The 72,089-nt window shown below is 37.2% G+C and overlaps 1 pseudogene; it reads left to right on the top strand.

Annotated features, from left to right (window-relative positions):
• Window positions 1-40,140: 40,140 nt before the first annotated feature.
• Window positions 40,141-67,533, top strand: LOC135274154 (uncharacterized; annotated as a pseudogene).
• The last annotated feature ends 4,556 nt before the right edge of the window (window positions 67,534-72,089 follow it).

The raw sequence follows: 72,089 nt of genomic DNA, 5'->3' as shown, positions 1-72,089 counted from the left end.
TGAAGGATATGAACAGATACTTTACAAAGGAAGACATACATGAGGCCAACAAACATATGAAAAAATGCTCATCATCACTGGTCATTAGAGAAATGCAAATCAAAACTACATTGAGATACCATCTCACGCCAGTTAGAACGGCAATCATTAAAAAATCTGGAGACAACAGATGCTGAAGAGGATGTGGAGAAAGAGGAACACTTCTACACTGTTGGTGGGAGTGTAAATTAGTTCAACCATTGTGTAAGACAGTGTGGCGATTCCTCAAGGACCTAGAAATAGAAATTCCATTTGACCCAGCAATCCCATTACTGGGCATATATCCAAAGGATTAAAATCGTTCTACTATAAGGACACATGCACACGAATGTTCATTGCAGCACAGTTTACAATAGCAAAGACCTGGAACCAACCCAAATGCCCATCGATGATAGACTGGAAAGGAAAAATGTGGCACATATACACCATGGAATATTATGCAGCCATCAAAAATGATGAGTTTGCATCCTTTGTAGGGACATGGATGAACCTGGAAACCATTATTCTCAGCAAACTGACACAAGAACACAAAATCAAACACCACATGTTCTCACTCATAGGCGGGTGTTGAACAATGAGAATACATGGACACAGGGAGGGGAGCACTATACACTGGGGTCTGTTGCGGGGGAGTGAGGGGGACAGCGGGGGGGGTGGGGAGTTGGGGAGGGATAGCATGGGGAGAAATGCCAGATATAGGTGAAGGGGAGGAAGGCAGCAAATCACACTGCCACATATGCACCTATGCAACAACCTTGCATGTTTTTCACATGTACCCGAAAACCTAAAATGCAATAAAATAAATAAATAAATAAATATATAGGATTTTCTGAGTACAAAGGAGTGTCAGAGATTATCTGAGGTAGAGTTTACTCAGTGGGAAACACATTCTAATTTGTGGAACTACTCCAATTCCAAATCCTACGGATTTTGCTTTTTATTTTTTTCCTTTGAGATGGAGTCTTGCACTGTCGCCTGGGCTGGAGTGCAATGGTGTGATCTCCGCTCACTGCAACCTCCACCTCCCAGATTCACGTGATTCTCCTGCCTCCCAAGTAGCTGGGAGTACAGGCGCACACCACCACATCCAGCTAATTTTTTGCAGTTTTAGTAGAGATGGTGTTTCACTATGTTGGCTAGACTGATATTGAACTCCTGACCTTGTGATCCTCCTGCCTCGGCCTCCCAAAGTGCTAGGTATACAGACATGAGCCACCGAGCCCGGGAAGATTTTGCATATTTTTTTAAATTATAATTTCATGCTCAGAAAAGAAGAAAGAAGTCCTGTATTATTAAAGAAAGTTTTTGTCTTGATCTAGTATGACTTTTTATTAATACAGTGCTCCGGTGAATATTTTCTTGTTGGGGTCTAAGGTATATTAGACCAGTCAATCATCCCTCTCTTGTGAGGACTGGAAAATCCCTTGGTGCTTCAAAGAAACAAGTAAAAATCCGTGACTTGGAAAGGCTGTGAGCAATGTTAAAGATGTCACAGTGTTGATTTAGAGCAGTGTTCATTTTGCAGTTTGACCCTCTATCCATTTGATCTTTGAGGTTAAAGCTCTATAACTGCCCCTGCAGGTTCAGTGCTGCCTCAGATTCCAGATAACTCTCCCCTAGTAGGCAAGTGTATGACTGAAGATCAGAAGCAAGTCTCTTCCAGAGTTTCTGCCTTAATGCCCTACTCCAATTCCTTTCTCCTTCTCAGGTGATATTTTCCTTCAGTTTGTCCAGTTTCTATGACTGATCAACTCTATTCTGTCCTCTACATACACAAACTAAACTCACTCCCATCCATAACCTCATTCCCAAGACACACACACACACACACACACACACACACACACACACACGGTACATACACTTAATGCCAGGTAAAAACAATTGATATACACACTTCCCATACATAACATTGAGCCTATTTCTCCCGCTCAAGACACAGCACGCTTGCTGGGATAGCTTCATTCTTATATATTTATTCCCCTTTCAAGTTGAACAGGGTGGGTCTTATTTTTTTTTTTTACTGTCACATTTTATATTGAAATAAAGTGTGTTTGACAAGGATCTGCTACTTAGGGTTTTTCTAAAGCCTATCCCCTGGTACATACATGTTTTTAACTTGTTTCATCTATAAAGAACCATTATGTACTTTATCTTCCATTTTTGTTAAGGTGTTGCATATAGAGACACTAAAAATAAAACAAGATAAAAATCTGAGAGTAGAAAGAGATAAAATGATTTTGTTAACCCAATATAGAAATTTTTATGAGTTTCAGAATTTTACACATGACCTTAAGTGTGTTTTATTTTTAAAAACCTTTGATTCTTTAATGTAACAGAGAGGCAGAGCCATGATTTAACCTGACACTGTGTTAATAATTCATAAACACCTCATTGATATTGTTTAGTTTATTTTCTAAAAATAAAAAGTAACTGATTTGACAACAAACAATTTTTTCCTAATCTAGTTTGTTTTTTCAACATGAAGAAATTGTATCGGCAGGTGCAATTTTGTTAAATTATTTTTCTGTGACATTCATCTGTAAACATAACAGTGCTTTCTACGTTCATCAGGAATGCTTTAGGAACTGCATAAATATTAGCGTGTAGTTGTCATTATGCTGCCGCTTACTGCTGCAACAAGAAAACCTGCCCAAATCTTGCTAGCTTATCACAGCAGAAATACAGAAAGCTTTCCAGCTGGTAATTTAGGTATAGTTTGAGCATTTCTAACCCAAAAATCTAAAATTCAAAATGCTCCCAACTCCAATACTTTAGATTACCTACATGATGCCATGACATGAAAAATGGAAAATTCTACACCTGACCTCATGTGACAGGTCACAGTTAAAACTTTCACATGCACAATTAAGATGTTGTGTAAAATGATGCTCAGACTATATGTATAGAGTGTATATAAAACACACATAAATTTAATGTTTACGCTTGGTCCCATTCCCATGATATCTCATTATGTATAGGCAAATATTCCAAAATCCAAACAAATCCAAAATCCAAAACACTTTCGTTCCCAAGCATTTTGGATAAGGGATACTACATTTGTATCAGAATTCTACTTTCTGATGGCTCTATCCTCTTCCATGGTGTCTTAGTTCATTTGTGTTACTACAAAGGAATACCTGAGACTGGGTAATTTATAAAGAAAGAGGTTTACTTGGCTCACAGTTCTGCAGGTTGTACAGGAAGCATGGCACCAGCACCTGCTTTTGGTGAAGGCCTCAAGATGGTTCCACTATGGTGGAAGGTAAAGGGGAGCCAACATGTGCAGAGATCACATGTTGACAGAAGAAGTAAGAGAGAGTGGGCAAAGGGGTGGGGGGGAATCAGAGATGCCAGGCTCCTTTTAACAACCAGATTACTCAGGAACTAGTGGAGCAAAAACTCACTCACTCCTTGCTCACCCTCAGGGAGAGTATTAATCTATTCATGAGGGATCCACTCTCATGACCCAAACGTCTCTCATTAGGCTCTATCTCTAACCTCGAGGGCCAAATTTCAACAAGAGGTTTCCAAGACACAAACATCTAAACTTTCGCACAGGGTCTCCTCTGCATTTGAAGGGGGAGTTCACAGACTCCAAAGCAAACAGCAACATAAATGAGTAAAGCAAGTAGGGTATAATACTATAGGGAGTCATAGAAGCTGCAGAGAACCTCAAAGAATACTCTCTGAAGATGGTTCCCATGCAAAGAAGCATGTACATTATTGACAAAACATTGCAAGAGACAAATATTCTGTACTTTTAAAATGCAAAATCTCAGGAGTTTTAAATGTAAGCAACTAAGTTAAAAAAAAAAAACTGTGTACGCTGCTTTAAAATATTTCTGTGAATGCTTTGACTCAAAGAAGATGTACCTCCATTCTCTGGTATATACGGTACTTTGTTTCTGATAAATTCATCCTTCAATATAAAGGGAGAATGGCTATTGTCCTCACAGAATGAATGTTCTCCAAATTGTTTTGATTGTGCAGGAAAAAAAATGTGTGAAAGTCCTCCTAGTGTGTTTGTGTGTGTGTGTGTGCGTGTGTGTGCATGTTATACATACATTATACATTATCCATATCCATCTAGGGACAAGATGGCTTGCTAATCTCAAGAATTACTAACATTTCAAGGCGCAAGATGCATCTCGGGTGAGTTTCATTATTAATGATGTAGACATAAATCCACACTTCAAATAATCTTTGTAACTTCATTTTTAAAGGAGCTTCATGACAGATATGATAGGATAATTGTTCTACCTCTTAATGTGGCTGATGAAGAGGACATTGGAATGGGAGAAACATTGCTTTCTCTATTTTATCTTCACTTCTGCTTATTTTCAATACAAATTTATTCACAGGGATTTTTTTAGTTCTTTTTTAAAAAAGTTAACATATTAAATATTAGTAAAGCCTTATGTCTTCCCAATTATTAGACTAAAAATTACCAATAGAAGCTCTTGAATTCTATCTTTGTCCTGATTGCTTTGAACATCCCTTTTTATGCACACATCATATTTTGCCCAAGATAGTAATCTCTCTTTTACTAGGTAACATCTGGAATATGATTGTTCATATTTGCACACAGTTCTGTCTAGGCCTATATGGTACCTATTAAGTATTATCTCACCTTGAAAGATTATATTTTCATTTGGTTTATGGTTTTTTAATAAGCATTTATTTATTTTAAAAGTATATAAATACTATTAGTGTTTTAAAAACTTGAGGGGAATCTTATTAGTTAATCATGTTACCAAGAGTATTTTCTTGGTAATTACAATAACAAAACACTAGTTTATATAAAATGAAATTTAGTGCCTTTACTTGTGCCGAATGAAAATGGGAGAAAGGAAGTAAAGATTAGAGCTAGGTTCTCAGGCAATTTTGGTATAAAATGTGTAAAAGATAGAGAGAATAATTCTTCTCTTGGTTCCATGAGAGTTATGATAGTGACTCCTCATACATAAAAATGAGCATATGCCTTGAAGTATGTTGTTACACTAAATAACTATTTATATTTAAAGTTCACAATTGGTTGGCAGTCAATCTAATTAGGCAAAAGAAAAGCTTTCTTTTCTGTACTATAGAGAACAGAGATATTTCACAGTATTGCCCTTATGAGAAGGTGAATGAAAAAATGCAAATTGTGAAATTGCTTATCCCCCATACTGCTCCTTCTACAACCTATTTTTTTCGTATTGGCGATTTTCTTTCATATCGGGTATTACTTGATATTTCCTGGATGAATACTGATTGTAATTAGATTTTTGGCTTATTAAATTCTAGGACTTAATTTTACATATAACCAAGGTAAAGAAGTCCATCAAATAAATTATAAGCCGAACTCTTAACAGTAGGGAAGGTATTATAAATATTATAATGTTTATTTGATATTACATCAAATAAGTTAAAAGCCAAACACTTAACAGTGAAAAGGACCCTTATTATTATTTTACATATTTTTGTGTTATTTGAATACTTTCACATTTTTGAAGGAAAAATATATATCAATATTAAGCAAAAATGAATTTCTCTCTCTCTCTCTCTCTCTCTCTGTAGCAGGCAATTCTCCGAGCCCTTTACATATGTTCTTCTAATCCTGTGGGATCTGACAAAGTTACTTAATGCCTACATTTACTATGCTTAAAGCAATAGAAATATCAATTTCTATTATCTGTCCCATTAAGTGGTTGTGGCTATCAAGAATGAATATTGCATTTAGAACAATGCAATATAATATATGTGAATACCGCATTTAGAACAATGCAATATAATATATGTGAATATTGCATTTAGAACAATGCCTGACACTCTATGTGTCAAATAAGTGTTGGTCAGCAATTACCCAGTAGAATGTGAGCTTCATGAAGACAGGGGTTATTGCCTTTTTTTTTTTATTTCTGTAACCCCAATACCCAGTATTAAATAACTCATAACGTGTTCAAAGAACAAATGAATGATTTTTGAGTTACATGTACTGTGATCATCAATTTACTACTAACATAGCTGAGACAGATATATTATCTAACATGGCCTAGATTTCACAGCCAAAATCACATGGTTAGTAAATGATAAAACAATTATTTTTAACCCAGCCAATTTGACTCCAAGGGCTTTCACACTTATCCCTCTCTGCTGTACTGTCATCCCTTTTAGAAGTAATAAACTAAAGAAAATAGAAGAAGAATTGCTCCTTAAAATAGCAACATGTTGCCTGGTGTGGTGGCTCACTCCTGTAATCCTAGCCCTTTGGGAGGCCAAGACAGGCAGCTCTCTTGATCGCAGGAGTTCAATACCAGTCTGGGCAACATGTTGAAACCCCATTTCTACAAAAAATACAAAAATTAGCCAGTTTGGTGTTGCATGTCTGTAGTCCCAGCTATTTGGGAGACTGAGGTGGGAGGATCACCTGAGCCTGGGAGGTCAAGGCTGCAGTGAGCCAAGACTGCACCATGGCACTGCAGCTTGAGTGACAGAGTGAGACCCTGTCTCAAAAAAATAAGTAAATAAAATAATTAAAAGAAAAATATAATACTCTTCTAGTCCTTGAAGAGCTATTGCAGTGATTAGGTACCGACATGTTGCAGATACAGTTTTTTGGAATTGAATATAGGTAAGCGTATCCTAAGCAGGCATACTCTGCCTGAGAAGCTAGAGAAATGTACACCACAATTTTAGGACTATTTCATTTTTACAAAGTTGAGTTTTAAATCCAGTAACAAGATTTAATCACAACCATCCACTTATGCCCAGAAGGCTGAGATTTTACCCCCATTTGAAGGTTTTACGGTAGAAGGTATTTTAATTGTTTCCTCCAGAGGAGATTTTCAACAACTTTTTTTCTCTGCTGGTTGTGATGCCATTCCCAAATGAAATCATGTACTTAATCAATTTGTAAACCACAAAAATCAAAATTCAAAAGTAATATATCAAAAAAGTCATTAAAAAGCTGTTTCTCCAGGATTTTCCTGCGCAGAATCCGGGATCTCTTACTGAAATTCATTCATTCATCTCAAAGCAAAATCGTTACCCTGACTTCACTGTAATGAATTAGAGTGGCATATGCATATTAAAGGCATATCCAATTATATTACTTTTATTCTAAAGGTCAAATATTAATTTAGTAAAAATCAGTTATTTGTGGGAAAAAATATAGTACCAAGAGAGCAATAATGCTATTTATATGGATGGGAGAGTACCTAAGAGAAAAACAGAAAGAAAAGGAAGATCAAAAAAAGATCCTGCTCAGCTTATGATGAAGTCACTTCTGAAGAAACACATCATTAAGTTGAAAATATCTTAAGCTGAAAATGCATTAAATACACCTAACCTACCAAACATCATAGCTTAGCCTAGCCTACCTACACTCAGAACACTCACATTAGCCTACAGTTGGGCAAAATCATTTGGCAACAGTACACTATAGAGTATGTGTTGGTTACCTGTGTGATCCTCTGGCTGACCATGAGCTGCATCTCCTGCTGCTGTCCAGCATGGTGAGAGAGTATCTTACCACATATTGCTAGCCTGGGGAAAGATGAAAATTTAAAACATGAAATATGGTTTCTACTGAATGTATGGCACTTTTCCACCATTATAAAACTGAAAAATTACAAATCAACCTATCATAAGTCAGGAATCGTCTGTATTAGGTATTAAATATCAAATCAAATTTTAGAAAGATCTTTAGAAAATCCAAAACTCTAAAAATGTGATATTGATGTGCTTATTCTGTTCTGTTCAAAAAGTTCTCTCTTGGTGGCTTTTGGCTCTGACTCTTAGAGATAGATTCAGTAAGGCTAATACTTGTAATCTCTGAATTCAGTTTTTTTTTCCTTCTGTTACTAATTATCTACTGAGAAATTTTAGATATGACAATTTACATGTTACTTTTTCTTAAAGAAATGGTCCCTTTATTTTTAAGATTTATACATTTTCTTTCTTTCTCCATTTTACTGTTACCTTTGCTTTGGACAAGGAGATAAAACAAACTTCGTGTCATAATATTTGTTAGAGTTCTTGGTTATAAGCAACAGAAACTGACTCTGATTAACCTAAGCACACAAAGAATATACTGGAAGGCTATGGACTCAACTGAATCAACAATAGGCTGAGAGCTAGTCTTGGATAACAATCAGGAATCAAAAGATCCTTAGCGGTTAGGGCAGAAAATGTACACCAGTAGCAGCAATCTGATTTGAACCCCATTGTGAGCAATGAGTCCCCAATTGTTTGCTGGCAACACTCTCAAAATTCAAAGTCTTACAAAGAAGCATTCAATTTGCTTAACCCAAGTGTGTTCCTAGTTCCTCTTCCTCCATGCATATAAGGACAAGGAATGGAAGGACTGTTATCTTTCTCCAAGACTATAAACAAATGAAAGAGTACTCCAGGGCAAGCTCAGGATGCTTTTAGGAATATGGGATTCAAAACTCTTCAGTCAAAAAATTACAAATGTCCGGTACATATACTTAAGTAAGGACAGAAGTTAGTTGAGTCTTAGGCAGAATTAATCAAACAATACTGTGTATTATAGTGTAATGAGCACTCATAGGTTTTGAGCAAATTGTTTAGGGCCAAACCCTGGTTTCTTCATATCCTAGATGTGAGACCTTATATGAGGAACTTAACCTCTCAAAGCCTGTTTCTTCATCTATAAATATTCTCAACATCGGGATTGTTCTGAGGTTTAGTAATAACCTACTTGGCATGCAATAGAGACTCAATAAATAAGTAGTTGTAAAACAAATGTTACCTTCAATGTTATAAATTAAAATATAAAATTGCTGGCATTAACCTACCTAATGTTTGTGCAAACTTTGTACTCTTTAGCCATGAAAACCCTGCAGCTTCCCCAACTTACTTGAAAATATCACAGACTGTCCTCTATTTGGCCAATCTTCTCCTCTTGACCATTTCTGAGAAATTCATATTATTCATCTCTTTAACATTTAGTATAATCCAGAATGATTACTCCAGATTTCCTTTTTCGAAAACCACCCAAGTTTGTTATTAGAACAGTAATTGTCTTGAGAAAAGTGAGAATTTGCTACATTGTTAATTTTTATCATCCTCACGTTGTAAACCTGTATATATTTTTTTAATTTTATCTTGGCCAGTGCATGGTTAAATTCTTATGAGGAAAACGGACTTTTAAAAATAAGACTCCAGTTACTGGAGAAATGACTTACGGTCTGAATCCTCAGGTGGACAACACAGCAGACAATGGTAACCTGACTATCAAAGGAAAAGTAAATCCAACCATGGGTTTCGAAGATTGTGATTCTGATGAGCTCAGTTGTCATTAGGTTAGTTAGCTCTTTAACTGGTGAATGTGTCCACATGCACTTTTCTTAAGAGCCTCTCATGGTCTTACCCTGTTGGCTGAACAGATGGGCCTCTCCAAGTACTGGGAACTCCAGCTCTGCTTCCAGCTTCTCTCACCCCAGAAGCTGTAGCTGATGCGTAACAACAACAACAAAAATCTTTTCTTGTTATAGTTAGTTCATAAACTAGCTAATGAGCTTATACTAAAAAATAAATGTTGGGAGGCCAAGGCGGTGGATCTTGAGGTCAGGAGTTCAAGACCAGTCTGGCCAACATGGTGAAATCCCATCTCTACCGAAAAATACAAAAATTAGCTGGGTGTGGTGGCGGGAGCCTATAATACCAGCTACTCGGGAGGCTGAGGCGGGAGAATTGTTTGACCCAGGAGGCAGATGTTGCAGTAAGCTGAGATCTCACCATTGACAGTGCAAAGACTCCATGTCAAAAAAAAATGTGTGCATTGTGGAGCTATATGAGATTTAACCAAAAAAAAAAAAAAAACATTTATCTCATGCATTATCTCAATTATAGGTAATTAGCAGAGAAATAGACTTACATAAAGTCATGTTATCATTAATGGAAGGTGATAATTACAGTTTACAAGGGTGTCAGTATAATCTTTTGTAATCCTTATGATCCTTTGAATAGATGTCAATTATCTTCAGTTTGCACAAACATTAGGTAGGTTAACGCAGGCAATTTTGTATTTTAACGTATAACATTAAAGGTAGCATTTGTTTTAAAACTACTTATCAGATAAAACTGGGTAACAAATCTTTTACGGTCATTTGGAGAATTGTTTTGTGTATTAATATGCTAATTGTGCTATAAGTAAATATCACTCAATTTACAAAGCAAGCAACAGACTGCATTGATTTGTTTATAGTGTCATTATATTATGTTATATTATTTATTTGTGAAAAGTCTCGTTAAATATAAATGGCATGGCGGGTGGATCACTAGGTCAAGAGATCGAGACCATCCTGGTCAACACGGTGAAACCCCGTCTCTACTAATACAAAAAATTAGCTGGGCATGGTGGCGCGTGCCTGTAATCCCAGCTACTCAGGAGGCTGAGGCAGGAGAATTGCCTGAACCCGGGAGGCGGAGGTTGCGGTGAGCCGAGATCGCGCCATTGCACTCCAGCCTGGGTAACGAGAGCGAAACTCCGTCTCAAAAAAAAAAAAAAAAAAAAAAAAAAAAAAATATAAATGGCATTTTGGTGTGCATGTGATACTATATATTACTCTGCTATTTTACATTTTAAAAGAGTTATACTTAGGCAGATGCTAATACTATTTTTATATTTTATGTAATAAGCCAGTAGTAAAACAGAAAATAATATTACTTTAAAAAGGTAAATGCTAATTGTTGAAATCTCATAGTACTAGTTTTCACTTTATTTCAAAAACTGTTTTATAACCATCTGATTCACCATTAGGCCATAAATTGTAAGAACATAAAGACCATGTCTCTTACCTGTTATACATAATATTCTTGAAGATTTGCACAGCGTCTATGACATAGAAAGTGCTTATTTATTTAGCGTTGAATGAATATCTGTGGAATCACTGTGGCACTCCTATGTCATCCTCTAAGTGCCTCTAATCACTCTGCTCTATCAAATCTTTTATTCTGACTTTTTGAGTGCTATGGTAGATACAAAGGCAATTATGAAACAAAGTCTCTTCTCTCATGCAGTGTACAATCTAATTTAGAGAGAACATTATTATTTTTGAAACACTTTTGTATTCCACTAAGGGTGTACTTTGTGATACTAAGAAAGAAAAGATCAATGCCCCAAACACTGAAAACTTTGAAGACTTAATAATATTTCTGAGATTCAAAGTACATAGTGATGAGTGTGGATACAGTGTAAGTAATAGTCCCAAGGAGAAAATAAACTGTGTATGTGGTTCTGTCTGTAACTGTGTTTATTTGTGAGTGTCTGTGTGTGTCTCCATGTGCTTTTTTTGCGTACGTGTCTGAGACTCCTTCTGTGTATTTCTCTAGTGTTGTGGATCAAGTGAGAGGCACAGAACACAAGAAGTTCTCTTCAAGTTAGAACAGCACTCATCCTCTGAATATGACCACCCTCTTGTCTAATCTAACATAGCCTGCTGCTTTCAACTTCTTTCCTTCAGGCCTTATATTAATTAGAAGTTTTCTGGTTGTTGAAGATCATGCTCAGTTTAATCACCAGACAAGATACACCTTGACCACCACCTACTGAACTGGCCAGACTTCTCTGATGTTTTCTGAAAACAAGTGATGCCTCAGCCTTTCCACACTAATTGCCAGGTGACTTAACTATGTATAGCCCTGGTGGTCCTAAATATTAGGCCCAGGTTGGTATAAAAGGGAATAGAGTGAGTAGATTGATATTTCCTCAATTTTTTTAGTTTATCCAGTGATCAAGACACAGACTCCAAATCATGATAAATCCCAGAACATCTTTGGAAAAACCATAAGAAAGAGTAATTATTGATTATACAAATATACACTATTCGAAATTGTTAGAAATTTGTGGGATGATAATTAATTACCTGATCTCCCTTCTGGGACCCCCAACAGTTGGAAAAATAAAGTTCAAAAGGCTGGTGCAGGTCAAAGTACAGTTTTGCTAATGAAAAAGCAGATTTGGAGAGCATAGCTCACACTGAAGGCTGAAATGGACCTAGCTTTACCTTCCCCTCTTAAAGATAGAGATTCAGAGGTAAGCAACATGACTCACCTAGGTCTTTTTTAGGTGAAAAGTTCGTCTGACAGAGCACAGACCTGTTGCAGCAAAACTTTGTTTGCGCTGATTTGTGTCTGGTGACAGGCAGGTCCATGAGGGAGGATGTAAATGCCAAAGAGATGGACACCGGTGGTTTGAGCGTCAATGTGCAGTCTCTCTCCATGGTTAAAGTGTCCACTGTTAGTCAGGTTTTTTCATCCTCACCTAATAGACTAGTCACCCTGCCCTTTGTTTACTCTCAAAATAGCACTGGTTTTCAACAAGGGGTCTTTTTACTCTCCCAGTTGGAGAGATTTCACAATATCTGGAGATTATTTGTCACAAATCTGGGCGTGGGTGCTACTGAATCCAGTGTGTAGAAGCCAAGAATGCTGCTAAACATCCCACAATAAAGAATTATCCAGCACAAAATTCAATAGTATCAGGATTGGGACTCTTTTTTATAGAAATGAGAGGATTAGGAATATAGATGTTTCCACCTTATACGGACTGATAGCAAATTGATACAATTCATATTATGCTGAAACACTGTCATAGTTACAAAAAGCGATTTAGGGCTATTCCCAAGGTGGTGATTTTGCTACAGTATTTGTGTTCTAGAGAGTATAGAGCACTTGGTGAAAGGGTCACTTCAGTAACTACAAGCAGGATGCAAGACCAAGGCTCAGAACCTGAACATTACTACATTTTGCTAGTTTCCCCTTTGCCCCCAAATAGGAATCCTCATTTGAAAAACGAATAGCAAGAGTACTATCAAAATAAGTAAGGAGAGTGTAAATTAACAGAAAGTATCCTCCATTTTTACGGAAGCATAAAATTGTATAACCACTTTAGGAAACAGTTTGGCACTTTCTTATCAAACTTCGATGAATCTTTTTCTTTAAAGTTTAAGGTCCCTGAAGTTGTATTTACTTGTGCAAAAGATTAAAATTAGGTGTACACGGTTTTTCATCATTTAAATAGCATACTACCTTTTTACCCTTGAGGATTTAGAAAGACTACAAGGTTTGTAGACACTTTTAGACACTTGGTCAGGTAGTTGGCAAGTGGCAAGTAGCAGAAACTAATTTCCTACATTTTTGAAACAAGAGTAAGGAAAGAAAGCCCCATGTTTGCTATAGGAAAACATCTACATATATGGTTAGAACAGCTGTTTCATTAGTCATTAGAGAGAAGGGGCAATAAATGCAAACTGGTTAAGCCTCATCAACTGCTGCCATCAAGGGCTATTCTCAATGAAAGTTTGTCTGAGACATCCAAAATAACTCTTTTTTCTTTTGGTAAAATTAGTTTAAGAAAAAGAGAAGCAGCATTAAATGTTTGTAGAAGATGGTAGAAGGCCTCAGAGCCAGTGACTAACCTTTGTAGTTAGTATTGAAAGATCCAAAAATTGGAAGACATATTTGTGGCAGAAGGGCTTCTATAGTCATGAGGCTCATCAGACCTCCTTATTCAAAATCAAAAGACCTTTAGGCTTACATCAAGGAATCCAGGTTACAAATACCCACATTTGTTTTCCTTACATGTAGTGAAGCTGGACACCTTCAGTCCCCTTTCATACTGAAAAAATCTTTATATAAGATATGTCAGTAAATGAACATGGTGTTGTTTAAGACATCAAGGAAATCATTGTCTAGGCAACATGTAAAAAGTTCACTACAACTGGAAAAGCATTAACTTAGCTTTCAGAAGAGCATACTTCTAAAGAACTTAAACTGAAGAAAGAAAACACTATCAGAACTAAGCAAGTCAATTCAATTGGACACTAAATTTTGCTTTATATGTTTTGATAGTGAAGGCAAAAAAGAAGTCTGGGCTTTCTAAAAACAAAATGTATACATATTCATCTCCAGACTTGTTTTTTCCCCTCTATCATCTAATTCAAACAGAAATCTACAAAAATGAGGAATTTTGAACAATATAATGAAGTTAATTTAAAACTATGTTTTTTAAAAAACAGAGAGTACATTCTAATAAAAAAATTTTAAAACTTAGTTTTTTGTACATAAGTCGTTCAAGTTTCTCAGATGCAAAGTGAGCTCTACACTCAATCTTTATAAACTTTACTAAGGTAAAGATTGTGATGAATCTTTTGCTTTAAAGTTTAAGGTCGCTGAGGTCGTATCTACTTGTGCAAAAGAGTACAATGAGGTGTACACGGTTTTCCATCATTTAAATAGCATAATACCTTTTTACCCTTGAGGACACAGAAAGACTAGAAGATTTAAAAACCAATTTATTTAAAGTTCCTCTCCTGAAGTTTGTAAGTGTGATTGGGGGTAAAGAAATCAATTCTCATTATCTTCAGGAAGAAAAGTGTTTAATCTTTGCACAATAAATTGTGCTTCAGAATTGAGAAAAATAGAACCCAATTCTACTATGTGTCTAAGTATGTGAGCTCATGTAATGAACCAAAGCTTGTCAGTCAAAGGTGGTAAGTCAATGCTTTATCGGCCAGATGTACACAGCTGGAACATTTGGAATAGATACAACATGGGAGTTGAGAGACAATTCAGTAGATTGAACATTGTTTATCTGATGTCACTCCCAAATGCTGATGAAGTTGATATGAAGAAAAACTAATAGTTTAATATTTGCTCTGTTTATAAATTTCACAACTTTATAGATCTTGATTAATTCAATCTACTCATTTTACAGAAAAGGTCACTAAAACTTAGGAAAGTTAAAGAACTTAGCCTAAGTCTCACGGCTAGTAAGTGGCAAAACCAAAATCTGCCAAGTTATTCAAAGTCTGGCGTCTCTCTACATTACCTTGATAAGTCTAGGTTATTGTTTAATGCTTTTAAGTGATCTAAATCATTTTCCAAATTATAGAATTGCATGGCTTTCTAAATTTTAAAGCATTATTTCTCATTATAAAAACAATTCTATGAAATTGGAAGGACTCAGGGGTTGAAACCACACATTTACATCATTTTGTAAATGTTATCTTTTTCCACTACTACTCTCCAACCCTCCTGACCAGGATTTCTTGTCTCACTGTCGGCAACGTGTGCTAACTTCACAAGACTGGCTTTCATGACTGAAAATTGACACTTCACTTTAGATTATTTTTTCTCTATGTCAGTCAAGAGATGAACCTATATTTTGAAGAAAGCTGAATTGACACAGCAGCCTTAATGCCAATTTATACCTGAGGCATAAAGAAACAGAGAAACTCAGCTTTTACCAATGCCAACAGGAATTTGTTGTTCCAGGAAGATTTGCCTGCTGTCATTTATTTATTATTGCAATTACACCTAGAGTATTCAGTAAACTCATGCTTTTTTAGAAATTCCAGTAAATATCATCCTATCAAAGGCACCACTGCATTCAAAAATATTATCCTTCAAGCTTCAAATGCTTGTCAAGCTCAGATTTGAAGAAAGCATTGCAAGGTTATGAAATAATACTGCTTACTTTTCCAAAAGCAATGTAATTCTATTTACAAAAACCAAATAATTTGATTGGGTTCAACCTACTTGTTTTTTATTGCCTCTTCTAAGAAATATCTGCAACCCAATCACAAAATGACAGTATCTCTGAAACGAAAAAACCTCACTGGTGTAAGCTTTTCTTTTCCTTTGCCCTAATTCTATAATTATGGTGGCTGACACTGCCATTTATTTGGCATTTTTCTGAAACTCGTGATTATTTTTGTTGTTGTACTTACTTATAAAGGTTAATGATAAATAAATTCCTTTGTGTTTATGTTTCTTAATGATCTGAATGCTCTGTGTTGCATGTATCCATCTTTTGGGTTTTGATTGTCATCCACTATTACTCAGTCCTTCTTTATCATAATGTTCTTTCATCAAACAAGGGCACAATGTGATTAGAATAAATTTTCGTGTATTAAATTTCATTTGATTAATGTAGAGATGACATAGTCAACTCCAAATATAAAAGCATTGGCCCATATTTCCCCAGGAAAATCAACACAAATTAATGATTACCTGTATTAATTTATTGAATAAATACTTATTGCCCACCTATTATATGACAAACATTAAGACTATCTCTGAGTCTGTAAAGCAAATTAGATGGTGGCTTTCAGTGTCTGGGGAAGGTAAGAATGAAGGTATTAGTGTTTAATGGGTACAGCGTTTCAGCTGAAAAGATAAAGACATTCTGGAGATAGATGATACTAGTGGTCGCACAACAATGTGAATGTACTAAATACCACAGAACTGTTACACTTAAAATGGTTACAAAGGTAAATTTTATGTTATGTATATTTCACTACAATCAAACTAATTAGAGAAGGTCCTCAAGAAGTTTACAACCTAGTTGGAGCAACTGAGAAGTAAAAAAATTGTTACTGTTCACAATAGACATGAAAAGCTCTACAATAAAAGTACCATTTCACCATTTAGTGAATACGAATTAGGGACATCTAGACCAAATCAGGGTGGGGAAGCAGAAGGGAGGGTGTTACTGCATAGTGTCCTGAAGAAAGGGTAGAAGTGAGGTTGTCAACTATGGAATAGAAAGATTATAGGCAGAGTTCTAGCTGTGAAGCTTCCCAATGCAAGAACAGGAACACGTGAATCCGTTCTACTGTCCAAAGCTGGTTTTGTCCAGCAGTTTTCTGCATGCCTCTCCTCATCTTTGGGAATTTATCCAGTGGCTCATCAGCCTCCATCCTGCACTTTCAGTCTTGGCTATTTTACTGGGTAATTCCCATTAACACTTAGCACTCGGATATGTTCCAGTATCATCTATCTTTAAAACAGACACACACACACACACACACACACACACACACACACACAGTGTTCCTTGATTTCTCCACTATTCTACTGGCCCCCAATCTAGTTCTACAAGAACTACATCCCAAGAGTTATGTATAGAGTGAAAGTAGGGGAAGGCTTACTTGGAATTCTAACTGATTTATATTATTTAATATAGTTTTAGAAGGTTTAGATGAGGCTTATTAGGATTAATACGTTTGGTTTCCCTTTTGCCTAGTCACCATATATGTCCATACTATTTCAGGACCACAAGAATAAAGTAGATTGACTAGTAAGCTCTGAACCCCCCAAAAGGAAAACAGAATTACATTCTGTTGCATGACAAGGAGTGAGAATGAGACCAAACGAGGAAGTGTGACTTGAGCATGGTTTTTACCAGTTAGGTCTGTTCTTATGAGTCCTCATCTAAAGGACTCATATCTGAATTGTAAGTAATGGGAACTATAGCGAAAAAAAAAGGGAGTGGGGCCTAAACAAGCTGTTTTACCACACTTCTGTAATGAGTGACACCCTTAACATTAGCCATCGATAGAGATTCTTGCTGTCACAAATAATATCATTCTTCCCATCATGAGACTTTGAGCAGAGTTGGCTAGAGAAACCGCTTCATGCCAAATGTTTGTTGGTCACAAAGACCATTAGTGCAAACATCAGTGGCCTAAGCATTGTGTGTTATTAACCTCAGAACATAAGTTTGCAGGCATCATTGTCAGAACAAGTGGCATCTTCAAGACTCATCAGTAGCCTGGTTCCTGCTTTGCATATCAAGACAGGACATTTCTTCCAATGGGCCAATGATGAAGAGGAGGAAATGTCAAAGTCATGGAGTTTCCAACTACAGGGGTCAGTGGAACATATATTGGGCACTTTCTAAGAATTATCAGAATCATTTGAAGGAAATTTTAGAGAAGTTAGTTCTTCTGCAAGTCAAGTGAATGTATGCAGCAAGAGAACTATTTTGCAATTAATCCCATTATTCTATTTTTAATCCCTGACTTGCATGGTTAAATACATTTGAGGACACATTTAAATGGTCTCAAAGTTTAAAATAAATATATTTTGCATAATTAAGTAATGATTCAAGAGGATCACAAAGAATACTTTACAATAATGACCTAAGTTCAAAGACTAATTATGGTTAAATGTTACCACTGTTTTAGAATATAACACATATCCTATAAAGAATTAATTTTTTAAGGCTTCGGTCTCCTTTGAAGATCAACTATTATCGATATTACTTTTATATAAGGTTCCCTAAGCCTCTAGGTATTGTAACTATTTTTCACTTACATCTATAGTAGATGTAAGTGAAACTTTTGTACTGCAATAGGAAACTGCATTAAAAGCCACCCATGCTTTTCTTCATACCAATCACTTTATCTCTTATAACATTCTTAATATCAGTGCCCCGAAGCATTTTAAATATTCATATGAACATGTTAAGATGCCTTTAGGTTTTAAGATAAGTAAATTATCTATGCAACCTAAAGGAATTATTCCAATTCTACAGAGAAAAACAAATCACTGAACAAATCATAAATCTTGCCTTCATAGCATTTCCCAGATTTGTAACGCAGAAGGCTTTTTTTTACTATTCTTGTGAGAATAACATAATAATAACATAATGTTCAATGCTTATATACTACTTTTCTAATAATTATCAACTCATTTATTTTTTTGACAGCCCTGAGTAATAAAAGGTGAAAGAATATTGTTTCTTTTTTTTTTTTTTTTTTTTTTTTGAGGCATGGTCTCACTCAGCCGCCCAGGCTGGAGTGCAGTGGCATGATCTGGCTCACTACAACTTTCACCTCCCTAGTTCAAGCAATTACCCTGCCTCAGCCTCCTGAGTAGCTGGGATTACAGGCACACACCACCATGCCTAGCTAATTTTTTTGTATTTTTAGTAGACATAGGGTTTCACCGTGTTGGGCAGACTGTTCTTGAACTTCTGACCTCAGGCAATCTGCCCGCCTTGGCCTCCCAAAGTGTTGGGATTACAGTGTGAGCCACCGTGCCCAGCCATTTCTATTCTGTAATGAGGAAACTGAGGCGAAAGGTGCAGAAAAAGAAAAAATTGCCTATGGAAAACATTTGCCTAGGGAAAAAAGAGAAAAATAGCCTTAGTTGTTTATCTAAAACTAATTTGAATAAAGAAAAGACAGAAAAATAAAGAAACATGGGGCAAAGTAATCACTGCTCCTTATCATTAAAAGTAGACATGAGTTGATTCATCATTGAAAAGAAAAGGGACTAATGGAATTTATATATTAGATTAAAATACCTTTTATTGAAGCCCACAGCTTGTCGTAGGCTATGGAGATAGAAGAGACTATGGTGCAATAATGAAGAAAACCTAAAATCTAAGTAGTTTAATGCAAAAAACTTTATTTTTTTCCTAAAGTTAAAATCCAGCAAAGCTGAATTATTCTCCTTGATGGTTCTCTTTCAAGTGATGATTCAGGGATCTGAGCCCCTGTCAATATGTAGCTAAACTATCTAAAACACATGGATTCTGAAGTCAGCATAGAACAAAAAGTGAGACTATAGGACGGGTTCACTTGAGTGATAAGTGCCAGTCCCAAAACTGCCTTAAATCAATTCTGACCATTTCCTATTGGCCAGAAGTTAATCCAATACCCTCGTTTTAGTCCATTCAGTGTGCTACAGCAAATACCATAAACTATACGGCTTATGAAAAGAAAGACATTCATTTCCCACAGTTCTGGAGGCTGAAAATTCTAATATTTTGGGTGCTGGCAAATTTGATTCCCAATTGAGAGCAGACTCTCTTGTTAATATAGGATGCCTTCTTACTGGGTGCCTATATGGTCAAAGCAGTGAGAGGATTATTCCTGAGCTTCTTTTATAAGGACACTATTCTCATTAATGAAGGTCCACTCTTATGAACTAATCATCTCCCAAAGACCCACCTTCTAATACGATTACCTTGGGGGTTAGGATTTCAGAATAGGAATTTTCAGGGGACACAATCATTCAGGCCATTGTATGAAGACTGGAAAAAATAGCCTTGTTTGCCTAAGAAGAGGAAAGTGAAACAGGACCTGGTGAGCATCATAGCATCGTCTCTGCCACTGGCTAGCATGTGGGTAAGCAAGAGGTTGATGGAACATGTATTAAAAAGCAGATCAGCTTTCAGGTGAACCTGTGTTTCATCCTACTTCTGAAGATAGCTCTTAATTTTATTTTTGGAAAATTCCTTAACTCATAAGGCTTCAGTTTACCCAGATATAAAATAAGGGAAGGATATGCTAGGGGAACTAAGATGATATAATACATGATAATAATACCAATCAATTTGTAAGTGTTTGCCATCTGCTATATGCTGTGCTACATTCTTTAAATTGTATCTCATTATCTCCTAAGTCAACTTTTAACATTCTATGATGCTAAGGAGGAAATGCAGTTAAAATTCTTGTGTCAGACTACAAGAAGCAATAAAATAAATAAATTAGTGTTAAGTGCTGTTTAGAATCACAGGGAAAAGAGAAGTAGCACTTATGTCTCAGGAATGATCCAGTTAAGAATAAAGATGGTCAAATCTCATTAGAAGAAGAAAAGGAAATGATAGTTGATTGGTGAAAGTCCCTTGCTGACAATCACAACTTTCCCCTCTTTATTTCTATAAACCATGGCTCATTCCTTCAGATAAATCTTTGTTGAGCTTCTACAATGTGGGAGGCTTCAGGGATGTCAGTCAAAAATTAAAAGAAAAGACAATGATTTTTAAGTTGTGATTTCTTTATGACTCATAAACTGAGAAAATATATAATTTTATGAGAAAGAAAGAAAAGTTGAAAAAACTGAAATTCAAATCGTTCTTTGTGGACAATAGCATCAGCTCTACAAAGATGTCTTGCAACATCTTTTACTGAGACTCTTATAAAATGAATAGAGCTTGTTTCATAACTATCCGTAAATCAAAAACCTCTTGTATTAGAGAATTACACTCTCAAAAACTCAACCATAAATATTTCTAAAACACTTTTGCTGGAACTACGAAGAGAGTGTTGTCCATCAGCTTTCAGGCTACTCCTCATAATTTTCTCTTAACATCTTTTTTCTCAAACCTGCTTTGATAGTAGATTCCTAGCAGATGAGGGTCATCTAGGGATGTCTTGCCTTAAAACTTTACTGTCTTATTGGAGAATGAACAATTAGTTTTAATATTCACATTTTTTTCTACTCAGATCTAGCAAAGACAGATGAGAAAGGTGATTTATTTCTGAAGGAAGAAAAAGATGTACAATGATGCCTTTTAATAAACGTTTGTCACTGCTTTATAAAATAACCAGTGGCGTTATTCTGCACATCAAAAACAAAATGTTTAAAGACTTAATGGACTCTTTTAAAAGACCTCACCAATAGGCTTTTAAGTTACTAATGAAGGGAGTTTGTCCTTCATGTTGGTAGATAGCCAAGCAATGATAAATAATTGTATCGAAGCCAGTTCCTGACCTCAAAGTTCCAACAGATTTCACTTAACTCATAGACTGAAGCTTCAAAACAATCTTTCCTTGTTTCTGATATAGAGCACGTTTGATTCTCAGAAACCCTAGTGTTCTTAACTAACTAATCAAATCAGATAAATTATCATCAGCATTCAGCTGCCATTATCTTCTGTCTAGAGATTATTGTCTCTCTTTCAATAGAAAAGAGATATTATTATTTATTTTGTTATGTAGAAACACCATTGCTTTTGCTAAGTGCCTGCAGGAAAACATTTCTCATTAAAATATTAACAATGAAAGCTCCAGAGTTGTTGGTTTGTTTTTACATCTGAATGTCTTGGAATTAAAGATACTATAAAATGTAAGATACACAGTTCCGGATTTATATTAGCTTTATCCACTATAATGTTAAACTAAGCTATTAAACTATATTTCTGGATATATTCAATTAAAACTTCAATCTCTTAATTAAAATGCTTCCAATGCTTAAAAATGTTAAACAATTCTTTGCTGACTCACAGTTTGAAAAATATATGAATATTGAAAATATACAATTATAAATGGGTGATTCACTACTTTTTAAAAAAATTTTGTGTCACAAAAAAACCTCATCCTGAACTAAATGATTCAAAGTGGTTTTCACCAAGTGGTTCTAAATCTGTACTACACATTAAGGCTTCCCAGGGAGATTTTAAAAACTCTGATGCCAGACCATACCCCAGACCAAATAAAGCAGAATCTCTCCGGGCAGGACCAAGGCTTTAGTAATTTTTAAAGGTCCCCAGGAGATTCTAACGTGCCAACAAAGTCAAGAAGTGCTGTTCTAACAGATGATCATATCGGGTAAACTTATTTGTTAAGATCACAAAGTTTTGAGGAAAATAGATATTCAATTTCCAGACTGCCATTATGAGCCTCATCTTTAGCAATTCTCTATCATTTATCATATCTTATCAATAAACTATTCATAGAATATTTTTCCTAGTCTCTGTTCTATTTTGAACATGCAGGCAACAGTCATTCTGATTTCTTTTTACTAAATAATAGCATGTATTTAATTAGCATAACACTAAAATTAGCAAAGGTGCTGGCCTTTCTGACTAGTGTATTTGCATCTTAAGGTGCCAGGGAGGACAGCTATCAGATTTAAGAGAGTCCTTTCCATTCCCTCTTCTTCTTTATTCCCCTCAGAGCCATGTGAGAGCCCTTACACTTTACCTTTGCACTAACGAGGGTAAAGTGCCTGAGTTGCACATTCCATGGCAGGCGCCACAAACTTAACAACAAGATTTATGAGGTGTGTGCTTGCCAGAATGTCTTTAATGTTCAGGTTCACTCATCCCAAGCCTTAAATTGGCTCTCTTGGTGCTATTTTAATCTGTACAGACCCAATCACACACGGCGTACAAATGGTGGTTCAAAGAAATGCACATAATAATGTGGCAGAGGATGTAATTTCTGTCAAGAGAACACCATTGTTAACTATGATTGAAAAGACATGAATCCTGCTAAAGATATAAGACATTTTTTATGTCTACTGAATTTTAGAGGATAGAAATATCCAAAAGGGAAAATTTAAATCCTTCTGGGAGCCCTGACCAGATAAGGGCACCTACAAATAACGCACGCAGTTGTAATCCATTTTACATACTAATAAGCAAAAGTTGCAAGGGTTACGGTAGACCACACAAGATGAGTTAGACCTGTGGGAGGTCCCTGACCTATGGACTCAACATGTCCTTTTACTTTCGTGCATCTACTCTGACACTGACTTGATATTCCCTACCGAAAAACAGGCACTTTGATAAGCAAAGGAATACTGATTCAACTCCTCACCAAAGATCTGAAAGGACTAAGTGCCTGGTTTTGCCCCTAAGAACAACAAGCCAATAAATTACACAAATGCAATTCATTATATTTTTCCTACTCTACAGAGTCTTTTCTTGTTTGAGTCTTTGGAGTTCATTCTAGCAGTTAAAAATTCGAGCAGTCACAACTGATGTGTCATGGGCTCAGAGCAATCCAGTAAGAGCTGCTCCTGCTGAGTCCCTACCAAGCCAGAGTCTAAAGCATTCATTTCTAGATACTGGAGAAATCTTGAGAATCTTAGGGACCCTTATGCACCCCGCAAGAGTCTTAGTGGCAAGAATATATTCAAAGGTTTCTGTCAACAGATAGGTACCATTTGGTAGAAAGGTATTTCAATATTTCAATAACTGGTCTGGCTATCCTGAGTAAATATTAGCCCTGGCTCCTAATACATGGGTTAATACAATTCTAGCATTGATCTCACTGATCAAAGAATGAGTTTTATTTTGATATTTGGCCTAATGGTGTTGGTCTTGGTTATTGTTATATATTTTCTTCTCTTTTATAAAAATAAAATACTTGACAAAAGATAACAGAGAAAAGAAACATAGAGATTTGGGGAGGAAGGAGGTTGAGAAAAATAAAGAGAGAGAAAGGCAGGTATATCTAAACAATGATTCCAATTACACAAACAATCCACCCACCCCTGCAATCTTTTCTGACACTTCAGGCTTGCAAAGGATTTGCAGCCACAAGTTTCTGCCACTCACAATCAGTTCCTCCATTTATCAATTTTACCTTGCACAGTAGTCGTCAGAATACAAATGCAAAGATACAGGAATAATGATAATCTTAGCACAGCCTCCCATAGATAGTAATGACTGTTGGCTGGAGCAGGTGCTGAGATGTAATAAAATTCATGTTAAGCAGCATTCCTATTCTGTAGTCTATCACATGCACTATCTCTTGGTAGCATATGGCAAATAATCAGTCAATTCTATTTGACTATTTAGTGAGCAGTGAAAGGAATGTGCTTCTGTCACAAGCTAAAACTTGTACTGGACCAATTCTACTGGATGCCATGAGGTTAACTCAACTTCCTAGCATTCACTGATTAAGTGGTAAAAAGTCTGAGTTCCACAGCTATGTGGTAGTGATTTCTGCATCTTTTATACTATTAACCTTTATACAATCCAATTGAAAATGCTCCTTTTCTTTTGTCTCAGACCGAATTTAATAACTGTTACCAGATTGACAATCCAACAGATTGGATCATGATGCTCTGGCCAGTGACACCCCTAGGAACACTCAATAAGGGATGGCCAAGGTAGTGTCATTAGGGAGGTGTTAGGAAGTACCCAATCTCTTTAAATTATTTTTATTTTGTAAGCTAGGAACCCACTCCAACAAGATGTTGTACCTGTTAGCTTCAAGCTCTATCCCTTTCAGAAATGTTTTCACCATTGAATGAATGACTCTATATTTTGAGTCATTTGAACCATCTAATGAAATTAGGTTTATCACATCTTTTCCTGAAAGAAGTTTCTGTAAGTAAAGGGATTAAAGTACATCAGTCTTATTACTAGAAAGATAAGGATTTGAGGGAGAAGATGAAGAGAGATGTATAGATGAGCAAAAAAGCATACTGTACAGTTGTCTGACCCTTATTTTTGCCTAAATGGCCTTGCTCCTACCTGTAATTAAAGGAGAATATCTCACCTTACTCCCCATCCCAGCCCCAGGCTGGATCAACTTCTTCTCTCCTCCTCCTTTAAAGACACTCATTTGGCAAGACACTCTTTCATATTGTGACTGAGGCTAGTTGCCTTCTGTGTGCACTCTCCTTCCCTAGTAAATAACATGGTTTTAGCAGAACATATTGCTGCTTAAAATAAAAGATTAAATTTTCCAGAATCTCTTTAAGCTATGTATCACCACAGGACTAATCTGGTCACTGAAATGTAAGTTCTGGGGACTTCCAAGAGGGCTTTTTAAAAGAAGTTGACTAGTTAGAGTCAGAACCGTTTTGCTGTCCTCTGCTCTCTTCTGTTACCAATTTGGTCAGTGAGAGTTTTAGCAGTCAGCTTGAATGTCACAATCAATCACTAAATTAATACCTTTGCATATTCTTTGCTTCTTGATCCTCTTTGCACATTACCTAGTTGACTTATAATCTTGGGAAACTCACATTTTCATTTGCTTTGTGTCTGTAACCATACAGCTAAAGTTGAAGATAGACATAAAACCATAATGAATACTCTCATCTTAAATTGATGATTTTTTTTATTTATTGTCTTTAGGTTCTGGGGTACATATGCATATCATGCAGGATTGTTGCATAGGTACATGCATGGCAATGTGGTTTGCTGCCTCCATACCCCCGTCACCCATATCTGCCATTTCTCCCTTTGTTATCCCTCCCAAACCTCCACCCCTGCTGTCCCTCCCCTATCTCCCTGCAACAGACCCCAGTGTATGATTCTCTCCTCCCTGTGTCCATGTGTTGTCATAGTTTAACACCTGCCTATGAGTGAGAACACACGGTGTTTTGTTTTCTGTTCTTGTGTCAGTTTGCTGAGAATGATGGTTTCCAGGTTCATCCATATCCCTACAAAGGACATTAACTCATTGTTTTGATGGCTGCATAGTATTCCATGGTGTATATGTGCCACATTTACTTGACCAGTCTATCATCCATGGGCATTTGGGTTGGTTCCAGGTCTTTGCTATTGTAAACAGTGCTGCAATGAACATATGTGTGCATGTGTCTTTATAACAGAACGATTTATAATCCTTTGGATATATACCTAGTAATGGGATTGCTGGGTCAAATAGAATTTCTATTTCTAGGTCCTTGAGGCATTGTCACACTGCCTTCCACAATGGTTGAACTAATTTACACTCCCACCAACAGTGTAAAAGTGTTCCTATTTCTCCACATCCTCTCCAGCATCTATTGTCTCCAGATTTTTTAATGATTGCCATTCTAACTGGCATGAGATGGTATCTCAATGTCATTTTGATTTACATTTCTCTAATGACCAATGATGATGAGCATTTTTACATATTTTTGTTTTCTTTTAAAAAGTGTCTGCTCAAATCCTTTGCCCACTTTTGAATGGGTTTGTTTGTTTTTTCCTCGTAAATCTGTTTTAGTTCTTTGTAGATTCTGGATATTAGCCCTTTATCAGATGGGTAGATTGCAAAAAAATTTTCCCATTCTATTGGTTGCCAGGTCACTCTCATGATTGTTTCTTTTGCTGCACAGAAGCTATGGAGTTTAATTGCATCCCATTTGTCTATTTTGGCTTTTGTTGCCAATGCTTTCAGTGTTTTAGTCATGAAGTCCTTATCTATGCCTATGTCCTGAATGGTTTTGCCTAGCTTTTCTTCTAGGGTTTTTATGGTATTAGGTCTTATGTTTAAGTGTTTAATCCATCTGGAGTTAATTTTAGTGTAAGGTGTCAGGAAGGGGTCCAATTTCAGCTTTCTGCACATGGCTAGCCAGTTTTCCCAACACCATTTATTAAACAATGAATTCTTTCCCCATTGATTGTTTTTGTTTCAGGTTTGTCAAAGATCAGATGGTTGTAGATGTGTGGCATTGCCTCCAAACCCGCTATTCTGTTCCATTGGTCTATATCTCTGTTTTGATACCAGTACCATGCTGTTTTGATTACTGTAGCCTTGTAGTATAGTTTGAAGTCAGGTAGCATGATGCCTCCAGCTTTGTTCTTTTTGCTTAGGATTGTCTTGGCTATGTGGGCTCTCTTTTGGCTCCATATGAAGTTTAAGGTGGTTTTTTCCAGTTCTTCATTGTGTCAATGCTCTTTACCATTTGGTATGTTTTTGGAGTGGTTGGTACTGTTTGTTCCTTTCTGTGTTTAGGGCTTCTTTCAGGAGCTCTTGTAAAGCAGGCCTGGTGGTGATGAAATCTCTGAGCAATTGCTTGTTCATAAAGGATTTCATTTCTTCTTCGTTTATGAAGCTTAGTTTGGCTGGATATGAAATTCTAGGTTGAAAGTTCTTTAAGGATGTTGAATATTGCCCCCCATCCCCACCTTCTTCTGACTTGTAGGGTTTCTGCTGAGAGATCTGCTGTGAGTCTGAGAGGCTTCCCTTTGTGGGTAACCCGACCTATCTCTCTGGCTGCCCTTAGCATTTTTTCCTTCATTTCGACCCTGGTGAATCTGACAATTATGTGCCTTGGGGTTGCTCTTCTTGAGGAATATCTTTGTGGTGTTCTCTGTATTTCCGGGACTTGAATATTGGCCTGCCTTGCTAGATTGAGGAAGTTCTCCCGGATAATATCCTGAAGAGTATTTTCCAGCTTCGATTCATTCTCTCCATCACATTCAGGTACACCTATCAAACATAGATTAGGTCTTTTCACATAATCCCATATTTCTTGGAGGCTTTGTTCATTTCTTTTCACTCTTTTTTCTCTAATCTTGCCTTCTAAATTTAGTTCATTGAGTTGATCTTTAATCTCTGATATCCTTTCTTCTGCTTGGTCTATTCAGCTATTGAAACTTGTGTAAACTTCATGAAGTTCATGTGTTTTTCAGTTCCATCAATTCATTTATATTCTTCTCTAAGCTGTTTATTCTCATTAGCCTTCTGTCAAACCTTTTTTCAACATTCTTAGTTTCTTTGCGTTGGGTTAGAACATGTGCTTTTAGCTCAGAGAAGTTTGTTATTACCCACCTTCTGAAGCCTGTTTCTGTCAATTCATCAGACTCATTCTCCATCCAGCTTTGTTCCCTTGCTGGAGAGTTGTGATCCCTTGGAGGAGGAGAGGCATTCTGGTTTTTGGTGTTTTCATCCTTTTGGCACCAGTTTCTTCCCATATTCATGGATTTATCTACTGGTGGTCTTTGTAATTGGTGACTTTTGGATGGGGTCTCTGAGTGGACATGTTTTGTGTTGATGTTGAAGCTATTTCTTTCTGTTTTTTAGTTTTCCTTCTAACAGTCAGACCCGTTAGCTGCAGGACTGCTGGAGGTCTACTCCAGACCCTGCTTGCCTGGGGACCACCTGTGGGGGCTGCAGAGCAGTAAGGGTTGCTGCCAGTTTCTTCTTCTGTTATATTCATTCCAAAAGGGTACCGACTAGATGTCAGCCTGAGCTCTCCTTTATGAGGTGTCTCTTTGGATATATGGGGACTGGGGAGCTGCTTGAGGATACAGTCTGTCCCTTATAGGAGCTCAAGTGCTATGTGGGGAGCTCCATTGTTCCATTCAGTGCTGCTGGGCAGGTAAGTTTAAGTCTGCTACAGTGGAACTCACAACTGCCTCTTTTCCCTGGTGCTCTGACTTATTTATAAGTTCCTGATGTGCTGCTGCCTTTTTTCAGAGATGCCCTTCCCAGCAAGGAGGTAGTCTAATCATAGTCTGCCAGCAGAGGCATTGCTGAGCTGCCACAGTCTCTACCCAGCTGCTGTGTAAACTTCCTTGTGATTTTATTTACAGAGGTACAGTTAGAACTGCCTCAGTAATGGTGGACTGCCTCCATAATGGCAGATGCCCTTCCCCACACCAAGCTGGATCGTGCCAGGTCCAGCTGCACTTGCTGAAAAACTCTCAATCCAGAGTGTTTCAGATTGCTGGTCTTTGTAGGGATGGGACCCGCCAGGCCAGATCACCTGGCTCCCTGTTTCAGCTGCTTCTTTTTCAGTTGAATGGGTGGCTCTATCTCCCAGGAGTTCCTGGCACCAGTTGAAATGGTCACCCAAATTTGTGTGAATTTTTGTACAAAAACCTTTTCCGCTGACTGAAACAGCCGTGCTGGAAATTCATGGCACTTTTTGGCCCAGGAATCTCCTGGTCTGTGGGCAGTAAAAACTAGTTTGGGAATGCAGTGATCACTCACCCTCTGCATTGTTCTCACTGGTAACTGCACCCTAGAGCTGTTCCTGTTCAGCCATTGTGGATCTCTCAAATTCATGACTTTTAACTATTTTTTAAGTTTTTATTTATTTATTTATTTATCATTTTGTGGGTTTTTTTTTTTTAGACATGAGGCCTTTCTATGTTTTCCAAGTTGGTCTGGAGCTCCTGAACTCAAGTAATCTTCCTATCTTGGCCTCCTAAAGTCCTAGGATTACAGGCATGAGCCACTGTAGCCAGCATAATTTTTAATTGTCACAAATATACGTAATATAAGATTTACTATCTTAACCATTTTTCAGTGTGCATTTCAGTGGCATTAAGTAAATGCACCCTGTGGTATAACCATTAGTAGTATCCATATTTAGAACTTTATTTAATTTGTAAAACTAAAACCCTGTATCCGTTAAAAAATAACTCTCCAATCCTTTTACCCATAATCCCTGGAAACAACCATTCTACTTTCTGTACTTATGGTTAACATGAGGATTCTATTTAATGCTCTAAAATTATAGCTAATTTGAATCTATACCAGCTTAATTTAATAACATACAAAAACTCTACGACTATACTACTTTATTTCTACCCTTTTTTCAGTTACCAGTGTAACAACATTACATCTTTATGCATTGCATGTCCAGAAACATAGACTAAGAATTGGTTTCTATTTTCTTAAATGGTGTAGGAAAAAAAGTGGAGTTGCAAACCAAAGTTACAATAATACTAGCTTATATAATTATCATGCAAATACTTATACCAGAGAGATTTATTTCTACATACATATTTGAGTTATTATCTAGTATCTTTTCATTTCAAATTGAAACAGGGCTTAATTTAGCATTTCATCCTAGTCTAGTGGTAACTAGCATTTCATACTAGTTTAGTGGTTAGTGGTAACAAACTGACTCAGCTTTTGTTTTTCTGGTGATGTCCTAATTTTTTTCTTAGTTTTGAAGACAGTTTTGGCAGATACAGGAATCTTGGTTGACAGTTTTGTTTGTTTGTTGGTTTGTTTGTGTTTTCTTTAGCACTTTAAATATACCAACCCATTGTCTTGTGGTCTCCAAAGTTTCTGACAAGGATCTACTGATATTCTTACCCATCGCCCCTTATATGTGGAAAGTTGCTTCTCCCTTGTGACTTTCAAGATTCTCTATTTGGCTTTGGCTTTTAATATTTGATTTAAATGTGCTTCAATGTGGGTATCTTTGAATTTATTCTGCTTGGAGTCTGTTGGGTTTCTTGGATATTTGTGTATATATCTTTTATCAAATTTTGGAAGTTTTTCAACATCAATTTTTCAAATGTTCTCTTCCTCTTTCTCTCTCTTCTTCTGAGACTCCCACAATGTATATGTTGGACTATTTAATGGTATTTCCAAAATCACTTAGACTCTATTCACTTTTCTTCAAACTTTTTTTTTCATTCTGTACTTCAGAACTTTTTATTGTCCTATTTTTAAGTTCACAATTATTTATTCTGCCTGCTTATATCTGCTTTTCCATATCTCTAATAATTTTTTCACTTCAGTTATTGTAATTTTCAGTTCCAGAATTTATTTTTGGTTACTTTTTAATCTCTTTATTAATATTTCCATTTTTCCTGCATTATTTTCTCTTCTTGACTTTGTCCTCTCTTGTTTTAGCTCTTTGAGCATCTTCAATACAGTTCTTTTAAAGTCTTTGTCTAGTTAGTCTGCCATATGATCTGTCTCAGAAATAGGCTCTGTTTATTAATTTTGTTTACTTTGAATGGGTCATGTTTCTTATCTTTTTATATGATGTGATTTTTTTGTTGTCGAAAACTGGACTTTCTAATCTTATAATGTGGTAAATATGTAGATCCTTCTGGGCTCCTTCTTCTTCCTCAAGGTTTTCTGATTTATTTTGTTTTGTTTTGTTTCTTACTGTTGCAGAGTATCCATGTGCTGGTAATCAGCTTAAGGTATGGATTTAATATCTTCTCAAGTCTTTCTTGAGCCTATACTTTCCTTTGGTATGCATAGTCACTTTCCAAATTCCCCTGTATAGATGGTTTCTTCTGAACATTTCAGTGATTAAACATCTGCCACCACAAAGGAGGAAAAGTAGAAAAATGAAGCAGAGATAATACATTAAATTTTCTGGAAGTCACCTCAGCTAGAAGGGAACAGGATTGCAAAAGGAGGGCAATAATGGCTGCATGCCTCTGTGTCTGCATCTTCACTATCAGAGCAGCAATCAGCAGTCAGAGAACCAACCTTCAGTATTTAGTAGACAGAGAGTCGTTATCACCCACACTGGCTCCCACAAGCTGCTCTAGGTATCTGTGTACAGGCTGTCTGCCATGGGGCCAGGAGTTGGGGAAAGGGTAGCCACTACTGGGCCAAAAGATAAAAGTGACTGAAAGTAACCATGATTTACCTTCCAAGCCTTCTCCTGGAAGTTGGAAGCCTTCAATAGACTCCAGAGTTTCAAAATAACTACATCAAACAGATCCTGTCAGTACAATTGTTGTTTATGTGAAGAAATGTATTTCTGGTGCTTCTTGCTCTGCCATCTTCCCTCTAACTTCACTATGACTACTGACTCATAAAGTCACTTGCAAATTGTATCTTTCTTTAGTTAATTTATTCTTTCACTCTTTTGTAAACCATATCATAACTTCTGTCTCCTCAAGCCTGGAACTCCTCCTCTCACATCTTTAGTCTCAGCTGATAGTCTTGCTTCTTATACTGACAAAATAGATTTAATCAAAAGAATACTTCCACATGCTTCCATCACCATATCTACTTACATAGTAGCATTTGGTGTCCCCCAGGTATTTTGTCTTCTTTCCTGTGACTGTTGATAAACCCCACAACCTATATGCAAGATCCCATCTCCTCCATTATTTTCAAAGACATCACTCCAGTATTCCAGGAGCTACTTCCTCTGTCTTCTTCATCAACATTTTTTTTCTTCCTACTGGAACTTTTCAATTGGCATAAAAGAAACTGTTTTTTTCTTTTATCACTTAAAAGACGAGAACACATCTCTTAACTACACACTGTCCTCTATCCATTAACCCATATTTCTCTTTTTTTATAACAAAACTTTTTTAAAAAATCTAAACGAACTGTCTGTAATTTTGTTGTCTCATTCTTTTAGGAACCCACATATATTAGAATTTAACTCCCCAGTGAAACTGCTGAAACCAAATGCTTTCACACTGCCTGATCCAATGGCAAATTCTCCATCATTTTGTGAATTGACCTATCAGTTTCATCTAACATAATTGACCATATTATCCTCCTTTAAACACTTTCTCGTGTTTTTCTCTATATCTTAAGACTGCTTCTCAAGCTCCTTGGCTACATTCTCCTTATTTCTCATTCCTACAAACTTTAGAACAAGGCTTAGTCTTGTATCTCTTCTCTTTTCTCTCTTCTCTCTAAATGCACTTCCTTTGAGCTAATCCAGTCTCATGCTTTTTACCCTTATTAATACAATTTTGGTTTCCAATGTGTATTCCCACCATAAATCTATCTTGTGAACTCCAAGCTCATATGTTTCTAGCTGCTAGTTAGACACAGGCTACTATAACCCCCAACTGCCTACATACCATCTTCATTTGGGGGTTATAGTAGCCTGTGTCTAACTAGCAGATAGAAACCATATGGTAGGTTAAACAGGGAAGTGTAAAATAAAGAATTATTAACTATTATAAAAGAGCAAAAGTAAAACATGTGGTACCCTAGGACTGAGGGAGGGTACTCAAGCAAGGAAAAACTTGAAAGGAATTCAAACTTTACTGGAGAGGTTATGGTTCAGACTATTGGATAACAAAGAAGACCAGTCTGTAGTTGCCAGGAAAGCAATGGGCCACTCTCTGGAGTGAAGGTGCGAAAAGGTGATCATTAGCCAATGGCTTACAGAGGGAACTGGGGCACAGGCAGAGGAAGAAAGCCCTCAGAGAGTGTTGGGACTCTGGTTTCCATGTTAAGGGGACTACAAAACAAAAAGAAAAAAGTTATCACCAGCCAGGCTGAGGCCGCAAGGACACAGAGGGATCAGGTCTTGATCCTAGGGCAAAGGAGGATTCACTGGATGTCTTCACACCCATGCTTCCAGTGCCTAACCTCACAGAAACAGCTGGAAAGTCTCCTTGCAATGCCCTCCAGCACTGTCTACTGAGAAATCTTATCATTGTGCTCACTTTAAAGGCTAAAGCAATGCTATTATTTATCACAAAGTATGTATTGGAGCTGAGAGGCAATAAATTGATCACTGACACAAATGTCTAACAGGTTAACATGTCGAAACTGAACTCTTGCTCTCAACCCAAATCTTCTCCTCTTGCAGTCTTCCCCATCTCAGTAAATGGCAACTCCATTCTTCCAGTTTATCAGCACAAAACCTTTGGAACTATTCTGACTCCTCTCTTTTGCTCTTGTGCCACACTCATTATGTTTACAAACAGTATTGGCTCTATCTTCAAATTAAATCTGGAATCAGTACACTTCTCATCACCTCTACAGCTACCATCCTGGTGGGAACCACCATCATCTCTCCCCGATAATTATAATAGCCTTCTGACTTATGTTTTCACTTGGTCCATTAAATGTTGGTTTATTCTCTAACACAGCAGCCAAAATGATCCTAATGAAATGAAAGCATAAGTCAGATCATGTCTCTTTTCTGTTTAACACCCTACCCATCTCGTACTCTCAGGGGCGAAATGAATTGAAAGTGTTTTCAGAGCCTAGAAAGCTTACTTAGTATGTCACCCTCTCCCATCTGTCTCATGTCCCTTCTGCTTAACACTGTACTCGTCTAATGCTAGCCACGTTGGCTTCTTTGCTTTTCTGCAAATACAGCAGGCCTATTCCTACTTTAGGGATTTACATCTCTTTGCTCTGTTTTGAACACTTACCACAGATATCTGCATGGCTTGCTCCTTAACCTCCTTTAGTTTTTTACTCAAACATCACCTTTTCAGCGAGGTATTTTGTGGCTACTCTATCTAAAATGCAATTAGAACCTAGAACAGTTCCAATGACAGGGTAGTTGTCCACTAAATAATGGTTAAATAAATAACAAAATCTTGCTATGAGGTGATCTTGTGAATGAAAGTCACATGCTGAGAAAGAGACGGCATGAGCATGGGTTCCCGATAGTAGCACAGAGCCACCACACCAGCCCTGCAGTGACTCTCTCCAGATTTAAGTAAGAGAAAAAAATATTTATTTTATTTAATCCACACTTACTGAGGAGTTTTACTTATATGCACCTGGTAGCTGACTAAGCCTGATAGCTCTTCCTATAGCTCACTGATTCTCAATCCTTGATTTATGTTAGAATCACCTGTAAAGTTTCAAAAACTAGTAATACTCAGTAGAGTCAGACATTACTATGTAGAAGCCTCCTAGCAATTCTACTACACAGCCAGGATTAAGATGAATTGCTATAATCTTTTTTGTTAAATGTTTTTGTATTATTATTTCAAAATAAATATAGCCATCCCTTGGTATCTGCAAGGTACTGGTTCCAGGACTGTTCACACAAAGCTGGTGCATATTCACATCCCGCAGTCAGCCCTGCAGAACCTGCAGATATGAAAAGTGGCCCCCTTGGCCCTCTGTATATCTAGTTTCATATCCTGCTAACACTGTATTTTCAATGTGCACGTTTGATCGTGGGTGGAGAACCAGCCAACATAGAAGCCCAATTGTATTTATCTATTTTTTTAAATCTGATTATAGGTAGACCCATGCAGTTCAAACCTATATTGTTCAAAGGTCAACTGCAGTTCTTGATTTTTGGTCCCAGCTTTTATAAAATGACTCTTGTATCTGCTACTGTTGGGTTATACCACAGAAGTAGAATAATAATAGCAACAATAGATACAATTTACATGTTATTTATACTTTATAGTGTCTTCACATAGCAACCAATTTTTTTTTTTTTTTGAGACAGAGTTTCGCTCTTGCTACCCAGGCTGGAGTGCAATGGCGCGATCTCGGCTCACCGCAACCTCCGCCTCCTGGGTTCAGGCAATTCTCCTGCCTCAGCCTCCTGAATAGCTGGGATTACAGGCACGCGCCACCATGCCCAGCTAATTTTTTGTATTTTCAGTAGAGACAGGGTTTCACCATGTTGACCAGGATGGTCTCGATCTCTTGACCTCGTGATCCACCCGTCTCGGCCTCCCAAAGTGCTGGGATTACAGGCGTGAGCCACCGCGCCCGGCCAGCAACCAATTTTATTGAGAGAAATTTGATTGCTTTTTTATTTTGCAGACGATGTGACCTCTTACTAAGTGAACATATCACTTAGTCTAGGTCTATCACTTGGCTAGGTCTCTCTTTTCAAAATGACTTACTAGTATGCTCAATTCTTTGGTTTGGCCCAAACCTCACAATAACTTGGCATGGTTCAGCCCTTCTTCCTTGAAAGCCAGAGAGTGGAATGGAGCTTTTAACTGAAATGATTAGAGAAAGGAAGTAAGTCCTAGATCAATATCTTGTAGACCCTGACTCACATAATTCCCAATAAAGTCACTCAAAACCTGAAGAGTACAACAAAACAACTAAACAAACTGAACAAGAAAGATGGATCCTAACATTGTGAAATAAGACTTTAAATGCCACTACAGAAGGGAGACTGCACCCTTAGTGATTTAGGTTTGGGAGTATTTTTTGTTGCAGAGCCAAATCTAGGTCCATTAAATTTAAAAAATAGTAATAAGGCCGTAGACTCGCAGCATTTCTATACAGTGATTTTATTTATAACCGAGACACCAGAGACCCAAATATCTATACCCTACAATAAAAAAGAAGATAATTTCAAGAGTTTTATCTCACCTCTGATTCCCAGCCAGCCAATTTTCGCATTACTAATGGGCACTGCGATGGTTATTATCTTGCTTCCTGCACACAGCACTGATAGTGAGCAGGGTTCCTGCTGTGGCCCCTGAGGAGTCCCTACAGTGGTTCCACGTCCTTACACTACCAGCTGGAAATACCACACATCTCCAGGTCTTGGAGTAAGGAAACTGGGTGTAAGAAAATTCTTTTCACAATAGTAAAAGTAATCCCTTTTCTTTTATTTCTCTCAAGAGGCATTCTCTCACTCCTCTCTTTCAAGGGCATCTAGCACAGTTTTATCAAAAGGTATATACTGTTAGAAAATGAAAATCTAGTTTGGAAGTAAAACTTCAGTTCTTTTCAAACTCATAATGTCCTTGAGACAAAGAAGCACGGAGACTGGTTACCTAATGAATGAAGGATATGAAATAGAGACATAGCAATTGATCAATTGATATCTTTTACCCTAAAGTGTCACCAATAGTTTTTTACACAGATCCTTAAAGCCATATAAATGCAGTGGTTTCTATTTTTTCAAGTGTTTTCTTCCTCTCTCTTTCTCTTGTCAGCTTATTAATATGCTTATTCATTTGTAAAATATAACAGCATATCCAAGCAGAAAAGCAAGATGTTTCTACTGGCCAGGCTCCTCTTCTCTGGCCTCTATTCTTTTGATCTAAGAGATAGAGAATACGTCAAGAAGGGTTCTTATTTGCAAGCAAAAGAAATCAATCATGACTGAATAAATGGGAGGGGAAAAAAAGTTTATTTTTAAAACTAATGGGTAGCTCTCTGAATGGCCAGGAGAGCCAAACGATCTTGCTCAGAATAATGAATCTTGAAACAATGCCCCAATTGAGGTTGCAAAACTGGGCTGATGAGGAAACTACTTCTGTCCCCAAAAACTAGAACACTGAGTGTCCTAGCTACAGTTGTCACTGATATATGAGGAACACAATTATGCCGTAACCACTTCCTCTATCAGAGAATGAGTCACTTTCCATGTTTTTTGGTGTCACTAACTTCCTACTCAAAAACTGGTATGAGCGCATCCAACATAGAGAGCCGAAAGTATTTACCCAAACCCCAGCTTCAAATCAGGCTGAGAAGGTATCGGGCATTTTTAGGTTTTATAGTTTATATAGTTAATGATTCTATTAAGTTTGCTCTTTCTCCCACCAAGGTTCATCTCACATAGAAAGGGGATGCAAATGCTAGTCAGACAAAAAGACTGAAAAAAACAAATCTCCACAACAGAAAGACTGACACAAAGCTGAAAGAGAAAACAAGACAGGAAATTAGAGTATAATTAGAAATGTCTGTGGTTTTGAATAAAATATCTGATTAGGTATTTTTAAAAAGTAATTTTAAAACTAGAGGGAGTCTTTTTTAAAATCACAGAATACAAAAACTGAGCGTAAGAACTCGTTGCTTTCATTAGCTCAGGAGATCAGCAATGTTAAGATTAAGTCAAAAGTTCTCTTGTTCTTTTCCTCCTAATTCCAAAATGACTATTTTTGCTTCAAAGCAGGAAAAAGAGCGAGAGAGAGAGGATAAGAAGTGTCAACAGACTTCTCTACACATTTCATGAGTGAGAATCATTGGAACCAGTCCGTACAAAATATATCACTGAAGCCACAAGCTAGAGCAATATTCTCCTTATGTGTGAAGTAACATGATCCTACAAAGTTCCTTTAAATGATCCCAATTAAAACTACTTTTAACAGATTTGTTCCTCTTTTGTTGCCAAAAATATAAGCATCCCAACCTTGAATGATAAATTTGATGAGTAAAAATCTTTATATTTTCAAAAATTTAACCATTGTGTATGGACTCATATGCAATAGAAAATATGAGTGAATACACATTATGTTACAAAATTAAAATCATGGAACTCAAGGGATAGTCACCTCATTTACAACTGCCTTCCCTATTAAAAGATATACTGTAGAATGGACATACTACCTCATCTGCTGTTTCATTTCTCTCTCCAATCAGACATAGTTCTTAGGTCTTGCCAAGAGCAATCCCATTTACTTTAACTGTCATTAGAGTGTTCAGATTTTCATGCCTTTTCATCTGTTTTCTTTGCTTCTGGAATTCTTTGAAGGCTTACTTTAGATGGCCTTGCTCAGTAACATCTAAAATACCATTTCTAAGGTCCTGGTGTCTTCCCCCGTCATGTGTATAATTGCCACTATTGATGCTAGTTTGATTCTGGCATTCCAGACATTCCCCTATCTCATCTCCATGTTGCTCTTTATTTATATGGTAGTAAACAGAAGTCCATATCATATGTCTCCATATGAATGGGACATCAGAATTAAATGACACAGAAATGAAAACATTCCTGGGAAAATCACTCAGGATGCTCGGGGTTGGAGTCTATCCAGGCTGCGCTATTTATTTTTCAGGTGACTTTGAGTGTGTCAATTAATCTCTTGAGTCTCAATTTCATTGTATGTACTTTGCTTTATATAAATATTCTTGTGAGAAATCTCGTGAAGATTTGGAATATAGAATCTCTTTGAAGTCTATAACACTGTATAAAAAGAAAAGGTAACAAAGACTATATGCTATTGTCTGATGTACTCTTTCATCCTCCTGAAAAGCAGTCAGCAAATTCTGCTTATCCTTACCACCCCCACTTCCTGCTCCACTCTCCTCTTCAGGCTGGATGCCTGCTACCTGCTTCACCTTGACCTCAATATTCTTATTCAACATGGGAGATAGAGCAGGTAAACAAAAGAAGGTGGATTTTGTTAGATTCTGCTCGGGACCAACTACAGAGGTCAATCTGGTTTTAATTACTTTATTCTCTTTGTCAGAATTCCAAGTAGCAGGTACTGGTCTCTATATTAGCTGTAAAAGCCAATTATTTATTTCACAATACTGAAGTCTGTGGCCCGTATAGTTGATTTCTTTTATCTGTCCAGTCCTATCTACACTTAGCTCCTGATCTGGGCCTTTGCTGCAGATTCTACACCCACTCTATGGGTTAATTATGTTGACTATCAGGATTCTTGATACTTAGATTTAGCCTAGCAATTTGTTTCATTGTGCTTCCTATTTTCTTGAGAAAGGGACAGTAAAGTGTTTAAAGTGAGTCCATAAAGTCACCTAGGGTCAGATTAGGCCATTGCTTTCATATCTTTATGACTAATGTTCCATGAAGCTGAAACTAATTGACATGAATTTTATAAAGGCAGGGAAGCCCATAAGACAGGCCTAGCAGCACACACCCAATTCCTTTTGAAGGATTTCTTCTGGCAGTTAATCCAAAACATGCTCAAAACCTAAAGGAAGATATACAGCATTTACTTGTAGTTTTCTCATCCATCTTTATTTTTTCACTCTCTCCTTAAGACTCCATTTTAGATGATGTCTTTTTTGCCTGCAGGACCCCTACTGACAATTTTAGTTTGTCTTTGATTTTTAAAATTTCTTGATATATGCATGAAGCAAAGTGCCTGTTTTTCTGGGGGTTTTTTTAATTTTAATTTTTATTTTTTTATCTCCACAGCTTTTGTCTTTCAATGTTTATACTTTGGTAAATTTGGACTCAACTTTTTTTCCAAAATGAATAAAGAACATTTTTCTTATAAAGAGCGTCACTTTTACATGTACTATTTTTTAAGTGTGTCCCAGCTTTTTCTCTTACCTGTGAAGGACTCTGTCCATGAAAGCCTTTGTGGTGTTGGGGACACAGGGGACCAGCTGCCCACCAGCAAACATGAGAGCAGCTCAGCACATGCATTATCTGGGGAAGGCTTGCTTCCTGAATGACCATTTCCAAAACTGTCCAAGGTCCAGAGCCCTGTAGCAAGATGACAAAAGCACCAAAATCTGAAGTTTTTAAAGGAATTATTCATTTCTGAAATTAGAAAACAAACAAGCTGTCCCCTCTCCAGTTATCTAAAGAATTGCCATTTGTGGTAAGAAAATAAGTTTCTCTATCCAAATACTGGAAAGAAAAAAAGTTTCTAACTGAAACATGAGAAATTTCTGTTGGAAGATTTGTCCTCCTAAAAACTTTGTTTTTACATATCATCCTTTCATCAAGGTATTAGTTACTCCCTATTTCCTGTGACTCTATCCACTGATTACTTCAACAAGAATTTTCAAGGTTCTCTTGGGGAAAAACAGTGTGCTGTGTGGGGTAGGGCAGCTTGTGTGAGAGAGGAGATCTGAGTATGTGCTGTTGCATGGAGGGCAAGCTAAAATGCTGGAAGACATTGGGGACAGAAAGCTGGAGGACGCCAGAGAAAGATGAGAGTGCCAGATGAGTGACAGCTCACACTCCCACTTGCTTATACAAATAAAAGTTATGGTACTGGCTCCCATAACTGAGAAAGATGATGCGATGGTACATAATATAAAAAGGAAGAGCTGCAGTACCAGAGCCTGCAGATAGGAGTGGGAATTCGCAGTCTTTATCTTTCTGCAACCTCAGGTGCCTGTGTCCCTTTATTGGGCTTATTTTTCCTCTTACTCATCAGGGAAAGTGGCTATCAGATGGGTTTTAGTTCAATCCTGCCCCGTACATCCTCACAGAAATTATTTATTTTGTGTTCATATAAAATAAGCAAACAAAACAAAAGAAGTCTCTGGTCCTACTTATAGTGTTGTCAGATTTAGCAAACAAAAATAAAGGAGACCCAGTTAAAATTGATTTTCAGATAAAGAACAAATAGTACATAAGTATAAATTGTATCAGTATGAATATATTCCATATATTATTTGAGAAGATTTCAACGGAGCTGAAAATCATATCGTAGACCTCTATTCATGTTTATCTGAAATTTAAAATTAAGTGGGAATCCTATATTTTTTCTGACAATTCAGCATACCTGGGTCTAGCTCCCAACCCAGAGCAAACACTGTGTCCAGAGAGGTGGGGTCAGTATGCTAGGTCAAGTCTGAGCCCTATAAATACCCCTGTCCCCATCCAATCCAAATATGAAGGTAAAGTCTGATACCAGAAGAGCAGTAATGAAGGAAAGATACACTGCATGTACAGCCAAAAATAATAGCTATCCAATTCCATAACAGAGATGGTTAAAAGTAGGTAAAGAAAAGCCAAGGAAAAATAAATGAAATTTATTCACCATTTGCCTGAAAAAGAAGATGCCGATTAAAATTGTTTTTCACTGTTGATGATCCACATTATTATGCATTTCCATTGATTACAGGACAAAGTCATGGAAAAACCTCTTCTGATGATTTTACAAAGCAGAATAATTCCTACATAATTGACACATTGCTATAAAAGACAAGTAGTAGGGGTGGACTAAATTACTATGTTTTGATATTGAGACATTGCCAGGATTGTAGCCAGTCTTATTTTACGATATTCCTAGGATTCAAGAAGCTTTGTTGAACTTCTCTAAGTGGTGATTATAAAATAATAAGCAAAACAGTATGTTGGCTCTGGCATCAGGCAAGATGACAGAAATGTAGGCTTGTCTGAGTTTGGCAACAGCATACTTAATTACATTGACAATGTGTAGCTGTGTCATTTCTTAGGAACTAATTATTCTTTTGGAAAGAAAATGTCCCTAAGGACGTAGTTTTGAAATACAACTTTTTGACCAAACACTTTAGAAACAGTGTTTCAGATGATCATGACCAAAAGTTGATATAATGGCTTGAAACTTTAAAACAAGGATAACCATTTTAAATACCTATATTCCTTTACAGAGATAATGTAAGTTGAAAAGGTTATGGAATTGCCACAAAGTATTCCCCTTATAAAATTTCAAAGGTGAAGTATGATTTCTCAGAGGAAAATCAGGCTTTAAAATTAAAATGTTCTATGTAGAATGAGAAAAGTAATTTTTTCCTAACATCGATTTAAGTAGGAGGAACCAGTGCTGTGGGTAAATAGTGCTTTATCAAAGGTCATTTAACTGTAATGAACTAATTTGATCTGACAATGTAACTAGCATAGAAATTGTCAAATACTAATGTATATTTATGTGTGTGTGCGAGAGAAAGAGGGACACACAAACACACACAGAGAGAGGAAGAGAAATACATAGAGAGAGAGAGGATTTACATCGTGAAGGAAGAGTCACACACAGTTTTCACTTTGAAAGACTGAATCATGAAGACTGCTTTGGACATCATGTAGAGAAAGAGACATGGGCTATGGCAACTGTACTATTCTCAACCAGCTTGCGATTCTCCCTCTTTCCCTTGCTGGTTTATCTTTCTTTTCCTTTTCTTTCTTTTCCTTTTGGGCATTCCTCAAAGTTCTTTCTCTATACTCCCTCCCTCACTTAATGCCTGTAATAGAACTACCCCTCTTTGGGCATACAGCTACAGTGTGGGTTTGAACTCCAATGCACGACTCTGGAGTCCCAGTCACGTTGTAGTCTATGTGCCAGGCAAATCTGTCAACTTTTATGTGGCAGTCAGCTACGGATAATCCAAATCTATCTCTCCCCTCTTTTGTCTTATGATCTCTGAGCATGAAGTTCTACATGCTTATCCAACTGTTCCTTTTAATTGGAAAATAAATGCCAATTTTATTTATTCTCTAAGAGAAGTTTTTTTTGTTGTTTTGTTTTGGATTTTTTTTTTTTTTTTTTTAGAAACCCCCTTTATTTTCTCTCCAAGCACACACATATTTCCTGCCTTTAAGTAATGTATGCTCTGAAAGGGGAAAAAGACATTGAGATACGAAAGCACATTATAAGACAGAAAACTCTATGTGCCATTTCCTATCATTCGTCTTGATGTGAGCAACGAACTCCAGAAGGGGGACAAGTGCCACTGCTTCATCTCTCTCTCTCATCTTTCTTCTACTTCTGCCTTTGCAGTCTTGTGCATACCACTGTGGCCTCCTCACCTATATTCAGCTCTTCTCTATTTTTTTTTTAATTATACTTTAAGTTCCGGGATACATGTGCAGAACATGCAGGTTTGTTAGTAAGTATACATGTGCCATGGTGGTTTGCTGCACCCATCAACCTGTCATCTACATTAGGTATTTCTCCTAATGCTATCCCTCCCTTTGCCCTCCCATACCCCAACAGGCCCCCATGTGTAATGGTCCCCTCCCTGTGCCCATACATATTTTCATTGTCCAGCTCCCACTTATGAGTGAGAACATATGGTGTTTAATTTTCTGTTCCTGTGTTACTTTGCTGAGAATAATGGTTTCCAGCTTCATCCATGTCCCTGCAAAGGACATGAACTCATCCTTTTTTATGGCTGCATAGTATTCCATGGTGTATATGTTCCACATTTTCTTTATCCAGTCTAACATTGATAGGCATTTGGATTGGTTCCAAGTCTTTGCTATTGTGAATAGTGCTACAATAAACATACATGTGCATGTGTCTTTATAGTAGAATGATTTATAATCCTTTGAGTTTATACCCAGTAATGAGATTGCTGGGTCAAATGGTATTTCTAGTTCTAGATCCTTGAGAAATTGTCACATTGTCTTCAACAATAGTTGAACTAATTTACACTCCTACCAACAGTGTAAAAGCATTCCTATTTCTCCACATCCTCTCTAGCATCTGTTGTTTCCTGACTTTTTAATGATCATCGTTCTAAATGGCATGAGACAGTATCTCATTGTGGTTTTGATTTGCATTTCTCTAATGACCAGTGATGATGAGCATTTTTTTCATATGTTTGTTGACCACATAAAGATCTCCTTTTGAAAACTGTTTGTTTCTATCCTTCACCCACTTTTTCATGGGATTGTTTTTCTTGTAAATTTGTTTAAATTCCTTGTAGATTCTGGATATTAGCCCTTTGTCAGATGGATAGATTACAAAAATTTTCTCCCATTCTGTAGGTTGCCTGTTCACTTAAACTGATGGTAGTTTCTTTTGCTGTACAGAAGCTCTTAAGTTTAATTAGCTCCCATTTGTCAGTTTTGGCTTTAGTTGCAATTGCTTTTGGTAATTTAGTCATGAAGTCCTTGCCCATACCTATGTCCTGAATAGTATTGCCTATGTTTTCTTCTAGGGTTTTTATGGGTTTATGTCTTATACTTAAATCTTTAATCCATCTTGAGTTAATTTTTTCATAAGGTGTAATGAAGGGGTCCAGTTTCAGTTTTCTGCATATGGCTAGCCAGTTTTCCCAACACCATTTATTAAATAGGGAATCCTTTCCCCACTGCTTATTTTTGTCAGATTCGTCAAAGAACACATGGTTGTAGATATGTGGTGTTATTTCTGAGGCCTGTGTTCTGTTCCATTAGTCTATACATCAATTTTGATACCAGTACCATGATGTTTTGGTTACCGTAATCCTTTAGAATAGTTAAAGTCAGGTAGTGTGATGCCTCCAGCTTGGTGCTTCCTGCTTAGGACTGTCTTGGCTATCTGGGCTTTTTTATGGTTCCATATGAAATTTAAAGTAGTTTTTTCCTAACTCTGTGAAGAAAGTCAATGATAGCTTGATGGGAATAGCATTGAATCTATAGATTGCTTGGGCAGTATGGCCATTTTCATGAGACTAATTCTTTCTCTCCATGAACATGGAATGTTTCTCCATCTGTTTCTGTCCTCTCTTATTTCCTTGAGCAGTGGTTTGTAGTTCTCCTTAAAGAGGTCCTTCAGATTCCTTATAAGTTGTATTCCTAGATATTTTATTCTCTTTGTAACAATTGTGAATGGGAGTTTGCTCATGATTTGACTCTCTGTTTGTCTATTATTGGTGTATAGGAATGCTTGTGATTTTTGCACATTGATTTTGTATCCTGAGACTTTGCTGAAGTTGCTTATCAGCTTAAGGAGTTTTTGGGCTGAGACATTGCGGTTTTCTAAATATACAATGTCTTCTGCAAACAGAGATAATTTGACTTCCTCTCTTTCTGTTTGAATACACTTTATTTCTTTATCTTGCCTGAATGCCTTGGCCAGAACTTCAAATACCATATTGTATAGGAGTGGTGAGAGAGGGCACCCTTGTCTGGTGCCAGTTTTCAAAGGGAAGGCTTCCAGTTTTTGCCCATTCAGTATGATATTGGCTGTGGGTTTGTCAAAAATAGTTCTTATTATTTTGAAATATGTTTCATCAATACCTAGTTTACTGAGTGTTTTTTAGCATGAAATCTTGTCCAATATTATCAAAGGTCTTTTCTGCATCTATTGAGATAATCATGTGGTTTTTGTCATTGGTTCCTTTATATGATGGATTACATTTATTGATTTGTGTATGTTGAACTAGCCTTGCATCCCAGAAATGAAGTCGACTTGATTTTTTTGGATAAGCTTTTTAATGTGCTGCTGGATTCAGTTTGTCAGCATTTTATTGAGGATTTCACATTAATGTTCATCAGGGATATTGGCCTGGAATTTTCTTTATTTTGTTGTGTCTCTGCCAGGTTTTGGTTTCAGGATGATGCTGGCCTTATAAAATGAGTTAGGGAAGAGTTCCTCTTTTTCTGTTGTTTCGAATAGTTTCCAAAGGAATGATACCACCTCCTCTGGTACCTCTGGCAGAATTTGGCTGTGAATCTGTTTACTCATGAGCTTCTTTTTGGTTGGTAGGCTATTAATTACTGCCTCAATTTCAGAACTTGTTATTGGTCTATTCAGGGATTCAACTTCTTACTGGTTTAGACTTGAGAGGATGAATGTGTCCAAGAATTTATCCGTTTCTTCTAGATTTTTTAGTTTACTTGTGTAGAGGTGTTTATAGTAGTCTATGATGGTAGTTTGTATTTCAGTGGTATCAGTGGTGATCTGCCCTTTATCATTTCCATTGTGTCTGTTTTATTCTTCTCTCTTTTCTTCTTTATTGGTCGGGCTAGCAGTCTATCTATAATGTTAGTCTTTTCAGACCAGCTCCTGGAGTCATTGATTTTTTTGAAGTGTTTTTCATTTCTCTATCTTCAGTTCTGCACTGAGCTTAGTTATTTCTTGTCTTCTGCTAGCTTTTGAATTTGTTTGCTCTTGCTTCTCTAGTTCTTTTAATTGTGATGTCAGGGTGTCAATTTAAGATCTTTCTAACTTTCTCCTGTGGGCATTTAGTGCTATAAATTTTCCTCTACACACTGCTTTAGCTGTGTCCCAGAGATTCTTGTACATTGTGTCTTTGTTCTCATTAGTATCAAATAACTTATTTATTTCTGCCTTAATTTTGTTATTTACCCAGTAGTCATTTAGGAGCAGGTTGTTCAGTTTCCAAGTAGTTGTGCAGTTCTAAGTGAGTTTCTTAATCCTGAGTTTGCTTGCACTGTGGTCTGAGAGACTGTTTGCTATGATTTCCATTCTTTTGTATTTGCTGAGGAGTATTTTACTTCCAATTATGTGGTCAATTTTAGAAGAAGTGCTATGTGATACTGAGAAGAATATATAATCTGTTGATTTGGGGTGAAGCGTTCTGTAGATGTCTATTAGGTCCCCTTGGTTCAGAGCTGAGTTCTAGTCCTGAATATCCTTGTTAATTTTCTGTGTTGTTGATCTGTCTAATATTGACAGTAAGGTATTAAAGCCTCTCACTATTGTTGTGTAGGAGTCTAAGTCTTTTTGTAGGTCATTAAGAACTTGCTTTATGTATCTGGGTGCTCCTGTATTGGGCACATATATATTTAGAATAGTTAGCTCTTTTGATGCATTGATTCCTTTACCATTATGTAATGCCCTTCTTTGTCTTTTTTGATCTTTGCTGGTTTAAAGTCTGTTTTATCAAAGACTAGGATTGCAACCTCTGTTTTTTTGGTTTGTTTTTTGTTTTGTTTTTTTTTTTTTTTGGCTTTCCATTTGCTTGGTAAATCTTCTTCCATTCCTTTATTCTGAGTCTATGTTTTTCTTTGCATGTGAGATGGGTCTCCTGAATACAGAATACCAATGGGTCTTGACCCTTTATCCAATTTGCCAGTCTATGACTTTTAATTGAGGCATTTAGCCCCTTTATTTTAAGGTTTATATCGTTAAGTGTGAATTTGATCCTGTCATTATGATGCTAGATGATTATTTTGCCTATTTGTTGATGCAGTTTCTTCACAGTGTCAATGGTCTTTACATTGTGGTTTGTTTTCGCAATGGCTAGTACCTGATTTTCCTTTCCATATTTAGTGCTTCCTTCAGCAGCTCTTGTAAGGCAGGCCTCATTGTGACAAAATCCCTCAGCATTTGCTTGTCTGTAAAGGACTGTATTTCTTTTACTATGAAGCTTAGTTTGGCTGGATATAAAATTTTGGGTTAAAAATTATTTTATTTAAGAATGGTGAATATTGGCCCCCATTCTCTCTGGCTTGTAGAGTTTCTGCTGAGAGATCTGCTGTTAATCTTATATGCTTCTCTTTGTGGGTAACCCAACCTTTCTTTCTAGCTGCCCTTAACATTTTTTTCTTCATTTCAACCCTGGTAAATCTGACAATTATGTATCTTGGGGTTGTTCTTCTCAAGGAGCATCTTTGTGGTGTTCTCTGTATTTCCTGAATTTGAATGTTGGCCTGTCTTGCTATGTTGGGGAAGTTCTCCTGGATAATATATTCAAATGTTTTTGAACTTAGTTCCATTCTCCCCATCACTTTCAGGTACACCAATCGAATGTAGATTTTGTCTTTTCACATAGTCCCATATTTCTTGGAGGTTTTGCTCATTCTTTTTTATTCTTTTTTCTCTAATCTTGTCTTCACGTTTTATTTCATTAAGTTGATCTTCAGTCTCTGATATTCTTTCTTCCTATTGATTGATTTCACTACTGATACTTGTGTATGCTTCACAACGTTCTGGTGCTATGTTTTTCAACCCCATTCAGTCATTTATGTTATTTTCTAAACTGGTTATCCTAGTTAGCAATTCCTCTAACCTTATATCAAGGTTCTTACCTTCCATGCTTTGAGTTAGAATATGCTCCTTTAGCTCAGAGGAATTTGTTATTACCCACCTTCTGAAGCTTACTTCTGTCAATTCATCAAAGTCATTGTCTATCCAGTTTTATGCCCTTGCTGGAGAGTAACTGCAATCATTTGGAGGGGAAGAGGTGTTCTGGTTTTTGGAACTTTCAGCATTTTTGTACTACTTTTTCCTTATCTTCATGGATTTATCTACCTTTGGTCTTTGCTGTTGGTGACCTTCAGATGGAGGTTTTGCATGGTCATCCTTTTTGTTGATGTTGATGCTATTGCTTTCTGTTTGTTGGTTTTCCTTTTAGCAGTCAGACCCCTCTTCTGCAGGTCTGCTGGAGTTTGCTGGAGGTCCACTCCAGACCTTGCTTTCCTGGATATCACCAGCAGAGGCTGCAGAACAGCAAAGTTTGCTGCATGGAAGCTTTGTCCCAAAGGGGCGTCTGCTAGATGCCACCCAGAGCTCTCCTGTATGAAGTGTCTGTCAACCTCTGCTGGGAGGTATCTCCCCATCAGGAGGCATGGGGGTCAAGGACCCACTTGAAAAGTCAGTCTGTCCCTTAGCAGAGCTTGAGCACTGTGCTGGGAGATCCACTGCTCTCTTCAGAGCTGGAAGGCAGAAACATTTAAATATGCTGAAGTTGCACCCACAGCTGACCCTTCCTCCAGGTGCCCTGTCCTAGAGAGATGGGAGTTCTATCTATAAGCCCCTGACTGGGGCTGCTGCCTTTCTTTCAGACATGCCCTGACCAGAAAGGAAGAAAGAAGTTTAATAGTTCTCTAATTAGTACCTAGAAAAACAAAATCTCTAACCACCTTTCTCACACAAAATCATAAACTAATCTTCTTATTGACATGTCATTCATTGCTCAAACTTTCAATTATTTTTCACAATGCAACAAATTAAGAGAAAAAAATGATTAAGAAATAATTTCCATCATATTTCTATACAAATCTTATCTCACTCTATTATCCCTAGAATGACTGGAGTTTATGTAATTTCTTAAATGGATTTCTTACATTGTACAGTTGGTTGTTCATTATACTTCCTCTACCTGGATTTACATCTACCTCACCAGCCAAAATGCTACACTTCATTCAAAAGATGACACTAATGCCACTTGTCTTATGAATTATTTTTAGTTACTCCCCAGACAATGGTAATCTCTCCATCTTTTAAATTGCACCAAGTGCCTTGCCAAGACTGCAGCCTCCGAAACTGAACAGACTAGGGTGTGAATCCATTTACACCACTTACTTAGCTCAACATTCTAGATAAAGTTATATAACTCTTTTACTTCATTTTTCTCATTTGCAAAATGATTTTCTCATCTTTTAGCTTAAAAAATAATGTTTACCTTTCAGGATAATTATAAAAATAGTATAAATCACATAGCAGAGAGCCTGGCACATAAGTGCTAAGTTAATAGTACCTATTGCTATTACTATTAACTCTACAATCTTCTAACCTTTGCCAGATGGGTACTAAGAGACTTAAGCCAAAAATCAGGAAGCCAAAGCAGGTTACTTAGAGAACAAGAGCAAATTCATAGGTGGTAATGGAAATCCAAATCAGGTCAATGTTTTAGAAGATTCACAATCAGCCCCAAGCTCAGGCCAAATTCTAACCAATGTTTAAGTGTTGTTTTGATTGAATTGTATGAGTGCTTGCTGGATATGTGAAAGTTTCTGCCAATAGAGTGCCTTAATAATGTGAAGTTAATATTTCTGACAGCATTGTAACAAATTATTTTGTCATTCATTATCTAGTTGATTGACGCATCTTTGCTTGTACAATGATCTAAACATTTCCTATGTTTATAACTTAGCTCTTCACTTTGATTATCAGCTTATTAGGGGTGACCGTATCACGTGCTATCATTCTTTTTGTCCTACTTAGATCTGCATATGGTAAATAATATGCATCAATAAAGCAATAATGTTTGCTTGCATCCAATTAGGTCCAACAGTATTGACACTTGTGTAATAGCATTTTTCATAGAGAAATAGTGAACATTACTATCTAAGCAAAATATCAGAATCACTACTGAGCTATTGCCTTTACAGTCTATCGTTTGTAGCATGTTTCCTACCCCTTGTACCATTTTCTCCTGTGTAATTTAACATACGACAGAAAACTTCATGTGCAAAGCTGAAAAATTGTCCCTACATATGTAGATACTAATACTTAAATAGGAAAAAATACAATGAAACCTGTACCTTGGACTAAAAGGTGTTTTGAATTTTAGGTTATTGTTTTCTTAAATTCATCCAAAGAAGCATCCAAACAAAAGTTTTACCCAGAAAATATTTATTCAGCACCTATTATGTTCATAAATTTTCCTATATGCCATTAAAGATAAAGAATAATATTTCAAAATTTAGTTGTAAGAATGAATACGCAAAAGGTTCAATTAATTAAATGTTAAAATGAATTATAAAGCTAACAGGAATAAAGGAGTAAAAGCAATTCATCCAACTTGGAGTATGCTGTAAGGGGAAATAGCACTCTGATGCTTAAAAATATTTAGTACTTGAACATGCACAAGAAGAAATGACGACCATTTCATGCAGAAGAAACAATTTGAGAAAAGATATATCTGGATGAGTGGATGGTTTGTGGGTGTTTGTGTGTTTAAGTGATATGAGATCATGTATATTCTAGACAAATTAAGGTTTCTTTTTATCTTGCTATAGAGCTATATGCTGCTACAGTTGTCATCTTAAAAGTGGGTGTACAGGCAGCTTTTTCCCCCTCTCTCATCCATTTTTTCCTTTTAACATCAATCAATGTAATTCACTAATCACATCAATTGTCAACTTATTATATTTTTAATATGCTTAGTCTCCCTTCAGCTATTTCCTCAAATCTTCTACTTAACTGTTTTCTAATTCCATCACTAACCACTGCAGACAAATAAGCATATCCAAATATCCTTTAAGATTTCACTAAGATTTGGCTCACTCACAGACCAGCCTATGATTATGAAAACCCTATCCTCTCCAGGGCTTCTCACAGGGCTGGGGCAAGGTATGTGTTCGGAGGCAGGGGTGTTCAGAGCAGATCAGGATGGTAATACTTTCCTAGTCATTAATGTTCCCATTATCCAACTCTTAAGGAGCTCTTCATTTCAGTATCCCCTTTTTTGCTTCCTTCTCTCAGGAACTTACTTACAAAAAAAGAATATAGTTCTGTTTTTCATACTTCTGTGACAACATCTCACCCTTTCCTTCCCCTACCCCACTCCCTAAATACACCTCACAAAGTACTTCTGTAAATGTAATAGTCTATTGACATTTGCTCTTCATCATTTTAATGCTTAGAAATGCTTTTTAATGTATTTTAAAAATTTAGTAGAATCACTGTAAAATGTTTTGACTGAGCCCTTTTAAATGTGAGATTTTTCCCTACTTTTCAGTTTTTACTTAGGTATCCTGCCTTTTCTTGAATCTAAGATATAACATCTTAGAAAACATCTTTTTTTTTTTAATTTTATAACTCAATATTCAAACTTACTGGTATGAAGTTCTACTTCGTTTTCTAGTTTTAAATCTCTATATTTGTACCATATTTTGTATACTTAATGTTATTAATACTTTTATTTCTCTAGTTTATTGATCTCTTCTTTGTCTTTGTTAATGCTTATTTTTATTCTTTCCTTAGGTTTACACAGCTAGTTTTTTAAGTCGATAAAATAGTTCATAAAACTATGAATCCTTATCAGTAAATTGTGTTAGTTAGGCTTTCATATGTGACTCTGTCTTTGTTGTTTCCAAAAAGTTTATAACAGTATATTTCAGTATTCCCTTTAAACCAATTAAGTACATTTTAAAAATAATCTTAAATAAATTTCAGAAATTTATTTAAAAAATTAAATGAACATACTTATTTTGAATATACTTTTCTGATTAGTATCCATTTTATTGCTTGTGGTTAAAGAGTTTGTTTTGTATAATTCATCTCATTTAGAACTAGCAGATTCTTTACAGCATAGTAACATGCTTGATGTTTATGAATGTTTCATGGACATTTAAAAAATGTGTATCTTCTGTTTATTGGTACAAAATTATATATACAAACCTATTATATTGAATATAGTGATGGTGTTACAACTTCTGTTATTTTACTTATTTCCTTCATCTGTAAATTTCCAAGAGAGGTGAATTAAAGTCCCCAATTAAAATTATTAATTTATTTCTGTGTTTCAGTTTTGCTTTATATTCCTTTATCTTATGATAAGAAAATATTAATAAAAATTAAAACTTTATCATTCATTAACATTTTCTTAATGTAAAATGTTTCTTTTTCTCATGTAATGTATTAGAACTAGTCTATTTATCAATTATTGATAACATCATCTTTTTTGAAATATGTACTAGGTACACTTTTGTTCCAAACTTATATTATGAAAGTTTTTCCTCTTAAATGTAAGCCTTTGAAAATATAGTGTTTAAAAAGTCTTTTTTCATTTTATTTCTAACTTCCTTTACTTTTTCTGAGTGATACTTAATTTCAACTGCTTTGGTTTTAGTTTTTCACTTTGATCTTATAATGCATCTTTTTGTTGACTTCCACTCATTTTTCATGTTGCAGAACTGTCTCCAAATCATCTTTTTATTCCATAAAGTTTGTGTGAGTGATGAACATTTTGAAGTCTTGTCTCTGCAAAAATTAGTATTTTACCCATAAACTTCATTATAGTTTGACTAGATGGAAAATTCTGTGGTAAAAAATCATTTGTCCTTTTGAAGCTATTTGTCAGTGTCTTCTAGTAGCCAGGATTATAAGTGGGACTCATGAGACTACCCATATTCTTGATCTTTTATAGTTGTATACTTAGCCTGCTACTGCCGCACGTTAAAGTATAAAGACTAAAACAAAGAAAAAACTATTTTTCACTATGAAGGCTCATGATAGGATAGTACAAGTGTAAGTTAATTCAGTGTTACAACAATGTTGCCAAGGCCCAACTACTTTTCTACTCTTTTAATACTATTTAAACTATACTGACCAGATGTTCTTATAGTCAAGACATGGCTTCCAGCATTCCAGAATTATATGCACCCTTGCAGCATAGGAAGGGATTTTGTTGTTGTTGTTATTTGTTCTTCATCTCTCTCTCTCCAAAATAGCAAAACTTTCTTCGAGAGACAAACCTCCTCTTTTGTCCTATGAAGTAGAATTTAATCACATTTCTATGCCAAAACCAATCCTTGCAAGTAGAATAAGAACACCACTATTCTCCCCCTTAAGGAAGTAATCTATCTTCCTAAAGAAGTATAGAACCTACCAATTACCTGATAAAAGCAGAGTTCTAGCAAAAAAAAATAATAATAATAAAAAAAATAAAAAACAATATTGGGGAATGAATTACTGGCAGACATGCAGCAATGTCCATTGAGTAAGTAACATTTTGCTGTTGTTTCCGGAATCTTTTTACAAATTTTATCTTTGTCTTTATGAAATCAGTCCAATTTTACCATAGAACTGATGTTTACTGTTTCTTTTGAATAAAAGTATAAAGTGACCCTCCCAATCTTAAAACTTGAGAAAGTTACATTTGTCTTATCTGAGATCCCTTCTCAAGAAACCAACCATCAGGGCTCTCAGATAGTATCAAGAAACTGAAATTCACCAGATCATCACATCTGGACAATGAGACACCAGAATCCTCATCCATTATCATTGCTTAGTCGATCACCTGCTTCCTATTGACCAACTCCTCTTCCTGACTTGTCCCTAATAACTGCTTTTCAATCATAGATACATTTTTTCCCTGATATATACATCCCCAATTTTAGCCAGTTGAGGTAATAAATCTGAGGCTGATCTCTCATTTTCTTGGCTGCAGCACCCAAATAAAGCCTTCTTCCCTTGCAATACTCATTAACTCAATAATTGGCTTTTTGTTGAGAGAGCAATGGGACCTACACTGAACCCCTGGTGCTTTGGTAATATTTAGAGATCAGAAGTTTAACTAGAATTTGTCTACATGTTTATTTTTATTTTTTCCAGCTTCCTATATGGTGAGCTTTTACAAGTTAAAGACAAGAGTCTATCTACAACTCAGGGAAATTTTCTTCTATAATTTCTTTGAATACTGCCTGCCTTCATTCTCTCTGGTCTCATCGTAAACTTCAAATTTAACTTTCAGATCAGTAATTTCTTCCTCAGTAGCAGTCACCTTAATTTCTAAACTTTCTCTTGATTTTTTAATTTCTGTTTTAATAGAAATTGTTTTTATTTTCTCATTACTCACTTTTCACAATTTCCAGGTCTTGTTTATGAATTTAAAATTATCCCCAATCTCTGCAACCACTAAAAGAGAAGTTTGTATAGGGTAATATTTTATTTCCAAAATCATTTCTGTTTTTACTGGAGTTATCCCTGTTTTTTTTATGGTTCTCTGCATTATACTGTTGCTTTAACTCAAATATTTGATGATTCTTCATTTTATATTTTTTAAGTAAGGTCTAGACTCATTAACGTAAGCACTCAACTTTAGTTTTCTTTGAGGTTCTAATGGTCTTCTTTCTTGTATTTTATGAAGGCAGTGATGGTGCAGTGGGTGTTTGGAGATGGTGCTAACAATAGGATGACAGGTTCTCTATAAATGGATGGTGGGAGCCACTTGATATGCTTTCCTTCTTGTGCATGGTTTGGCACAAACAGGCAGGCTAAGACTCCCAAGTTAACTAAAGTAAGGGAAGCCCTACATGAAAAACATTGATACTTTTTACATCTAAAAGCAGCTGCCTTCCTCGCTCCCTCATCTTATTTGTCTATTGTAATGATCCACAGTTACTTCAAGGTCTACCCTGCTTCTCTGTTCATTCTCAGTATCTAATATAAGCGCTATCTACATGTGGAGCCTATTAATTGGTAAGTCATTCTTAGCATCTCATTCTGGAGTAAATTCTAAAACTAACAGTTCTTCAAAAGAGGGGCAGGGAGATTTAGAAGGAGAATATTATATAAAAGATCCTTTAAGAAATTACCCTGATGATAGCATTAATGTTCATTTCTGATTTGTACGCCTAACTCCAAACTTGAAGTTTCTCCAAATTTTGCTTTCTGGCAATTCTCTCTGCTAGTTTGGACTATTTTGTTTTTACTTTGGTTTTTCTGTCAATCAGATCCTGTTTTCTTTTCATCTTCTAGATTCTTCAAAGTGTGTTGTTTCCTGCTGATGCTTATTCCATGATTTTGAAACACTTATGGGTTTAATTAGTCTGCAATTTCAATGGGTTTAGGATAGAGAAAATAGATAAGCTCAGACTCAGGATACTCTCTGAACTCATTATTGAAAATGTACATTTGAAAATACTTTCTCTGATTTTAACGCTTCACAATTTCCTCCCTGTTTCAGCACTGTTCCAAAATCATGGTTGTGAGGGATATTATCAAGAAAAGTTAGTGACTCATTTGGGCCTTTGCCCCAAACTTTGAGACTGTCTCTCCTCAGTGTGTCCAGGCTTCCTCCTCCATGTGCTATTTCAACTTCACATTTAACTCCACAACTCAGATTTTCTCCTGTGTCCAGTATTGATAGACTAGAAGTAGGATTATTAAGATTCTACCTGTCACCTTGATAAAAATGAAGACAACTTTTCCTAAAGCAAAAAGGATCAGAGAGTTTTACTAAGTGATGCTGCTCAACAGGTAGTGATATACCAGTGCAGAAGGTGAGACTGTAGCCTGGCTTAGTCTCCAGCTGACTCTGATTCTCAACCAGCACTGCTCAAGGAGCAACTCCATTCAGAAGAGCTCCCTGGCTCAATTCTGAATACAACCTCAGTAATGCCTAGAGTAGAATTTTAGTAATCCTTCCCTCCCTCCCTCCCTCCTTCCTTCCTTCCTTCCCTCCCACCCTTTCCCTCTCTCTCTCTCTCTCTCTCTGTCTGTCTGTCTGTCTCTCTTTCTTTCTCAGATAGGATCTCACTGCATTACCCAGGTTGGAGTACAGTGGTGCAATCTTGGCTCATTGCAACCCCTGTCTCCTAGGCTGAAGTGATCCTCCCGCCTCAGCTCTCCATGTAGCTGAGACTACAGGCAACCCCCACCACATCCTGCTAATTTTTCTATTTTTATTAAAGATGGGTTTTCACCATGTTGCCCAGGCTGGTCTCAAACTCCTGAGTTCAAGTGATCCCCCCATCTCAGTCTACCAAAGTGCTGGAATTACAGGTGTGAGAAATTGTGCTGGGCCCTTTTTATTTATTTTAATTTTTTTTCTTGAGACAGTGTCTTACTCTTGCTGAGGCTGGAGTGCAGTAGTGATCAAAATTCATGGCAGCCTCAAACTCCTGTGCTTAAGAGATGCTCTTACCTCGCCTCCACAAGCATGTGTTACCACACTTGGCTAATTTATTTATTTTTTTCTTTAATAGTGATGGGGTCTCACCATGTTTCCCATGCTGATCTCAAATTCCTGGGATCATGCAATCCTTCCACCTCGGCCTCCCAAAGTGCTAGGATTAGAGGCATGAGCAACTGTCCCTGGCCATAAATAATCGCTAAAATGCATCCATAGAGGCAATGGTTGTCAACTCAGAGAGTCTAAAAAGTGAGAGACTCTGGCACTGACTAGTGATTATCCTTAAATAAAATATTAATACCTAACCTCACTGTCCTCAGTTTCCATTGCTTTCCGTAACTATGTTATTCTGCGTGATCTCCTAGGTCCCTCACAGATAATTATTTCTACAAGCTGCAACAAAAGAATGAGAAGGGATTTGCTACAATGCTTGGCAGGGAAACAAAATCATCAGATTTTAGAGCAATGTTTTTTTATACAAACAGCTAGGACTTCATTTCCCTATAAATCAAAAGTGCCTACATTTGATATAGTTTATGATGAAAGACAGGCTTGATATGTGGCAAGTGTCTTGTAATTATAAAGAAGACCTGAGAAATTGTCCTGTATTCACAACCTCTCAAATAATTGCAAGCTGTCTAAATAAAGAGTTTTATTTCCTAGATCATGATGAGGATAATATTAGGTACAGCAGGAACTGTATCAAAGGCTGATCTTCCCTAACATCAATGAGAGATTGTCCAGCAATGGAAAGAACACAGTCTTAGAGCCCATGTAACTGGGTGTGACGTCAGACTTCATGACTTTTCACTGTATGGCCTTAGGCCACACATTTGTTTAATGGTAAAATGGGATGTTGCTATGTGTGTTACCTGCTTTGTATGTTTATTGTGAAGAAAAGGAAATAATGGGATTTGGAAAGCAAATCAAGAAGGGTAAAAAATTTTTATTATATATATCCAGTGTTGTCCCAGATACTTATTAAAGTGTATAGTAAGTGCACATAGGACTTTTCACCTATATCATAAGTACAGTAAAGCAAAAGGCTGCATATACAAAAAAAGTTAAGGTTCTCCAGAAATTCTTTCCAGAGCAAATTAAGTGAGCAGAATACACTTTACTCTTTTTAGAGGTCCTGATTCTATTCTTGGGGATGGAGCTAACTTACTAAACATCTTTCCCGTATCACATGGTAGTGGTGGTATTACAGGCCCTGACATTCATTTTTGCATATATTAAAATCCTTACATTAAACCACCATTTTGTGGAGCCCTAAGGAGTTAAAAGAACATTGAAAATGGGCTTAGCTGACAGGAACAGAAACAGGGGTGGAGGAGAGCAAATATTCTGAGAAATGAGGTCAACCACAAGCGGCTCACTAGCACCCAAGCATCCTGATGCAAGCATTCAGTTCACGGTCCCCCTGCACCCAAGCAGCTTGTTTGCAGGCATTCAGCCCAAGCAGCACAACCTTTTAAAACCTCCCTCCAGCCCCTGCCTCTTTGCAGACAGCCTTCCCTCTGCTATAATGCCCATTGCTCCCTTGCAATCTATCTCCCACTTTTCTCTAATAAATCTGCCTTTCTTTCCCCACAACTGTCTTGGTAAATTCCTTTACTGTGCAAATAAATTTCCTTTACACTGGTTTCAGGCAGTCATTGACCACAACACTCTTTATGTATTATGACTCTCTCATCTCTTGTGTACTCTCTGCTCAAAACAGACTGGTTTTGTTTTTGAAGGGGGATTTTAGCTTTCACGTTGTGGAGCTGCTGAGTGTATCTGAGCTGGTGCATCATCCCCTACTAGTCATTAGCAGATGGCTCTTGTCTGAGTAAAGTAGATTATTGGATAAGAGCAAGATTCAGAACATGAACCTGTTCCAGGAACACATGTATTTTGTAAAGTAGAATAGATATTTTTGTTAAAAAATCACTTTTTGTTTTTCAATATTTCACATTTTAAAAAGTAACAAATATAAACAGCTGCTACTAATGGCACTAAATAGTAAACAAACAAACAAAAAAGAATCTGAAACATTTAACATTTTGCTGTTGAGTACAACCAGTACTTTTTAAATTTTATCTGTAACGTCTGACGGGAACATGTGGAGAAGGAGATGAATCTAAACTGTATCAAACTTGCCGGGAAATGGCACCTGTGAACAAGCCCATTGCCAATTCAACGATAATTTGTCAGGTTTGATTAAAACCTGAATTAGCCAGTCCTCATTAGAACCTCAGAAGGATGAATTATGCTGCATAAACAGATTACTCATGCCCTGAAAGAAACACTGGCACCACACACCCGGCTAGTAACTTTCAATTACATTGATAAATGAGAAGTTAAACTGTAATTTTTTTAGCACTATCAATTTTGTCTCTAATATCCTGCCACTTCTGTTTTTATTGTGATTGAAACTAGAGGCTGCAATGAAATAAACAGTCATCTGGATTAGCGTCACAAACCAAATCGAGAAATAATGCGGGCTTGGAATTACAGTGAGAAAAAGGATGTCAAGAAGGGTAAAAAGTTATCATTATATATTTCCAGTGTTGCCCCCGATACTTATTAAAGTTGTATAGTAAGTATATGTAGGACTTGTCTTCACATATATCATCAGTACAGTAGCCAAATTATGGGATGAGCCACTAATTACAGTGTCTTAAAAGTGCTACTGGAAAATTTAATTCCATAGGTCAGGCACTAGACTTGTTAATCAGCCAGTGAGTCCATAGATTTCATTTGCCTTAGTTAATCTTTGTAACATTTCAAGAATAAAGAAGACAGCAGAAGCACTTAGCATGTTGGTCACCATTTCCTCCTCTCAAGTGTTTATAAGCATTAATTAAATTCCCAGTTCATACTTTTGGTTCCTGCCACACAAGCATTTTTCTTATTAATGCAAATTGTGAAAATTTTGGCTAAGCATTTACAGGCAATAGGGAATGTATAAAAAATATACAGTTATATTTTCTGAATGAAAATGAGTCTTCTGGCTCTAACTCAGAGGCCTATCTCACTCAGCATGATGATGCACCCAAGGAAACAGAAAGCGAACATCCCCAAAATTTGAAAAGCCCTATACCTATACAGAAGTATTTTGGATAAGTATATAAAAAAAGAGAGAGTAAGAACTGCATCTAATAATGATTCACACAAAGAAACTTCAAATCTCCTCTATCCATATCTGCATCTCTGAATTTTTACTTTCAAACTCTCTTAGCTTAACTTGTGCACCTTCTTTGTCTGGCTGCCCTCTTTTTGCCTTCAGGAGCTTTCCTTTTCTTCCACATGGAGGCTCATATTGAAATTAATGTGGGTTAGCTGGGTTTCCTCTCGTTCTCTTCTCCACCCAGTACTGTAATCAGGCAATAAAAAACCACGATCAAAATAGCATAAGGAATTCTCCTGATAGGAGGGGAGAAAATATCTGATTACTTACCCTTTAATTTTTTTTAGAACAGTTCTATTATACTAAGGAACTGGGAAGTTCTTTCTAAAAAATTGCTAGAAACTTCTCTGGTAGAGGTGTCTTGGATAGAGATTAGTTTGAAGGCAAATGGCTCTTAGCTTTTTTACCTCATTCTACAGCAGGTTTATGCCAGTATAAGTCAGAGGTTCTTCAGAATCTTCCCCTTTGATATAAAATAACTTGGAATTGAGAGAAAATAAATTTGGAGGGGAAATTTTAGCACGGAGGCTTGGAGAAGAAAGGATAAAGCATTAGAGACAAACTGCCTACATCAAAGGTAGCCTGAAGTTTGGAGCATGAAAAGATCACGTAGAAATAAAAGAAGACTGCAATGATTAAGGCCCAAATCCTGGAATTTGAATCCCACTATTCTATTTGTTTTAGAAATATCACCTCTCTGAGTCTCAGTTTAGTTTTCTGGAAAATGAAGGAATTTGACTAAAACGTCAGAAAAACTCACATTGATTTTATAAATCCTTATCAACCTTATCCTTATAAATGCTTTATAATGACCACTCCAACAACCCCGTCATTGCTGTAATCTCCGGAACTCTAACTGTGCTCTTGTCTACATATTGTGAAGATGTGTGGTGTTTCTGCTTACTGCTAAACTCCAGTGATCTCTGGGTGCATGTACATTATCTCCATTATTAAATTCATCATCTACAACAAAATAGTATTTTAATTACCTGATTTATTATGATACTACACTAAATTTACAAAATAATCTCATAGGTATTGACAAATTGAGATAAATGAAGCTGCTATGGCGGGAGTTATACATACAAAAAATAAAAGCATTAAATTAAAATCCAACTTAGCAGTAAGGTATAAGTTATGTGAGTATTTAGCTATGAGCTGTTTTAGCTGTTAAAATCTATATATTCAATGGATAATCTCTTTCAAAATAGTTACCTAGAAAGAAATTTTTGCTGCTGTTGGAATTGTTCGGCAGTCACAAACAAAACTACATTGACCCTCCTTGACTTTATTTCCCAAAATGGAATTTATTGATTTTCTTATCTAACTTATTTACTGAACATGATTTCAAATGATCTTGATCTATTCCAAAGATAGGGATAAAAACCATGTTTCATGTTCCAAAGGAACGTCAAAGGAAGAGTTCTAAAACATGTTGCTCTCTTTAGTACCTATTTTTCCAACCTGAACACTTTGAAACAATAACAGTCATTCGGAAGGAAAAATTTTGGACTAATAAAATTGTCAGGTTTTTTTTTGTCATATGATCAATACCTGTGGTATATTTTAGACATAAGAAATACCTTGGTAATAGAAAATGCTTTATATGTATTCCCAGTGTCACCAAGATAAGATGCCATCATTTGCAGAGATAGAGTCCCGCTCACTGCTAAGCTCACTGTTGGGCCCTGATATGGTTTGGATATTTGTTCCTTCCAAATCTCATGTTGAAATGTGATCCTCATGTCGAAGGGTCCTAGTGGGAGGTGTCTGCATTATGGAGGTGGATTTTCATGAGTGTCTTTGTGCCTTCCCTGAAGTAATGAATTAATGCGAGATATGGTTGTAAAAAAGATACTGGGACTTCCTCTGTCTCTCCTGCTTTCTCTTTTGCCATGTGACATGCCTATTTTCCCTTTGCCTTCTGCCATGAGTAACAGCTCCCTGAAGCCTCACCAGAAGCCAAGCAGATGCTGGTGCCATGCTTGTACAGCCTACAGAACCATGTGCCTAATAAGCCTCTTTTCTTTATAAACTGCTCAGTTTTGGGTATTCCCTTACGACAATGCAAAACAGACTCATACAGGCCCTTAGTCAACACTGTTACCTGTTTGATTGAACAAGATTCAAATCTTTACATTTGACAGAAAATTGAGGATTGGTCATTAAGGTTTGCAGGAGGTTGAACCAGAGATAGGATGAAATTTAAAAGCCCTAATTTTATTATAAAACTTCAACACCTGAAAACAGAAAAGTGTTTGCAAATACTTGAATTTTATTTCAATATACTTTGAAGAAAAATGGTAAAAATGTAAGAAGAAAAAAACTGCTTTGTGTATATTATTTTTGTTATATTAGTCTTTTCCTTTACTCCAGAATACTGAAGTAATATGAAAATATAAATTACATTATAATATTCATCCATATGTACCTAAAATAAAATTATTCTGTGTTAGGGCCTGGGAACATTTTCTAATTGTCAAGCAGTAAGGAGAGAAACCTTCTCATTTAAACTATTCTATACTTATTTATGTGTTAAAATAAATAGTTCCACATGGTTTAAAAACTATTTTTAAAACATTTAGCAGTCTCTGGTCCCCACCCCAACTCATGCACCCATCCTATTTTCCTCCCTCCACTCAGAAATTTACATGGCAGATGTCTTAAACCCAAAATTTCATTAACCTCATCTCTCCAGAAAATCCACCTGCCTTCACTGAGGGGAAGGAAGGAGTGGGTACCTGAGATTCAGGGCTGAAGGAGGAAATCTGGGAATCTGTTTCTTCAACAGCTTTTTCAAAATAATATTCCTGCTTTTCAGTCCTATTTGCATTCATAGTTTCAAAGATGCTTCATGTCTTCATGTGTTCTAAGCTGCTTTGCTACTGGGCTTCACTCCCTACCTAGTTTAGAGTTCAACTTTATTTAGTCTGTTGACATTTAACCTTCATCTAGCTACTGTTATTATCTCCTGTATTGCTTGTCTTGCCATTGTGGATTTGTGGCTTTAAAAAATCACTTTACTGTCCTTTTATTGGGGTTTTAAGAGGGAGTGTGATGGTTAATACTGAGTATCAAGTTGATTGTATTGAAGGATGCAAAGTATTGATCCTAGGTGTGTCTGTGAGGGTGTTGCCAAAGCAGATTAACATTTGAGTCAGTGGGCTGAAGAAGACAGACTCCCCCTTAATGTGAGTGATCACCATCTAATCTGCCAGCAAATATAAAGCAGGCAGAAAAACGTGAAAAGGCTAGACTGGCTTAGTCTCCCAGTCCACATCTTTCTTCCATGTTGACTGCTTCCTGCACTCAAACATCTGACTCCAAGTTCTTCAGTTTTGGGACTCAAACTGGCTTCCTTGCTCCTCAGGTTGCAGATATCCTATTGTGGGGCCTGGTGGTAGTGTGAGTTAATACTACTTAATAAACTCCCCTTTATATACATATAAAGTAGTAAGAAGAAAACATTGCTTTTGTATATTATTTTTGTTATACTAATCTTATACTAAACTAAAGAGGAGTTTATTAAGTAGTATTAACTCACACTACCACAAGGTCCCACAATAGGAGACCATATATATATGATGATAGAAAATGATGAACTCAGGGATTCTAACTGCCAGATTCAGAAGCAGATACTGAGCCTCAAATCTTCTAAGACTGCCCTGAGTCACAGTCTTATCTCCTGGAGAGAAGGAGCTGAAACTGTGGAAAATCAGACAAAAGCTCTTATCATGTAGTGGCTGACCAGCCACGAAAGGTGAATGCACAGCCTTGCCAAGTGTCTACTGTTAAAGTGAGGGCATTAACTGAAAAAGAATGGGACCCTACAAGTTAGAATAGAGATGTCTGGGAGGGCCTTGATGAAGCTGTCGACACTGAGTTTGTAAACTCTGTTGAACCTTTCTTGCCAGAAGAAACAGCTTCCTCATTCCCAGTAATGGCAAAATCCCCTCTCCAACCCATGCTGCCATTTAGCCTTTCCACTTTTGTTTGAGGAGATAAACCCTGTGGTGCCTGAGGCAACAGTGATTGCCTCCCCTGAGGCAGATGCCAGGCAAGATCATGTTGATTCTCCTCAGGAGCCACCCCCAACACCCCTGTTTGCTTCTGGACTCATAACTAAAGTGCTGGTGGGCCCCTAGAGGTGAGGTTCAGAGTGTGACCCATGAGGAGGTGCACTACACTTGAAAATAACTGCTTGAATTTCTAATTTATATAAACAGAAATCTGGAGAACAGGCATGGGAATGGATATTAAGGGTGTGAGATAATAGTGGAAGGAATTAGAGTTGGATCAGGCTGCATTTATTTATTTAGGTCCACTAAGTAGGGACTCTGCATTTAAAGCTGCAGCTTGGGGAGTTAAAAAAGGTTCTAACAGTTTATTTGCTTGGTTAGCTGAAAATGGATTAAAAGATGGCCCACTGTAAGTGAGCCAGAAATGCCTGATCTCCCTTAGTGTAATGTAGAGGAAGGGATCCAAAGGCTTAGGGAGATTGGGATGGTAAAATAGATTAGTCACATTAGACCTACTCATCCCAGCTGGGAGGGTCCAAAAGATATATCCTTGACCAATGCCTTGAGAATAGATTTGTGAGAGCAGCCCCCATATCTTTGAAGAGCCCTATAATTGCTCTTCTCTGTATGTCAAATCTAACAGTGGGAACTGCAGTCACTCAACTACAGAATTGAAATACAATGGGAATAATTGGATTCTGAGGTGGCAGGGGCCAAGTAGTGGCCTTCAACCATCAAAGGCAAGGAGGGTGTAGCTACTGCAATGAACAGCAGAAGCAAACCAGCAATCAGAATAGTCTTACTTATGTAAAGCTCTGGCATTGGCTAATTAATTATGATGTTCCTAGAAGTGAAACTGATAGGAAGCCTACTGCATTCCTACTTAATTTATGTAAGCAGAAAACTTGTGGGTCAAATAGAAAAGAGACTAATTTGAATTATAAAAACAGATAATCACAACCCCTCAATCAATTCCCACACTTGAGCCAGTGTACAGACCCAGAATGCCTTGAATGAAGGGGAGTCTAGGTCCCCTTGAGGAAGGATCCCACTAAACTACTGACAATTTATGCTGTTAATCTTTCTCCCATCCTTCCCCAAGAAAACCTCCATCCTTTTTTACTAGGGTAACTGTACATCAGGGAAAGGGAAATGATCAGACATTTTGGGGACTACTGGGCTCTGGCTCTGAGGTGATGTTGATTCCAAGGACCTAAAATGTCATTGCGGTCCTCCAGTTAAAGTGGGGGCTTATGAAGGTCCAGTAGTTAGTAGAGTTTTAGCTCTGGTCTGACTAACAGTGGATCCCTGAAATCATCCTATGATCATTTCCCCAGTGCCAGAATATACAACTAGTACAGACATACTTAGCAGCTAGCAGAACCCCCACACTGGCTACCTGACTGGTAGAGAGGGCTATTAAGGTGGGAAAGGCCAAATGGAAGCCATTAGAGCTGCCTTTACCTAGAAAAATAGTGAATCAAAAACAATATTGCATCTCTCAAGGACCTAAAAGATGCAGGAGTGCTTATTCCCACCACATTCCCATTCAATTCTCCCATTTGGCCTGTATAGAAGACGTATGAATCTTAGAGAATGAGAGTGGATTGTCATAAGCTTACCCAAGTGGTGACTCCAACTGCAACTGCTGTAAAAGATGTGGTTTCATTGATTGAGCAAATTAACACATCTCCAAGTACCTGGTATTCAGCCATCGACTTGACAAATGCCTTCTCTTCATTCCTGTCCATAAAGTCCACTGGAAGCAATCTACCTTCAGCTGGCAAGATCAGCAATATAGCTTTACTATCCTACCTCAGGGGTATATCAACTCTCTGGCTTTGTGTAATAATCGTATTCGGAGAGACCTTGACAAATTTTCCCTTCCACAAGATATCACCCTGGTCCATTATATTGATGACATTATGCTGATTGGATCCAGTGAGGAAGAAGGAGAAAACACATTGAACTTATTTGTAAGACATCTGTGTGTTAGAGGATGGGAAATCCAACTAAAACTCAGGGACCATCGGCTGGGTGTGGTGACTGACACCTGTAATCCCAGCACTTTGAGAGGACAAGGCATGCAGATCACAAGATCAGGAGTTTGAGACCAGACTGGCCAACATAGTGAAACCCCATCTCTACTAAAAATACAAAAAATTAACTGGACGTGGTGGTGGATGCCTGTATTCCCAGCTACTTGAGAGGCTGAGGCAGGAGAATCACTTGAACCAGGGAAGCAAAGGTTGCAGTGAGCTGAGATCATGCGACTGCACTCCAGCCTGGGCGACAGTATTAAAAAAAAAAAAATCAGGGACCATCTACCTCAACAAAATTTCTAGGGTCAAGTTGTTTGGGGCATGTCTAGATATTCCTTCTAAGGTGAAGAATAAATTGCTGCAGTTGGCCCTTCCTACAACAAAGAAAGAGACACAGTGCCTAGTGGGCCTATTTGGATTTTGGAGGCAACACATTTCTCATTTGGGTGTGTTACTCTGGCCAATTTACTGAGTGACTGGAAAGGCTGAGTGGGGTCCAAAACAGGAGAAGGCTCTGCAACAGGTCCAGGCTACTGTGCAAGCTGATCTGTCACTTGGGCCATATGACCCAGCAGATCCAATGGTGCTTGAGGTGTCAGTGGCAGATATGGATGCTGTTTGGAACCTCTGGCAGGTCCCCATAAGTGAATCACAGTGGAGACCTCTAGAATTTTGGAGCAAGGCCGTGCCATCTTCTGCAGATAACTACTCTCCTTTTGAGAGACAGCTTTTGGCCTGTTGCTGGGCTTTGGTAGAAACTGAACATTTGACTATGGGTCATCAAGTCACCATGTGATCTGAAACACCTATAATGAACTGGGTGCCTTCTGACCCTTCTAGCTATGAAGAGGGTCATGCACAGCAGCATTCCATCACCGAATGGAAATGGTATATACATGATGGGGCTCGAACAGGTCCTGAAGAAATAAGTAAGATACATGAGGAAGTGGCTCAAATGTCCATGGTGTCCACTCCTGCCACACTGCCTGCTCTCCCCCAACCTGCACTGATGGCCTTATGGGGAGTTTCCTATGATCAGTTGGCAGGCGAAGAGAAGACAAGGGCCTGGTTCACAGACAGTTCTGCACAATATGCAGGAATCACCCGAAAGTGGACAGCTGCAGCACTACAGACCATTTTTAGGACATCCCTGAAGGACAGCAGTGAAGGGAAATTTTCTCAGTGGGCAGAATTTCAAGCAGTGCACCTGACTGTGCACTTTTCATGGAAGAAGAAATGGCCAGATGTGCAATTATATACTGATTCATGGGCTTTAGCCAATGGTTTGGCTGGATGGTCAGGGACTTGGAAGAAGCATAATTGGAAAATTAGTGACAAAGAAATTGGGAAAGAAGTATGTGGATGGACCTCTCTGAGTGGTCAAAAACTGTGAAGATATTTGTATCCCATGTTAGTGCTCACCGAGTGACCTCAGCAGAGAAGAATTTTAATAATCAAGGGGATAGAATGACCCATTCCATGGACACCACTCAGCCTCTTTCCCCAATCACCCCTGTTATCACTCAATGGGCCCATGAACAAAGTGGCCACGGTGGCAGGGATGAAGGTTATGCATGGCTCAGCAACATGGACTGCTGCTCACCAAGGCTAACCTGGCTACAGCCACTGCTGAATGCCCAACTTGCCAGCAGCAGAGACCAACCCTGAGCCCTAGATATAGGACCATTCCTAGGGGTGAGCAGCTAGCTACCTGGTGGCAGATTGATTATATTGGACCTCTCTCATTATGGAAAGAGCAGGGATTTGTCTTCACTAAAACAGATGCTTACTCTATATATGGGTTTGCCTATTCTGCAGACAATGCTTCTGCCAAGACTACCATCTGTGGACTCACAGAATGCCTTATCCACTGTCATGGTATTCCACACAGCATTGCATCTGACCAAGGCACTCACTTTATCGCTAAAGAAGTGTGGCACTGGATTCATGCTTATGGAATTCACTGGTCTTACCATGTTGCCCATCATCCTGAAGCAGCTGGATTGACAGAATGGTGGAATGGACTTCTGAAGTCACAATTACAATGCCAACTAGGTGACAATATTTTGAAGGGCTGGAGCAAAGTTCTCCTGAAGGCTGTGTATGCTCTGAATTAGCATCCAATATATAGTTCTGTTTCTCACATAGCCAGGATTCATGGTTCCAGGAATCCAGTGGTGGAAGTGGAAGTGGCACCACTCACCATCACCTTTAGTGATCTACTAGCAAAATTTTTGCTTCCTGTTCCGGTTACATTACATTCTGCTGGCCTAGAGGTCTTAGTTCCAGAATAAGAATGCTGCCACCTGGAGGCACAATAATTCTATTGAACTACAAGCCAAGATTGCCACCTGGACACTTTGGGGTCTTCCTACCTTTAAGTCAACAGGCTAAGAAGGGAGTTACAGTATTGACTGGAGTCACTGACCCAAACTATAAAAATGAAATCAGTCTACTATTCCACAATGGAGGTAAGGAAGAGTGTGCGTGGAATACAAGAGATCCATTAGGGCATCTCTTAGTATTACCATGCCCTGTGATTAAGGTCAATGGGAAACTCTAACAGCCCAATCCAGGCAGGATTACAAATGGCCCAGACCCTTCAGAAATGAAGGTTTGGGTCACTCCACCTGGAAAAAACAAATAAGTCCTGCTGAGGTGCTTGCTGAAGGCAAATGGAATACAGAATGGGTAGTAGAAGGTAGTCATCAATACCAGCTATGAATATGTGACCGGTTGCAGAAATGAGGACTGTAATTGTCATACGTATTTCCTCCTTCTTTTGTCAAGAAGATGTTTGTGCATGTATACACTTGTACTAAGAAAATATCATTACATTTCATTTTTCCTTTGTCTTGTGATATAAGATTTATTGACATACAATTTAACAATACTTAAATTCATAACAGTATTTAAGTATTGTTAACATTATGTAATAGCATTTGGGTTGGAGAAGTGGTGCATTACGAATTGTAAAAGGGATAGTTGTATTATGTTTCACATAATTATGACCTTACTGTCTTTGAAGATTATGTATGATCTCAGGAGATGTCTATGGGCTCAAGTTGACAAGGGATGGACTTATGATGGTTTGTACTGAGTGTCTACTTGATAGGATTGAAGGATGCATAGTATTGATGCTGGGTATGTTTGTGAGGATGTTGTCAAAGGAGATTAATATTTGAGTCAGTGGGCTGGGAAAGGCAGATCCACCTTTAATCTGGGTGGGCACCATCTAATCAGCTGCCAGCAAATATAAAGCAGGCAATAAAAACACAAAAAGTCTAGACTGGCCTAGCCTCCCAGCCTGCATCTTTCTCTGGTGCTGGATGCTTCCTGCCCTCAAACATCGGACTCCAAGTTCTTCAGCTTTGGGATTTGGACTGGTTTCCTTGCTCCTCAGATTCCAGACAGCCTATTGAGGAAGTTTGTAATCCTGTGAGTTAATACTACTTAATAAACCTAATAAACTCTAGTTCTGTCCCCCTAGAGAAGCCTGACTAATACAGGAGCATGAGTTAAAATGTGTGCGTAGAATCTTTCATGTTTTAGCCAAAAACCTCAAACTTTTTTTTTTCTCTATATACTTATACATTAGAAATTTACGGGTGGGAGGCTGAGGTGGGTGGATCACGAGGTCAAGAGATCAAGACCATCCTGGTCAACATGGTGAAACCCCATCTCTACTAAAAATACAAAAACTAGCTGGGCATGGTGGTGCATGCCTGTAATCCCATCTACTCAGGAGGCTGAGGCAGGAGAACTGCCTGAACCCAGGAGGCGGAGGTTGTGGTGAGCTGAGATAGTGCCATTGCACTCCAGCCTGGGTAACAAGAGCGAAACTCCGTCTCAAAAAAAAAAAAAAGAAAAAGAAAAAAGAAATTTACTGGTATACTTTCTTTTTTTTCCAAGACTTTTAAAGAAAACACTTTATACTGAAAAAAAAATGGGATCTCATTTCAAAGCACAGCATATGTGAGTCAATCAATCTGAAACAATAACCATAACTCAAAATCTCCAAGACAGGAAATAAAACAGTACATATATATACATTAAATTTTTGTCATAATTGAAGGTCCTCTTCATATTTACAAAAATGAAATCAGGAAATACCGAAAGCAGCAAGATTCTTCTTTTTCATTTAATAACCAATTCCAGTAGACTGAATCAAAATTTTCAAAGTTTTCTTTTCGTAAACCACATTCTTGAATTAAAGTTATGATTGGAATATTAACATGTCCATAGGGAAAGCTTCCTAGTCTATTTCAAAATCATGTAAATAAAGAGTAGTTTTAATATGTCATTGCTGCTTAAAAATTTTTCCATACTTGAATAAAATGTACTGCTATTCTGAAGTGCATTCCTTTGTAAGTATCAACCCTAGAGTTTAGAGAGTACCTAGATATATCAAGCAGAATCTATTCCTATCAAAAGACCATAATCATCTAACATTTGAAGCATTACATTTCTAGCTGCCTTATGAAAATGTTTAAGAAAGCCAACACTATGCACATAAACCAGTACATCTAGATGAAACAGATAAATTACACTCTCCAAAGACAAAGCAGAAAGAAGTTGATTCCCTGAATAGACCAATAACAAGGTCTGAAGTTGAGACAGCAATTAATAGCCTACCAACCAAAACCAGCTGGGTTCACAGCTGACTTCTACCAGACATACAAAGAGGAGCTGGTGCCATTTCTTTTGAAACTATTCCAAACAATACAAAAAGAGGGAATACTCCCTAACTCATTTTATGAGATCAACACCACCCTGATACCAAAACCTGGCAGAGACACAACTAAAAAGGAAAACTTCAGGTCAATATCGATGATGAACATCGATGCAAAAATCTTCCAAAAAATTCTGGCAAACCAAATGCAACAGCACATCAAAAAGATTATCTATCATGACCAAGTAAGCTTCATCCTGGGGATGCAAGGCTGGTTCAACATACACAAGTCTATAAATGAAATCCATCACATAAACAAAAACAAAGAAAAATAACACAAAATCATCTCAATAGATGCAGAGAAGGCCTTCAACAAAATTCAACAGCCCTTTATACAAAAATCTTTCAATAAACTAGGTATCGATGAAACGTATCTCAAAATAATAAAAGTTACTTATGACAAACCCACAGCCAATATCATACTGAATGGGCAAAAATTAGAAGCATTCCCTTTGAAAACTGGCACCAGACAAAGGTGCTCTCTCTCACCATTCCTATTCAACATAGTATTGGAAGTTCTAGCCAGAGAAATCAGGCAAGAAAAAGAAATAAAGGGTATTCAATTAGGAAAAGAGGAAGTCAAATTGCCTCTATTAGCAGATGACATGATTGTATATTTAGAAGACCCCATCCTATCAACCCAAAATCTCCTTAAGATGATAAGTAACTTCAGCAAAGTCTCAGGATACAAAATCAATGTGCAGAAATCACAAGCATTCCTATATACCAATAACAGACAAAAAGAGAGCCAAATCATGAGTGAACTCCCATTCACAATTGCTACAAAGAGAATAAAATACCTGGGAATACACTAACAAAGGATGTGAAGGATTTTTTTAAGGAGAACTACAAACCACTGCTCAATGAAATAAGAGAGGACACAAACAGATGGAGAAACATTCCATGCTCATGGTTAGGAAGAATCAATTTTGTGAAAATGGCCATACTGTCCAAAGTAATTTATAGATCCAATGTTATCCCCATCAAGCTACCATTGACCTTCTTCACAGAACTGGGAAAAACCACTTTAAACTTCATGTGCAACTTAAGAAAAGCCCACATAGCCAAGACAATCCTAAACAAAAAGAACAAAGCTGGAGGCATCATGCTACCTGACTTCAAGCTATACTATAAAGCTACAGTAATCGAAAGAAGCATGGTACTAGTATCAAAACAGAGATATAGACCAACGGAACAGAACAGAGGCCTCAGAAGTAATGTCACACATCTACAACTATCTGATCTTTGACAAACCTGAAAAAAAAAAAAAAAAAAAAAGCAATGGGGAAAGGATTCCCTGTTTAATAGTGTTGGGAAAACTGGCTAGCTATGTCAGAAAGCAAAAACTGGACCCCTTCCTGACACCTTACACTAAAATTAACTTCAGATGGATTAAAGACTTCAACATAAGACCTAATACCATAAAAACCCTAGAAGAAAACCTAGGCAAAACCATTCAGGACATAGGCATAGGCAAGGACTTGCTGACTAAAACACCAAAAGCACTGGCAACAAAGGCCAAAATAGACAAATGGGATCTAAGTAAACTTAAGGGCTTCTGTGCACAGCAAAAGAAACAATTAGAGTGAACCAGCAACCAACAGTATGGGAAAAAAATTTGCAAGCTGGATATTACCCCATCTGACAAAGGGGTAATATCCAGAATCTACAAAGAACTGAAGCAGATTTACAAGAAAATAACAAACAACCCCATCAAAGGGTGGGTGAAGGATGTGAACAGTCACTTTACAAAAGAAGACATTTATGTGACCAACAAATACATGAAAAAAATGCTCATCATCACTGGTCATTAGATAAATGAAAATCAAAACCACATTAAGATCGCCACAGTTAGAATGGCAATCATTAAAAAATCTGGAGACAACAGATGCTGGAGAGGATATGGAGCAATAGGAACACTTTTACACTGTTGGTGGAAGTGTAAATTAGTTCAACCATTGTGGAGGACCGTGTGGCGATTCCTAATGGATCCAGAAATAGAAATACCATTTGACCCAGCAATCCCACTACTAGGTATATACCCCTAAGATTATAAATCATTCTATTATAAACATGCACACGTCTGTTCACTGCAGCACTGTTTATAATAGCAAAGAC

The sequence above is a fragment of the Aotus nancymaae genome, unplaced genomic scaffold (genome assembly GCF_030222135.1).
Source record: "Aotus nancymaae isolate 86718 unplaced genomic scaffold, 86718_ANA_hifiasm-v0.15.2.pri h1tg000011l, whole genome shotgun sequence".
In the NCBI taxonomy this organism is placed as follows: Eukaryota; Metazoa; Chordata; class Mammalia; order Primates; family Aotidae; genus Aotus; species Aotus nancymaae.
Note: the sequence above shows the minus strand (reverse complement) of the source record. Positions and strands in the feature narration are given on the sequence as shown.